The sequence below is a fragment of the Oryctolagus cuniculus genome, chromosome 4, assembly GCF_051225735.1.
Source record: "Oryctolagus cuniculus isolate XC-2025 breed Fujian yellow rabbit chromosome 4, ASM5122573v1, whole genome shotgun sequence".
NCBI classification, from domain to species: domain Eukaryota; kingdom Metazoa; phylum Chordata; class Mammalia; order Lagomorpha; family Leporidae; genus Oryctolagus; species Oryctolagus cuniculus.
In genome coordinates, this window is record NC_142870.1 from 52,177,986 (window position 1) to 52,238,997 (window position 61,012).

The following is a 61,012-nucleotide window of genomic DNA, read 5'->3' on the forward strand; positions in this document are numbered from 1 at the left end:
CATAGCATGGCTGTGCTTCTTCCTATTACATAGTGAGGGAAATCTCAAAGAACATGCCATTTAAACTGATATCTGAAAAACATGAAAGCAGCAGCCATGAGAAATTCAGGGGAACAGCATTTCAGGCAGAGGGAACAGTTAGGGACTTGAAGTGTCTGAGAGTAGAAATAACAGTGTTTTCAGTGCACAATAGTGAGGCAAAAAGAACATGGAATGAAAGGACATGAATGAGACTACTAGATTGTGGATGGAGGATGAAGAGAGAAAAGCCAAAGATAAATTCTTTTGAGGGGCTAAACAATGGGTTCCATGATGTAGGTTTAGAGGGAAAAAATCAAGATTCTGGTTTTAGTGACAAAATGCTTGAGATGTCTCTTAGCTATTCACATAGGAATATCAACTAGAAAGTTGTATATGAGAGTCTCAAGGAACAGTCAGAAGTCACAATTTAGATTTGGAAATCATCAGTATATTCATGATATTTAAGCTTTTGAAATCACCTAGGAAAAAGCTGTAGATATGGATGTAGCCTTGGATTAAGCTCCAGGGCATTCCAATGTTTAAAAGTTGGGCAGAGAACTTAAAAGCCAACAGAGGAAACGGAAGATGTAGAGTAAGGCAGAGGGAAAAAGAAATGAGATTGGTCATCTGGATTAAATGTTTCTGAGATGTCAAGTTTACAAACAAAACAAAGGTCATTGGATTTGGCAACATGAAAGTTATTGAAGATTTTGACAAGGACAGTTTTTACACAACAGTGAAGTTGAAGCCTGACTAAAGTATTGTTGAAGAGATGTAAGGAAGTCAGACAGTGTCTATAAGCAATTCAAGCTTTTCTTTTAAATAATGAGATCAAGAGAAATAGAACAGTAGCTGCAGGAAGAAAGAGAATCAAGAGTTTTGTGTCTTGTTTATTGTGAAAAATACAAGCATGTATTTATACACTAATGAGAATGACTTGGCAGATGAGGGAATCTGATCATACAAGGGAGAGCATAATTCACCAAAGGTCTGAAGAGGTAGAAGGATAAGGATTCAGAGCACAGTAGCGAGGTTAGTTTGTGTAAGAAGCAGAGATAATAGAACCTCAATGACAGGGAAGGCACAATGTGTAATATGCAGACAGATTGGTAGATGTGTGGGTGAAAGATAAGGATATCAGTGTGTGAATGGTTTATTTTACCAAAAATAAGAGAAATGTCAAAATGAAGGTGGGAAAGTATTATCAATTACATGAGAGATAGACAAGTAGTTGAAGAGTAGGATAGTAAATACACACACACACACACATATGCATGCACACACATACATGAGGGGACTTCAAAATTTTATGGAAAATGGAATTAAAATATTGGTTTATTTTTGTGCAAATTATTTTTTAAGATTTATTTACTCATTTGTTTGAAAGGCAGTGTTACAGAGTAGAGGAGGGGAGAGAGAGAGAGAGAGAGAGAGAGATCTTCAATCTGATGGTTCACTCCCCAAATGGCTGGAATGGCTGGGGCCAGGTGAAAGCTGGGAGCAAGGAACTTCATCTGGGTCTCCAACATGTGTGGCAGGGGCCCAAACAGTTGGGCCATGTTCCACTGCTTTTGCAGGCCATTAGCAGGGAGGTGGTTTGGAAGTGGAACAGCCAGTGCGCTATCTGGCACCCAAATGGGATGCTGGCATCACAGGCAGTGGCTTAACCTGTCATGCCACAATGCTGGCCCTGCAAATTATTTTTGAAATTCATGTATCTAGGGGTCTTCAGGAATTTGTGGAAGTTTCTATTATGAAAAAACTATGCATGGATTTCAAAATTTTTGCACCAAAATAAACTTTTTTTTTTTAATTTTGGCTTATTCAATTTCACTTTATTTGAAAGGCTGACACACAGACACACACGGGGAGGGGGGTGAGTAGAGAAATACATCTGCCGGTTCACTACCCAAATAGACACAACATAGTTGGGACAGGCAGAAGCCAAGAGCCTGGAACTCAAATAGGGTCTTCCACTTGGATGGCAGGGACCCAAATAATTGACCCATCATCTGCTACCTCTCAGGCTGCACATTAGCAGGAAGCTGAAATGGGAAGCAGAGCCAGAACTGAAACCCAAGTACTACAATATGAGAAGCAGGCATTACAAATTGCATCTTAACTGCTATACCAAATACCCACCCCTAGACTTTTAAATCTATTTTTCTGCAAACATTTTGAAGTACCATCCTACTTACATATGAGTACTTATATATGAAACACCTTATTGGAAGAACTGAAACTTTGCTTCTAAGGACTCTGAGAAGAGTCCACTTTTCCATAACATAGAGCTTACGTAAAGATTTCTCAATAGTGCAGGTGTTTCTTGCATTTTATTTTTGTCTATTACAGAGTAAAATGTAGAAACATTTTGTAGCTATTGTACTATAATTCAAAGCCTATGAAAATTAAAATTACTTTAATTGTAAAAGATGTATACAGTATACTTATTCTGTTAGTTTTCTCAAGCAGTATTTTGGAGATTTTTGAGTTCCCATCTAAATTTAAGAAGACAAACAGGCACTAATCTTTTAGCAGAAATTTATTTTGTTTTGTTTTCAATTGAAAAATATCCTGTCATTTAAGAGAAACACATGGGAAATAACAGTGGTTTTGTATGTTGAGCCCCTCGCTATCCCAGAAGGAAGAATGTGATCTTCTAATTGTCCTTAGTGCTCTATTTCTGGATAGGCTGTATGTAACTCAATGTGTTTGAATTTAAAGATACATATTTTTTCTTTGAATTTTATATGAAATTGTGAATAATGTAATGAGATTGCTTTCCTTTTTTTTTACTGTTCTAGCATAGCCAAAAAAGTAGATTATATGTGTCTATAATACTCAATATTTGACTAAACACTTCAAATTTTACATGGCAAATGATGTCTACAGTTGCAGTACACTGAAAATAATAGTTTCAAAAATGTTTGTAGCACAAGTCATAAAGAATTTATTCATTTAAAACTAAATAGCACATTTATATAAAATCCCTAGGTGACATCTGTCTAGGTTGAGATATTTAATCCCCCATAGAGCCATATTTGACTAGTGAAAAACTGCAGCTGGAAATATTTTTCCTTTCTGCATTTGATTTTTTTAAAAAAGTATCTCTTTGTAACTTGTCACAAAGCCATTTATCATTAATTAGAGATTTAACACTATACCTATCTACCCTTACAAAATAGGGAAAGATCTGCTAATGAGAATAAGGAAGTGCAGCATTGCATTTTTTTTTTCCTGTTTGGCATTTTATCAGCACTTAGAGCTTCAGTATATGCTTTCCACTCAGGTTCCTTATACAGTCTCAGTTCTCTTTTCTGGGTTGTAATCACAATAGGGTAGAGAGAAAGACACAGTAAAAGGGTGTGATCCTACCTACTCTCTACTTTACTCCAGTGGTGAAGTAGTAGAGAATTATTTGAAAGTGGTATGGTTTTCATCTTATAAAATCTACTATAATATTACAATGTTCCATGTAAATTTTCATGTGCTGGCATGCTTACAAGTTAATAGTGTTATAGAATGCTCAGCTCTCAACATGAGGGATTGTTTGTGGTGAATTGCATTACATATGTCATCTATTTGCTGAAAGAATATGGTGTTTAGCAAAACTACCTGCTGAGCAACATAATAAGATTTTTGTACAAAGTACAAATGACTAATTATTGTATTTTATTTTTCTATGATTTCCTAAGAGGCATTATCAGGGTCTTACAGATGGAGTAAGCCTGTTTATTAAAATATCTATTAGCAAATAAAAGCTACAGTTCTGGTGGTTGCATTTGAGATCTTATTGCATTGCTGTATTGCTACATAGTTAACATACTTTTTAATCTATTAAATCTATAGATATTATAATCTATTAAATCTTTAGATATTGTACTAGTAGCTTTTTACTACTATAAGGAAATGTTTGAAGCAAACTAACTTTATAAAGAAAAGAGTTAATTTTGGCTCAAAGTTTTGGAGTTGCAAGATCCAGGGGCCTCATCTAGCCCTAGCCTTAGTGCTGACAGAGATCTGAGGCACTGCAGAGATTCACATGGGAAGAGACAGGGAGCCTGTGCAGCAGCCTACCATGTGTCATCCTTTGATCTCTCCTTATAAAGCAAGGAGGATCAGTCATGATGGCTGTACCCTAAAGACCTAATCCACTCTAATCTCTTTCCAAAGACACCACCTCTTTAGAGCCTGGTTAGGTTATTTCTGCCCTCCTAGTACCATCAACAGAAGACTGTGGGGACCAATATTCAAAACATACTGGATATTTTCCTAATTCTGGATGCAAAATTAAAGTTGTAATACTTCAAAATGTTTAACGTCATTAAGGTCTAGACAGAATTTCACACAAATCACCATAAATAACTGCTATCTATTTTTGTAGTGATTTTATGTTGATAAAATATTTATGAAATTCAAGTGAATTGTTCATTGCAGAAGCTATACTGTACACAAGTTGCAGATGACAAAAAGATGTGCATTCAATGGTTCAAACAAAGCTTTAGATCATCAGTGATCACCCCCAAACGTCCTATAAATCTGGGATTTTCTGTATTCTTTTAAAAGTTCCTAAAAGAAAATACATAGAAAATATCCTGGATTAATTAAAATAACCACTATTTTTATAATTTTCCTGCTGAGGTTCTGAAACCTAGTATGAAATTAAAACTGGTAAGAAAATATCTAAAATTTCTCTAATACAGTCTTGAGAAAATCATATACTATTTTTAATGCTTGTTATTCTTATAATAAAATAGAGTCAACTAAGTTCTTAAATCAAGTGGAACAATTTTATGCTGAGCTGGAGTGTGCACTAGAGAGCAGTTTCAGTTGGCAAAGCACCAAAACAGCAGATTGAACCATATGAAATATTTATGTTTTTTTAAGGTTGACATTTTCAAGACTGACATTTTCCAGATTATTGAGTACATTGTGGGTTTCATGACCAGATTTCATCTCTAGTAATAATAAGCCATAAAACCAACGACACTTCTTGAGATAATTATTTACCCAGCTCTCTTTTTTGTAAAATAATTCTCTGTTTGGGACAGGTGTTTGGCACAGCACTTAAGAAAACACTTGGGACACTTGCATACCATATCAGAGTGTCACTGGAGTCACAGCTCCCGCTTTCTGGTAATGTGAGCCATGAAGGTCATCAAGTGAGGCTCAAGAGGTTGTGTCCCTGCCACCATGTGGGAGGCCCAGATTGAGCTCCCCAGATCTTGTGGGCATTTGGGGAGTAAATTAGGGATGCAGATCTTTCTCCTCCACCCCCAATAAATGATCTTTTTATTTAAAATTTATTTATTTGAAAGGCAGAGTTAGAGAGAGAGAGAAAGAAAGATGTTCCATCCTGTGGTTGGTTCACTCCTCAGATTGCCACAACATTTGGAGCCAGGCCTATCTATAGCCAAGAACCAGGAACCTCCTCTAGGTCTCTCACATGGGTTCGGGGGCAAGCACTTGGGCAACCTATGCTGCCCTATCAGGTGCATTAGCAGAAAGCTAGCTCAGAAGTGGAGCAGCCAGGACTCAAACCTGCATCCATATGGGATGCCAGCATTGCACGTGGCGCCTCTACCTTCTATGCCACAGTGCTGGCCCCTAAATAATCTTTTAGAAAGAATTATCTGTCTGCCTGTGTATGCTAAAAAGTTGGATGCTCAATATACAATTTATATTTATAGTGTACAACTAATGTTTTTGTACTAAGTAAAATAGAGTAATTCAACATAGGAGCAGAAAAAACTGCAAACAAGAAAAGTTAAGTACATCCACGTTAAAAAATTATCTGGCTATAAGCAAATTAGCTCCCATCTCTTATCAATGTGTGTCACAATACTCAGACACACAAAAAAGTGATTAACACTTTCCTGTAAATGCATTTACCATCAGAAGTTAATGAGCAACCATATTTAAGAATTGAGTCTATCTTATTCAAACACTAAGAATTTCAAGAAGCAAAATTATTTATTGAAAACCTATGACATGCCAAACATTTATATTTGTTGTCTCTAATCCACAAATCCACTGGATAAACTAATATATCAGTATCTTTATGAAGGTTGGGAAGCTGAAACATAGAGACTGGTTAATTAGCCTAAGACCACACAGTAGATAAAGAATATGTCCCAACACTCCATTTTTACAAGTACATTTGTATGTCAATACTTTAGGTTATGCAGCTATAAGGATTAGCTTTTCCTTTAAAAATTTTATTTATTTGAAAGAGATATGGGGCAAGGAAAGGAAGAAGGGATAGAGAGAGAAAAATCTTCCATCCACTCACTGTTTCATTCCCCAAATGACTGCAACAGCCAGGGATGAACCAGGCTACAGCCAGGAGCCTGAACCCCAGCCTGTCTCTCCACTGTGTGGCAGGAGTCCAAATATTTGGGTCATCACTCTTGCTTCCCAGAAAGGACCTGGATCTGAAGCCAAGCATCCAGGATATGGGATGCAGCTGCCCCAAGTTGGGACTTAATCAACGGAGCCTCAGCAAACTTTTCCTTTTGTTTTGCCTTTCAATAGATTCAGAATTTCAGGCCACATTTATATTTCACTATAAAACTAATATAACAACATTTGGTATATGGAAAAATGGCAAATAAACAACTCATAATAGTGCGTGCACACCTCCAACACCATTACTTGGACATCATTTTTCCTAGTCTCTTTTTATTCCCTCCTAGTCCATTTAATATGCCAAACTAAATGACAAGCCAAAGCACAGATAGGATAGTAAACATAACACTGGTTAGTTGAAAAGGGATAATAAAACCCAAAGCCCGTGGATATCAAGGGAAATGAAGAAATTAAACCTCCTATTTGAGAAACGTTTTAAAGTCATAAAAGCATTTCACAGGGGTGGAGAGGAAGGCTGCCAGGGCTCCAAACTGAGAGGTTAACAAATTCCATAGATCTTTGAAATGATTTCATCTGTGGTCTGTGCAAGGTGTCTGGCATGTAACAAATCTTCCCAGACAGACAAATCAATTAATTCACAGGCTTTTATTGGGATTCCGCTCCAGGGTGAGGTTCCCCAGTCCCAAAAGAGCGGGGGCCGGGGAAGTCCTGCATCAGAGGCATGTATGGATGGAGAAGCATCTGGTTGACCGCCTGGTTGCTGAAGGCCTCGGTTCATTCCATTATCACCTGCTGTAAACACTTAGACACTGTAGTATACAAGTCAGGGTGAGAATAGCAACCAACGATCCTGTGGGGAGCAGCCCGGACTGGACTGAGTTACTGGAATTAAGACTTATTCTATGCATCTGCTCTCCCACAATATGGCGCTGGGAGAGAAGTAAACAGCTTCCGCACAGCTGCCTCCAGTTCAACCAATAAACTGTAGGACTTGCTCCTGATTGGAGAGCAGCGTACTCGGCGTGTGGGCAGCCGAGTTGGGATTGGCGGAGGAGGACTATAAAGGAGGAGAGAGACGGCATGCACCGGGAACACCTAAGGGGAACATCTAGCTGAAGGAACACCTGTGCAGCCCCCCGAGAAAGCCGGCCGGCGGTGTGCCGCTCCCGTGCGGAAGTGGGGAATGTGGCCAGGGGGAACTGCCCTTCCACGGAGGTGGAAGGGATAGTAGCCAACCCGGGAAGAACCAGCAGCAAACCCGGGGAGGGCCGAGCAGACGAAAGAACAGCGCACGGTCCTGTGTTGTTCCTCCACGAAGAGGGGGAGCGACAGATCCTAAGAGTGGCATTAGGAAATGGGGGGTGGGGTGGTCTCTGGACCCTTGTGGGGACAGTTTGATGGATGTGGCTTAAATCTGACCCCAGCCAAGACCGGGAGAAAGGCCACTCAACTTCTTCAGGTAGTGGGGTTTGTCTCTAGAGAAATTTTGAATAATCATACAACATTAAGTGGAGGAGAGGACCATCAATACGCACAGGTTGGGAGCAGACCCATTGATGTTAGAGCAGAGGCTATGATTACAAAGGAATGAGACCCAAGTGGGCTAGACAGGGTCCAGAACAAAGGACGGAGTCATTATTAGAGGACCCAAGAAAGGTGCTGTCTGAGCCACAACTAAGATTTCTGATTGAGAAGCAAATAGAACCTGACAGAAGGTGGGCTTTAGGCCTTGCCAGTTATGAAGCCCAGACCTACCTATCTCTTCATACGGGGTACATCCTAAGGGAGGTGTGAACCTCCTTGGGGAAGGCCCCCTGTTGACTTCCATTACCTAGCTGGCCTGGGAGAAGAGCTGGCCAGGTAAAGGCAGGTGGCATCTCTAACAGGAAATTTACAGTTCTGCCCGCAATGTTGCTGACCCTATTTGGCCGTCTCCTCTCATATGGCAGCTTTGGGATCCGCAAGGAGGGAAGGCATACACTTCAGGGAATGGAGAGTCCTTGTCAAGGTCCCCGCGGGTGCCTAAAGGTCAACCAATGAGGATCAGACCAGCCTCAACCTTTAACCCCCACACCCTGTATCTATAAAAGGAGCTCTCCCAACCCCTGACACGCGACTTCCCCAGCCCCTGCTCTGTTGGGACCGGGGAACCTCGCCCGGGAGCGGAACCCCAATAAAAGCCTGTGAACTAATTGATTCGTCTGCCTGGGAAGATTTGTTATGCGCTGGACACCTTGCAGTCTGTCTACTGGAAAACGTGGTAATAAAAATGTGGGACAAAGTGTATGTCTAAATATTTTCTATTTGAGGATCATCTGAGCCTGTGAAAGCCAAACACTTTTTAACAAGGCGGCTAACTTCCGATTTTGACTATTAATGTATCTTCCGACCACCAGCCGATTTGACCCGAGGGACTGTAAACTAATCACAGGATATTATGCCAGGTGGAAATACCTTCGGGAGATCAGGCAGCTAGGAAGCAGGTGTACATACTTCCTTCGTCGAATTACACCTGACTTTCGGCACCAGTGTCTTTCCTCTCCCGCCCAACTTTAAAAGCTTTCCTCAATCAGAACATGGAGGGGGCTCGGTGCCGTGGGTACAGGGCAACAACGGCGCACATCCTGTCCCAGTGGGTACCACCGTATCCAGCAGTCGCGGTCACCCCGCTGAGTCTGCGCCAGTCTACAACCCAGGGCCTCAGCCTTGGCGTCACACAGACGCCACGCCCTGGGCGAAGCAGCTGGGGGAATCCACGCCCATAGAAGCGCAGCGAATGCAGACACGCGCTTCCCGGCAGGCTGTGCGCGCGCCTACAACTCCCGTCATGCTCCACCGAAGACGGCAAGGTCCCTCGCAGGAAACCGGCCCCCAGCCCGGCGCCCCTAACCTTTGCTCACCTCCCACCCCTCGTTAATAGTTGCTCAGCGAGCCTCTGGCCTTTTTCCCAGGAGCTTTACCACCCCAGGTGCCAGAGCACTGCTAATACTCCCAAAGAGGCGTGGCTTCGGGACCGGAAGAAGCTTTTGTTGCCAGGGAAACGCGGCGCGCCAAGGCGGCAGACCAGGCGTGGATGTTCGGCCTGAGGTAGGGGATGTCATTTCTTCCAACTTGTAGAGACGGTTTTAGTCAGGAACGGCGATCTTTCATACCGAGGCAGAGCAGAGAAGGTTGAGGGAGCCCCCGTACCAGATTCCCTTCCCGGGGCCTGGTACGAGTGAGTGCGTCCCTTCTGTTCCTCACCAGCTCCTGGGGCAGCCAAGCTAACATCAAAACCCCGGGATTTTTACAGTCCCCAGCCACTCCCCCGCTCCCTCCGGTCAGCGTTAGAATTCCTCTTGGCTCTTCCTCAAGGTTTTGTTTTGATTTTCCTTCCACGCGAGGAGTTGTTTCTAACGTGAGAGGTGGAAAAGGAGTAGCAGGATCAGGCGGTCAGTGCTAGGGACTAGAAAATGCATTGAAGTGGTTTGGGCGAAATTTTATTTCATTGATGGTTTTAAGACTGCTCAACTTGGGCCTTTTTTTTTTTTTTTTTTTTTGGATGTGGAAACTCTAATGGAAATTTCATCATCAGAAAACTAAGAGCCAAATAGGAGCACTGATCTGGAGTAGTGTGTATAACAATTCATTTAACACACTTATTTAAAGTTTAGAAAATACAAGTCATTGTTTCCTTCTCTGCCCCACCAGGAGCTCTCCCTGTAGCTTATCTTCCAAGTCATTAATTTTAATAAACTAGTAAAGAGTTAAAAAAATTTTGAGTAACATCCTGATTCTTCTGGATTTTTCTGACAACATGAATCCTCGTTTCAGTATCACATGGAACATCCATGAACATTTAAATCGATGTACAAAGAGTGGAAACAGAAAGTGGAAAGATAGATTAGAACCAAATTGTGAACATTGTTAAAGGTATTCACTGAAGTTTGGACTTTATTCTGAAACCCAATGGTTCTCAGCAGTGACTACCTATCAGAAACACTGTGTAGTTTTTATTTTATTTGTTTATTTGAGAGACAGAGAGAGCTGCCATCTGCTGGTTCACTCCCCAAATGCCCAGAGTGGCTGAGTCTGGGCTAAGCAGAAGCCAGGAGCTGGGAACTCAATCTGGGTCTCCTTGGTGGCTTTGCAGGAAGCTGGAGTCAGGAGTCAGAGCTAGGAAATGAACTCAAGTAGTCCATTGTGGTAAGCCAGTGTTCTGTTAGGATAAACGCCAACTCCACTATGTAGCTTTTAAAAGTATAGTTGCCCAGTTTCCATCTTCAGAAATTCAGATTAAACAGTTGATTCCAGAGTGCAGCTAGGGTTGAGAATCCTGGCTACTGGAGTGGATACTCACAGAAAATTTCAATTGTGCCTCTTACTATGAATTTTGAACATGGTAAAGAAATGTTGACCAGCTTTCTTGTCTTTTATTGCCTTTATTTATGAATGCAGAAAATAAAATTACAGAGGAAAGCTATAATTACTAAAAAAAGAAGTGCACAAACAGCTTCAATAAAGGTGATTACATTTTTAGAAAAACTGACTTCTCTTATAAATTTTTTGCCCTAACATAATTCAGTAAATATTTGATAATACGTGAAAAACCAGTGAAAAGTTTCAACACCAGGTACTATGAAAGGTGAATGTATAAGCATCAGTCTTTTCACAGCCATTGTATTAGAGTAGAAGTTGTAAAGGAGGAAAATGTGAGAAGTGGTCATATTTTTAAAAATTTGTTCAAAATTGTATGGAAAATGGAAAAAACAAGCGTGTATATTTTATATGTTTAGTGTGATAAGTAAATAGTAAATTTGCTTTGAATTAAGATGATAAATTGTATGTAAATTGCTTCATAGCAGAAGATTAATTTAAAATAATCTACAAATGCCAATCAATCCTTAAGCTGAGAGTTAAAACAATGGATCTAGTCTGTCTTACAGTTTAAATTTTAGTGTCATATTAAATACAAAATTATTGCCCTTATATTGTTCCATATTTCCCAGAATGCTGCATCCTAATTGATACTTGCAGCCTGATACTTGATACTTTGAATTATCACAGTTGGTTGAGTTTGCATGTTATGGAGCCTGTGTTTTCCTCTTAAATATTATAAATGACAATGAGAAATGTTGTCATTTCAAGGTTGTTAATCTATGTTGCCAGGGGTTATAAGCTGCCACTCTGCGTTTCTGTTAAGTCTCCTTTGTGGTAATCAGCTTATCCTCTATTGACTAATTACAAAGCTACATTGACAAGGTTTTCACAGTATCATTATGTTTCCTTAAATTTTTAAGAATTATGTATTTTGCATGCTTCAGGTGTTTTTAGATATTAGAGCTTTTTTTTGTTACTTGCAGCTGATTTGTCATATTTGAGTCACATTATGGGATTGCTAGACAGACTCTCAGGCTTGCTTGGCCTGAAGAAGAAGGAGGTTCATGTTTTGTGCCTTGGTCTAGATAATAGTGGCAAAACAACAATCATCAACAAACTTAAACCTTCAAATGTAAGTATCATTGTTAGATGCTGTATGTATTCTCTGCTACTAGGGAAAGTTAATATGCAGAATTATTTGTATGATGTCATAACTTCGTATAATTATGCTGTGGAATCATTTTTAAACTTGGAATACCTTAAAGTAATATCTGTCAACTACAATTTGCAGTGAATTTCATGCAGAAAAAGGCAAATCTTGATGATTATACTGGAATGTTCTTTTCAGAATTTTTTTTCTCCAAAAGATTGTCATAAATTTGCTGAGTTTACTTTTAGATTGCACTGCTTTTTCAGTTCCTGTTTATAGGAGGAACAAAACAAGGGGAAAAATGAATCACCTCTACAGGTTCTGTGGATAAGCAGACAGTTTTTCACAGAAATGTGGTGTGTATATCAGTAGTAGTAAGCAAGATGCTTTTAAGCAATATAGGCATGAATCTATTACTTTAGTAATTGAAAGCTGTATAAAGCTACCTCATTCAACACCTGATCCAGAGTAGGTTCTGCTGCATGTAGAGAAAACCCCCATAAAAACAGTGCTTTTGTGCACCTGAAATCACTTCTTGAGTCTTAAAGCTAGAACAACTATCTTATCTCATCAGAAAAATTAACCTCTAGGTCCTGAGAAAGTGTAATTTGCTTTTACTTTTTTTTTTTCTTAACTTGGTAATAATAGTGAAGGGCTCACCTAAATTGGGGCCTCTGAAAGGCTCTAAAACTTCTGTCACTCAGGCACATTTAACATTTGCTTCCTTCCTACTTTGAACCCAAGAGCTTATATCCACTGTGAGAACATTATTTTTAATAAATTAAGTGAATTAATCATGGACGTCTAAATTGCTATGTTAGTAAATGCCTTCCAAAAGAATTGCACATCTTATAGTAAAGTTGTTTCATTTATTTCTGTGGGAAAAGTCAGCTTTTAGGTTTGGGCATTTGTTCTAGTAGTTATCATGCGAGTTGAGACACCTACGTCCCGTATCAGAGTACCTGGGTTCTATACCCAGCTCTGGCTCCTAACTCCAGCTTCTGTGGGTGCAGAGGCTGGAAAGCAGTGCTGATGGCTTAGATAATTGGGTTTCTGCCATCCAGATACTTTAGAAATCTGGAAAACCACCCAGCAGTTAGCAGTGTATGGAGAATAAACCAGTGAACGTTAGGTGTTAGCAGTCCTATCAGCCAGCCAGCAGTTAGGGGTATATGGAGAGTAAACTAGTGAATGGAAGCTGTCTCCTCTCTTTCTGTGTCCCTTTCTACCTCTCAATTTTCTAGGTATTAGTTTATAGATATTTTCAAATCCAAACAGTTTTTTTAAAGATTCATTTATTAATTTCACAGGCAAGTGACAGATAGAGTGGGAGCGACAGAGAACTATCTTCCATCTGCTGGTTCACCCCCAAATGGCCACAATGGTTGGGGCTGAGGCCAGAAGCCCAGAACTCCATTTATATCTCCCATGTGGATCTCAGGGGCTCAGGTACTTGGGCCATCATCTGCTGCCTTCCCCAGCACGTTAGCAGGGAGCTGGATCACAAGGGGAACAGCCATGACTCAAACCAGTGTTCTGATAAGGGATGCTAATGTCCCATGTTATGGCTTAACCTGACATGCCACAGTGCTGGCCACCCAAACTGATTTTTCATATTTATTTGTTGTTAATAAATAATGTTTATTAATGTTTATTTGTTGTTAATATTTATTTTATAATTATATTATATTTATTTATTATAATTTTATCATCTATTGTTAATATATTGAGATTGCTGGCATCTTCAAAGCTGATGAATAGGAAGAGAGAGAGGATACTTTAATGTGACCACTGTTGTGAAAAATATAGTCCAGGAGTCATTTTCTTAGAGACACAACCTGTATATTTTCTTTGAAGAGTCTTTCCCTTGCTTTCTGTTGTACATGATCTCATTCTATTACATCATGTAGTTTTATATTCTTAATCTTTAAAACAAACTGAAGTTATCTTACATTTTGAGTTCATAACTTGCTTATTAACTTTCTTTTTATAATAGAGTGTCAATCTTGTCTTGTTTAGCACTGAATACCAAATACAGAATAATGCTTGGCATTTAAATATATTTATTGGCTGATTAGATTGATGAATGATTTTTTTTTAATTTTATTAGCAGACTAAATAAACTAACCAAATAGGGTCTCTTAGAAATCTTGTTCTGTTTCTGTTGATGTTGGTCTATCCATGGAATGGACTGTCTCAGATGGCCCGTTCCGCTTAGCTAATAATTCCTAGTCTTTGTACGCTTTACACAATTCTCTGTCCACTTTAGAGAATGAAAAAAAAATGTTCAAGTGTACTTCAGAATGTTCATTATCAAATGAAATTAAAATATAAGTTTATTTTGGTGCAAAAAGGTTTTGGAATCCATGCATACATTTTTCATAATATGCATTCATTATGAGGTTTTTGTTTTTGTTTTTGACAGGCAGAGTGGACTGTGAGAGAGACAGAGAGAAAGGTCTTCCTTTTTCCGTTGGTTCACCCCCCAATGGCCGCTGTGGCTGCACACTGCAGCGGCACGCTGCGGCCCCTGCACCGTGCTGATCCGAAGCCAGGAGCCAGGTGCTTCTCTTGGTCTCCCATGCGGGTGCAGGGCCCAAGCACCTGGGCCATTCTCCACTGCCTTCCTGGGCCACAGCAGAGAGTTGGCCTGGAAGAGGAGCAACTGGGACAGAATCTGGCACCCCGACCGGGACTAGAACCCCGGGTGCCGGTGCCGCAGGCAGAGAATTATCCTGCTGAGCTGCAGCGCTGGCCTATTATGAGCTTTTTGAAATGCCTTCATGTTTGTTTTTGGATAAAGCATAGGGAAATCAATATTGGAAACTATCTTTTGGAATACTTTTGAGAAAATGAGTTTCAGTTGAATCCAGAAGCACTCACATATCTTATTCTATATCCTGATTAATTTGTGGAGTTTTGTTTTTCCTAATTGCTTTCCACTGGAACTTTAGTAGGGAGGGGTATCCTTATAAGTAAAATAAGTTAAATTAGAGATTTTGAAGAAGCTGAGTGATTGTGGAAAGGCACAAAATTACTCTAATTCCAGTTCAATGAAAATAGAATTACTATTTTGATATTTTCTGAGATTTCTTCAGACTTTTAACCTGCCTATTTTTTTGGCTGTTTGAAATTTTTTTCATAATAACAGTTGATGATTGTATCACATGATTGACATATTTGAATAAAAATTATGTAGTTTTTGGTGACAACAAAAATTAGGAAACTGTTTATTCCAAAACTTGTTGGTCAATGAAGGAACCACAAGGTATGAAGTAGGAATCTTTGTAGCAGAAAATAAATTTTATCTAACATAAACAAAAAGAAATTTTTGGGAAAAATATATCAGGATAGTTCATAGGATAGATGGAAGGAAAACTCGAATCAGCAAAACTTCAGAAAAAACAAAACTGGGGCAGCTCTGGGGGCCTTTTCACTAGCACATTACATTTTTTTTTGACCTACTTTATTACGTTTTTTTTCAACTTTTATTTAATAAATATAAATTTCCAAAGTACAACTTTTGTATTACAGTGGCTTTCCCCCCATAACCTTCCTCCCACCCGCAACCTTTTCATTTCCCACTCCTTCTTCCATCCCATTCTTCATCAAGATTCATTTTCAATTATATTTATATACAGAAGATCAACTTAGTATATACTAAGTAAAAATTTCAACAGACTGTACCCATGCAGACACACAAAGTATAGAGTTCTGTTTGAGTAGTAGTTTTACTGTTAATTCGCATAGTACAACACATTAAGAACAGAGGTCCTACATGGGGAGCAGGTGTACAGTGACTCCCCTTGTTGATTTAACAATTGACACTCTTATTTATGATGTCAGTAATCACCCGAGGCTCTTGTCATGAGCTGCCAAGGCTATGGAAGCCTCTTGAGTTCACCAACTATGAACTTATTTAGACAAGACCATATTCAAAGTAGAAGTTCTCTCCTCCCTTCAGAGAAAGGTACTTCCTTCTTTGATGACCCATTCTTTCCACTGGGATCTCACTCGCAGAGATCTTTCATTTAGGTTTTTTGTTTTTGTTTTTGCCACAGTGTCTTAGCTTTCCATGCCTGAGAAACTCTTATGGGTATTTTTAGCCAGATCCGAATGCCTTAAGGGCTGATTCTGAGGCTAGAGTGCTGTTTAGGGCATTTGCCATTCTATGAGTCTGCTGTGTATCCTGCTTCCCATGAAGGATCATTCTCTCCTTTTTAATTCTAGCAATTATTATTTGCAGGCACTGGTCTTATTTATGTAATCCCTTTGACACTTAATTCTATCTTTTTGATCAATTATGAACTGAAACTGATCACTTTAACATTAAGATGGCATTGGTACATGCCACCTTGGTGGGATTGAATTAGAATCCCCTGGCATGTTTCTAGCTCTACCATTAGGGGTAAGTCTGAGTAGCACATTACATTTAAGGTAAACAAGCTCCAATGACTTTTCAGTTTCTTTCCCTTTGAATTTAAATTTCCCTAAAGGAGATAACCAGAGTGAAGATAATAATATGAAGCAAAAATCTCTCTTGTATGATTCTTGCTTTCACAGAAAAGCAAGAAGTCAGACTGAAGGGGATTTTTTTTTTTTTAGTTGTGACAGTGTAGAAAATAAAATGGGTGGGAATCAGAGTAAAATCAGGGAAGTATAATAATAGCAATTATTTATTGAATATTTACTAGGGATCCAACACTGTGTTGAATATTTTGTATTCATTAACTCATTTAATTCTCATAAGTTTATGAGTTAGTAATAATAATTTATTTTACTTTTGAGAAAACTAAGACTTATTGAAGTTATTTAAGTTCTTTAATACAGGATAGCCAATTAGGAGCAGTTAGGAGGCTAGTGTAGTAATTCAAAGTATGAAATTAACTAATAAGCTTAGAACAAATAAAGAGCCTGAACAAATAAAGCTTAGAGAATGATTATAATATGGAATATAAATGACAGGAGTCAAGAATAACTTTTAAACATATAGATCAGAAAGTAGGTGGATTTTTATTGAAACAGAGGATGGTTTTGATACTGTAAATTCTAGGTGGCATTTGAAGAGTTAGGTTATCCTTATAATGTATTGTAATTGCCCATGGGACTTGTCAACTTATCTCCTACTGCATACAGTATTCCCTGCTATGGCCTTCTGGGATCTACCTCACTTAACCTCAGCATACCACTCTTTACCTTATTCAGTGTTCTTAGACATTCAGACTTTCTACTTTTCCTGAGTGGCAAGTTCCTTCCTGCCTTAGATTCACTGTAGTATCTGATTTCTCTTAACTGGAAAGCTGTTTGCCAAGAATTTGTCATACCTTTTCCCCTTCCTATTATGCACTTATGGATCAAATGTCACCTCCTCAAAGATGCCTTCCTAAGCACTTTTCTTCCATACTATACCAACTTCTCCTGTCCTAATGCCTCTCATTCTCAATCACCTTTGCAGTTTTCACTCCTAAAAATTGTATTCCTTTGTTACTTAGTTATTTATTTCTGTTTGCCATCTCTAGATTATAAACTCCTTGAGAGCAGGGACCTTCTTGATGTAAGGACAGTTCAGAACATATATGAACTCAATAAGTATGTGTTGAAAGATAGAAAGTCCTACATGTGAACTCCAGGTAACTTATTAAACCATTTATAAAAACTTTTAAGTCCTTGGTAACTTCCAATAAGCTACAACATGTTAATTATGACATAGATGTGATGCAGATTTATAATCAGTAAGCCTTAAACTTCTATAAAGAATATATATAGTCATCGTATTAGAAAAATTTTAATTTTGCTTAATCTGATCCTCTCTTCAGTGGTAGGTTTGAGGAAAAACTCATTTTTGGTACTTGTAAATATCTAAACTCCTTCTTTTTCTTAAAGGCTCAATCTCAAGATATAGTTCCAACAATAGGATTCAACATAGAGAAATTCAAATCATCCAGGTAATCCACTTCATTCCTGTGAATAAAAAGTTGTGGGTGAAAAATAACAACATTAGATCTACCTGGTTATTCTTTCTACTCTTGCAAAAATAATGTTTTTTTTTCAAAAATTTTTAGATTATTTGTACCACTACCTCTGGTTTATTTTTCATAATTTAGAATTTACACACACTCTAGTAATCTGACTAGCAAAGAAAACATCTCTTTATAATGTTATATTTTTATATATATTATTATTATATATATAATATATATTATTATATATATTACAATGTTATAATGTTATATTTTTTCAATAGAAAAAAATCATATTTTTACTTTATGGAGCTTTTTCTTGAACACGGGCTCATACTGAATATTGTACATCAAAGATGATTTCTTTAATTGAAAATAATTTAAGTAAAAGTTATACTTTCAATTAGTAGCTTATAATCATACTTTGCTTTCTCTTTTTTTCTGTAGTTTATCTTTTACAGTGTTTGACATGTCAGGTCAAGGAAGATACAGAAATCTCTGGGAACACTATTATAAGTAAGTACTTTTGTGATTGTTGCTTAAATAGATGGTCATATTTTAATAACAAATAATGATTAGAAATCAAATGATTATATGACCTGGGTTGTAATTTTTGTTTTTCATATAATTTAAGCACATTTCCTAGTCAGAAAAATATATAACCATCCTTCACATTGAGCATACATTGCTTCAGGTCCTTCATGACCGTGGGCCTTTACATGTACTGTTTTGTCTTTAGTGCCCTATTCCATCTCACTGCTCTTTAACTTAAGGTTAATATATTGATACTTCAAGAACCAACTCAATGGAGGCTGGTGCTGTGGCATAGTGCGTAAAACTGTCACTGTGGTATAGTGAGTAAAGCCACTGCTTGCAGGGCTGGCATCCCACATGGGCGCTGGTTCGAGACCCAGCTCCACTTCTGATTCAGCTCTCTGCCATGGCTTGGGAAAGTGGTAGAAGATGGCCCAAGTCCTTGGGCCCCTGCACCCATGTGGGAGACCCAGAAGAAGCATCTGGCTCCTGGCTTCAGCCTGGCCCACCTGCAGCCATTATGGCCATTTGGGAAGTGAACCAGTGGATGGAAGAGCTCTATCTCTGTCCTTGCCTCTGCTTTTCTGTAACTCTGTCTTTCAAATACATAAATAAATCATTAAAAGAAAAAATAAAGAACCAACTCAAGTTACCTTCTCTGAAGTTTCACTGATTCACCCCATTATTCTGTTGCCAGTGTTCACATAGTATACATTCACATCTCTGTAATCATATTTATGTATTTTGCTGTATCCTACCGTAGCTGCCTCACTGGATTGTAAATTCCACTAGAGATGGTTTCTTCAAGACCTAGAATGATACTTAGCATATAGATCAGCAAATATTATTGACTTATTTTAGTTTAAATAATAGTATTGTCTAAAAGATGATCCATTTATTCTGTGAGCAGTCCTAAACACAAATTTACACATATTCAAATCCAGTGCTCACTAATTATTTCAGATTAACAACCATCAAGTTACTAGACTCCAAACGTGCTTTACCTCCTCAAGAGGTGGTATTAAATTCATTAACTTCTGATACTGATAAGACTCCTTCAACTAAGATCAATGTGACTTGCTAATGGAGTCTGAATCTTAAAAATAAAATTCCTTGACTAAATTCCCATTTCTCATTATGAACTTCTACCTTAAAATGGTATGTGATAACTACTACTACTAGATCATATTTAGATTTTTATTGATTACCTCTTTCCTACTAATATGAGAACAAACATAATTTTGGGATATGAACGAAAGATTTATTCCAGGTATTATTTTCAAGCATACTTTAACATATCAAGTACCTATTTAATACATATAGATCCAGAGACCTCAGAAGTAGAGAGAGAAGGGTGCTTCAAATTTAAGGGTCAGTTTGAAAAAGGAAAAGTGGGGGCTGGCACTGTGGCGCAGTGGGTTAATGCCCTGGCCTGAAGCGCCAGCATCCCTTATAGGCGCTGGTTCTAGTCCCAGCTGCTCCTCTTCCAATCCAGCTCTCTGCTATGGCCTGGGAAAGCAGTAAAAGATGGCCCATGCACCCACGTGGGAGACCCAGAGGAAGGTCCTGGCTCCTGGCTTCGGATAGGTACAGCTCTGGCCATTGCGGCCAATTGGGGCGTGAACCAGTAGATGGAAGACCCTCTCTCTCTCTCTGCCTCTCCTCTCTTTGTATAACTCTGACTTTCAAGTGAATAAATCTTTAAAAAAATAAATGAAAAAGGAAAAGTGATGTGGTTGGTAGGCTATGTTAAATTCCCTGGGGAAATAATGGGATTTTTATTTATTTTTTGGGGGGAACTTTAGTTTTCAGTACAAGAGAGGGGGTTTTTTTTGTTCCTCCTTCAATTAGTTGGTACATGGTACTTTTTCTATTGTGTTTAGCTTCTTTCAAAAAATATATTTATTTAGTTATAAAAAACAAAAAGATGATCTTGCTTCAGAAAAAAGGAAATTTTTTTCTGATTTTAACTCTGTTTTCTTCAAGATTTTTTAAATTTTTATTTATTTGAAAGGCAGAGAGAGAAAAAGATGAGCAGAGATCTTGCATATGCTGGTTCACTCCTCAAATGCCCACAATAGTCAGAGCTGACCAGGGCCAAAGCCTGAGCCCAGATCTCAATCCAGGTCTCCCATGTTGATGGCAGGGTTCCAAATAGTTGAACCCTCATAAGGGTATACATTAACGGAAAGCTGGCATTGGAAGCAGAGCTGGGATTTGAACCAAGGCACTTCGGTAAGGGAAGTGAGTGTTTCAGATAGCATCTTAACCACTACATCAGACGTTTACCTCCTTAAAAAATCTTATTGAGACAGTAAATGAATTTTCACTTCTTTTTTCATAACTAAACCAAAACATCTTTAGCTAAGAATATATTGATTAATATAATCATGGTATCTAAAAATAAAATTTTATACACAAATTTTCTAAAAATCAAATTCCTGGAAATAAACCATTTTCAAAAATTGTTTAGGGGCTGACACTCTGGCTCACTTGGTTAATCCTCTGCCTGCGGTGCCGGCATCCCATATGGGCACTGGGTTCTAGTCCTGGCTGCTCCTCTTCCAGTCCAGCTCTCTGCTGTGGCCCGGGAGGGCAGTGGAGGATGGCCCAAGTGCTTGGGCCCCTGCACCCACATGGGAGACCAGGAAGAAGCACCTGGCTCTTGGCTTCGGATTGGCACAGCACCGGCCGTAGCAGCCGTTTGGGGAGTGAATCAGTGGAAGGAAGACCTTTCTCTTGTCTCTCTCTCACTGTCTGTAACTCTACCTGTCAAATAAAAAAAAAAAAATTGTTTAAAATTAATTTACTAGGGAGCTGGTATTGTTGCATAATAGGTTAAGCTGCTATCTGGGCTTCTGTTTCCATTTTATCCCAGTAAATTTCCCAGATTTAGAAACATTGTTTCCATCTTTTCATTTGTCTAACTCTTTTTGATGCTCTTTTTTCTTTTTTTAAATTAACCTATAATAATTTTACATATTTATGGGGTATGGTGTGCTGTTTACCCACATGTGCACAGCATGCACTTTTTAATTTCATTTTTTATTTTAACATTAATTAATTTTTTAAAAGATTTATTTAATTATTTGAGAGGCAAAGTTAGAGAGAGAGAGACAAAGAGAGAACTCTTCCATCCACAGGTTCACTGCCTAAATGACTGCAATGGCCGAAGCTGTGCTGATCTGAAGCCAGGAGCCAGGAACTTTTTCTGGGTCTCCCACATAGATACAAAGACCCAAGCACTTGAGCCATCTTTACCATTTTCCCAAGCCATAATCAAAGAGCAGGATTGTAAGAAAAGCAGCAGGCACCCATATGGGATGCCAGTGCGCAGGTGGAGGCTTAGCTTACTATGCCACAGCACTGACCCCTTAATTTTAATTAATTTTTAACAGGTTCAATATAATTTATACATACAAGTCTAAGAACATAATGATATTTCCCTTTATGCAGATTGCAATGAAAATAATTATACATTACAATTTTTTTGCACTCTTAGTTACCACGGATCAAGGAAAACATATGGTATTTGTAATTTTGGGATTAGTTTATTTCACTAAGTGTAATGGTTTCCAGTTGCATCCATTTTGTAGCAAAACACAGGGTTTCATTCTTTTTCAAAATTGAGTAATAATCCATAGTGTATATATACTACATTTTCTTTAATCGTCAGTTGATGGACAACTGGGTTGATTCCATATCTTAGTTATTGTGAATTCAGCTGCACTTAGCAGAGGGGTACAGATAACTCATATGCTGATTTCATTTCTCTTCAGTAAATTCCCAGGAGTAGGATTCCTGGACCATATGGTATATCTATTTTCAGCTTTCTGAGATATCTCCATACTGTCTTCCACAATGGCTGTACTAGTTTACATTCCCACCAACAGTGGATTAGGGTACCTTTTTCCCCACACATGCTTGCCATCATTTGTTTTTTGATTTCTGTGTGAGAGCCATTCTAACTGGGGTGAGGTAAAGTTTCATTGTGGTTTTGATTTGCATTTCCCTAGTGGCTAGTGATCCTGAGCATTTTTCATGTGTCTGTTGGCCATTTGAATTTCATCTTTTGAAAAATGCCTGTTCAAGTCCTTTGCCCATTTCTTAACCAGATTGTTTACTTTGTTGTTACTGAGTTTCTTGAGCTCTATAGATTCTGGATAGCAATTGTTTATCAGTTTTATATTTTGCAAATATTTTCTCTCATTCTGTTGGTTGCCTCTTCACTTTGTTGAATTTTTCCTTTGCAGAGTAGAACTTTCTTAGCTTGATATAATCCCATTTGTCTAATTTGGCTTTGACTGCCTATTTCTGGAGTCTTTTCCAAGAAGTCTTTGTCTATGCCAATATCTTGTAGACTTTTTCCAGTGTTCTCTTCTAGTAATTTGATGGTATCAGATCATATATTTAGGTACTTTTTCATTTTGAGTTGATTTTTGTGTAACGTATATGGTAGGGGTCTTGTTTCATACTTCTGCATACAAAGATCAGATTTTCCCAGCACCATTTGTTGAAGAGACTGTCCTTTCTCCAGGGATTGATTATAGCTCCCTTGTCAAAAATTAGTTGTAGATGTGTGGATTGATTTTCTGGAGTTTCAGTTCTGTTCCATTGGCTTACGTATCTATTTTTCCGACAGTACCAGGTTAGTTTGATTACAACTGCCCTGTAGTATGTCTTGAAATCTGGTTTTGTGATGCCTCCAACTTTGTTTTTGTTGTATAAGATTGATTTAGCTATTCAGGGACTCTTGTGTTTCCATATATATTTTAGCATCATTTTTTCTAGATCTGAGAAGAATGTCTTTGATATTTTGATTGGGCTCACACTGAATCTGTAAATTGCTTTTAGCAGTCTGGACATTTTGGTGATATTAATTCTTCCAATCTACAAACATGGAAGATTCTTCCATTTTTTTTAAATCTTCTACTATTTCTTCAATTTAAAAAAAAAAAAAGATGTTATTGATTTATTTGAGAGGTAAGGTTACAGAGAGAGAGAGGGATAGACAGAATGATCTTCCATCTACTAGTTCACTCCCCAGGTGGCCACAATGGCCAGAGCTGGGTTGATCTGAAGCCAGCAGCCAGGAGTTTCTTCTGGGTCTCCCATGTAGGTGCAGGGGCCTGAGTACTTGGGCCATCTTCTGCTGTTTTCCCAGACCATAGCAGAAAGCTGGATCAGAAAAGGGGCAGCCAGGACATGAACCAGTGCCCATATATGATGCCAACGTCACAAGAAAAGGCCCAGCCTACTACACCACAGTGCTGGCCTTTTCATTAATGTTTTGTATTTTCATTGTAGAGATCTTTCACCTTCTTGGTTATTCCATGGTATTTGAACTTTTTTGTAGCTATTGAGAATGGAACTGATCTTACAAGTTCTTTCTCAGTCATGGCATCATCTGTGTATACAAAAGCTGTTGATTTTTGTGTGTTTTAATTTTATAATATGCAACTTTACCAAACTGTCTTATGAGTTCCAATAGTTTCTCAGTGGGGTCTTTTGGTTCCTCTATGTATAGAATCATATCATCTGCAAACAGGGATAATTTGACTTCCTCCTTTCCAATTTATATCCCTTTGATTTCTATTTCTTGCCTAACGGCTCTGGATAAAACTTCCATGACCAAATTGAATACCAATCGTGAACGTGGGCATCCTTGTCAGGTTCCAAATTTTATTGGAAATGCTTCCAACTTTTCCTCAATCAATATGATGCTAGCTGTAGATTTGTCGTATATTGCCTTTATTCTGTTGAAGAATGTTCCTTCTATACACAGTTTGCTTAAGGTTTTTATTGTGAAGAGATGTATTTTATCAAATGCTTTCTCTGCATCTATTGAGATAATCATATGGTTTTTAATTCTTCAGTTTATTAATGTGATGTATCACATTTATTGATTTGCAAATGCTGGACCTTCCCTGCATACCAAGGATAAATGCCACTTGGTCCAGTGAATGATCTTTCTGATGTGTTGTTGGATTCAGTTAGCTAATATTTTATTAAGGATTTTTGCATTTATGTTCATCAGTGATACTGGTTTCTAGTTCTCTTTCTTTTTCTGGTTGTATCTTTTTCTGGTTTTGTAATTAAGGTGATGCTAGCCTCATAGAAGGCGTTTTGGAGGATTCCTTCCCTTTGAATTGTTTTGAATAGCTTGAGAAGAATTGGAATTAGTTCTTTAGGTCTTTTCTGTATTGAGAAGGTTTTTATTACTGATTGAATCTCCATAGTGGTTATTCCTCAGTACTTTTTCTAGGAGATTTTCTGCCTTCATATTTCTTCATAATGACTATAATCCTTTGTTTCTGTGTGGCACATCCTAAGAATCATTTGTAAGGATGGACAAATGATGACAAATTCTTTTCAATTTGTTTGTTTTGGAAGGTCTTTATTTCACCTTCATTTATAAATGAGAGCTTTGCTGGATATAGTATTCTGGGTTGACAGTCTTTCTCTTTTAAGACTTGGATTCTGTCCATTCTCTCCTAGCCTTTAACATTTTTGATGTGAAATCAGATGTCAGTTTCATTGGAGATAATCTGAATGTAATCTGGCATTTGTCTTGTGCACATTTTAGAATCCTCTTTATATTTTACTGTTGAAAGTTTGACTATAATGTGTTGTAGTGGAGATGTTTTCTGGTCATGTATAGGACATATATATGCTTCTTTTACTTGGATGTCCCTTTCTTTCTCCAAATTAGGAAAATTTTCTGTCATTATTTCACTGAATAGGCCTTCTAATCCATTCTTTCTTTCCACACCTTCAGGAACTCCAAGACCCATATGTTGAGTCATTTGAAAGTATCCCATAAATCTTGAACATTGATTTTAGTTTTTCTAATTTCTTCTTTTTTTTTTTTCTTTTTTGTTTTGCCTGAGATATTTCCAGATATTTGTCTTCTGGCTTAGCTGTTCTTTCTTCTGCCTCACCAAGTCTATTGTTAAGGCTTTCCACTGTATTTTTTATTTGATGTATTGAATTCTTCATTTCTAATATTTCAGTTTGATTTCTCTTTAAAAAAATAATGTCTCATGGGAAACTTTTTCTTCTATGTCTTGAATGGACTCCTTTAACTCATGAATTTGTTTTTCATTGCTTCTGAGTAATCCTTGGATCATTCTGTTGAATTCCTTTGCAGGCATTTCATTAGTCTCTTCGTCTTCACATTCTAGTATTCAAGTGTTATGTTCCTTTGGGGGAGTCCTACTGTCTTCCTTGACCTTGTTTCTTGTATTCCTGCATTTATTTTTGGGTATTTGTGGAAACACTTGTTAGTTTTCTCCACTGATGGGTTTTATTTTTGAACTAAGCCTCTCTGGCCTAGTGGCATGTCTGCTCCTTCAGTGAATACACAGTGTGTTAGGTGGGGCAAGGAGCTCCGGTCAGTGCTCAAGGGTGGGGCGAGAATACTGAGTGACACCCAAGTTGAACATTGTAGATATCCTCTATTTTCAGCAGCAGGGGAGGGTTTGATCATGCCCATTGGCATAATCACAACCTCACCTCCTCCCTTCCTAGGTAATCAATGCCTGAGGTTAGCTCACAGTGGTTACTGTCCTTACACGTGCTGGTGCATAAGCCACACAAAGGATCTTTGCAGTCCTCAGTGAAAGCACAGGACCCTCTGTAATGACTCACCCCAAGCAGTCAGGGAGCTCTGAGCCTCTGGCACCAGACCCGTGACTTTCCAGAGGCAACTACACCCTGCGTCCTATCATGCAGTCAAGTGTTCCCACAGTCACAGCACACAGGGTTCCCACATCGTGGGATGCAGAGGATTCCTTCTCTGACCCACAAGCCTATCCCATCCAGGAAGACAGCAATGTCTTTTCCAGAGCCAGCTGCCCTGGCGGTTTGAGCCCTGGAGCCTGTTATAGGTTGAGAGGGTGGGGGCCCCTTACAATCCTAAGTGGGTGCCCAGTCCCCTGTCAGCCCTCCCAGCTAGACTCAAAGGCAGTGGGAAACACAGATTTTTCCCTCTGGTAAAATCCCCTGGTTGGGTGCATAAGAGCTGCTGCAGCCTCTACTGGTGTCAAGATGGCACCTTCTCTCTACCAGTTGCCAGGCTCTCTTGTGAGGTGATGGAGAGAAAGAAACATGCTTTTCCTTCTCTATATTAGGTGGGTACCCTGCTGCCTGCTAATCTCAATGCTCGGCTTAAAGTCATTGTGGTACACGGGTTCTTCCTCATGCAATATTACCAGTGGCACAGCTGCTCCAGTTTGCACTCACCTTGCTCTCAGAACCTGGCATGTCCTCCAGCCCCTCTGCTGCAGGATTCATGTGTAGTGTTACAGCTCACTGCTGTGCGCCTACACTTTCCACACTGCTCCACAATGTTCCTCTTTCTGTAGAATTTTCACTGCAAACTGCTCTCCAACTCTCCCCTAGAATACACTTCCTCTGCTTTTCTTTTCTCCTGCTCAGAATCAGCACATCTTTTTCCCTATTCAACCATCTTGGAATCCCATAGCATGTGCTATGGGAACACAAAACAAGTTAAGGATCATTTGAATATCTTAATAATGTCTTTATGCTTTCTGCTCATTCACTCCCTAAATGGTTGCCAGAAACTTCAAACGGTTCTCCTACATGGGTACAGAGATCCAAGCAGTTGGGCTGTCTTCATCTGCTTTCCTAGGTGGATTAGCATGGAGCTGGGTCAGAAGTGGAGCAGCTGGGACTCAAACCAGCACTCATATGAGTTGCCAGCATCACAAGCAGCCATTTAACCCACTGCACCACAACTCCCACACCCTATTTTTACTCTTTTGTGGACCCTCCATACTTTTCTCTGCATGGCTACCTATTTATATTCCTACTAGCAGTGTATAACAGTTCTGTTTCCTCCACATCTTTGATAGTATTTGTTATTTTAGTCTTTTTTATTTGCATTTCCCTGATTGCCAAGAATATAGAACATATTTCATATTTTTATTTTTGTTTGTATTTCTTGTTTTGAGAAATGTCTATCTTTTTTAAAGTTTTTTTTTTTTTTCTTAATTTGAAAGGCAGACAGACAGAGATCTCCCACGCACTTGTTCACTCCCCAAATGCTCTGCAAAAGCCAGGACTTGGCCAGGCCAAAGTCAGGAGTCCCAAATGCAATCTTCCAGGATTGGAAGCAGCATAGCTGTTACTTGAACCAGGCTCTCCCATATGGCATGGAGGGGTCCCAAGCAGCAACTTAACAAGCTGTGCCATAATGCTAACCCCCTATTTATATCCTCTGCCCATTTCTTATTTTATTTTATTTTTTATTTGACAGGTAGAGTTATAGACAGTGAGACAGAGAGACAGAGAGACAGAGAGAAAGGTCTTCCTTCCGTTGGTTCACTCCCCAAGTGGCCGCTATGGCCGGCGCTGCACCGTTCCGAAGCCAGGAGCCAGGTGCTTCTTCCTGGTCTCCCATGCAGGAGCAGGGACCCAAGCACGTGGGCCATCCTCCACTGCCCTCCTGGGCCACAGCAGAGAGCTGGACTGGAAGAGGAGCAGCCAGGACTAGAACCCGGCACCCATACGGGATGCCGGCCCCACAGGCAGAGGATTAACCAAGTGAGCCATGGCGTCAGCCCCTGCCCATTTCGTAACTGGACTGTTTTGTTGTTTTTCATTTTTTTTTTTTACTCTCATATATTCTGGATAGTAACCCTTTGTTAAGTGAATAGTTGGAAAAAATCTTTCCCATTATATAGGTTATCTTTTACTATGATTGTTTCCTTTGCTGTGTAGACGCTTCTTAGTTTGATACAACACCATTTGTCCATTTTTGCTGTTGTTGCCTATGCTTTTGGAGTCTTCTCCAAAAAATATTGCTTATACAAAATTCCTTAAAGTATTTACCTTATGTTTTCTTCTAGTGTTTTTATAGCTTCAGGTCTTACATTTAGATCTTTTATCCTTTTTGAGTTGATTTTATAGAGGAGAGCAGTTGGGAGGGAGGGGGTGTTTTCTGCTTGTGGATATCTAGTTTTCAAGCACCGTTTATTGAAGAGACCGTCTTTTCTCCAGTGTATGTTTTTGGTGCCTTTATTGATAATCAATTGGTTATAGGTGTGTGGTTTTATTTGGGGGATCTCTGTTCAGTTCTCTTCGTGTACGTGTTTGCTTTTATGCTAGTACCATGCTTTTTTAGTAACTTTAACTCTGTAGTATGTCCTCAAATAAGGTATTAGGATACTTCCAACTTTATTTATTTTATTTAAGATTGTTCTTACTATTTGGGGCCTTTTTGCTTTCATTTGAACTATAGGATTCTTTCCTAGCATGGTGAAGAATGTTATTAGTATTTTTATAGGGATTGACAGAATCTGTAAATTGCTTTGGGAAATATGGATATTTTAACAATAAAATTCCTCAAATCTGTGAATGAGAAGTCTTTCCTTTTTTTTCCATTTTCTTTGATTCATTTAATCAGTGTTTTATAATTTTTGTTATAGAAGTGTTTCACTTCCTTAGTAAAATTTTAAGTATATTTCTAGTTTTTTTTCTTACTTTTTTATAGCCACTTAGGTTGGGATTACTTTAATTATTTCTTTCTGAGTAAGTGCATTATTGGTGTACTATGATTTGAATACAGTTTGTTTGCTAAATTCAGGTTGGAGTTATTCCCCAGTGTCATATGTTAATGGTATTTAAGAGGAAGGAAACTTAATTTGACTGTATTTAGAGTTGAAGCCACTGGAAAGTGACTAGATTGTAGTAGGTTATTAGAATGGAGCTCTCATGATTGAATCTTGGTGATTTTATTAGAGGAGGGGCAGTGAAGGCAGGCCCTTGCAGGAGCTTGCACTAGACTATTTGGACCTTACACCTCCATAATCATGAGCTAAGAACTTCTCTTTTCTTTTTGAAGTAGCTTGCCTCAGGTATCGAATATTATAGCAAAAAGTTGTCTAATATGTGTTGTATAAAAATGCTACTGATTTCTGCATGTTGATTTTATCACCTATATCTTACTGAAGTTATTAAGTCTGATAGTCTTTTAGTGTAGTCTTTAGGCTTTTCCATATATAGAATAATATCATTTGCTAAAAGGAGTAGTTTGACATGTTCCTCTCCTCTTTGTTTGCCTTTCATTTGTTTCTCTTTGTGTGCTTCTTCTTTATTTAATGCTCTGGGTCAGACTTCCGGTACTATATTGAATATAAGCAGTGGTAGTCAACATCCTTGTATAGATTTAGATATAAAGGGAAAAGCTAGAAACTTGTATGATGTGAGCTGTTGTTATTCATGACCTCCATTATGTTCCTTCTATAGTTGTTAAGAGTTTTTATCATGGAGGAGTCTGAATTATATCAAATCCTTTTGTGGCATCTGTTTAGATGATCATAAGGTTTTTGTCTTTCATTCTGTTGATGCTGTGTATTACGTTTGTTGATTTGCATATGTCAACCCATTCTTTCATCCCTGGAATAAATCCCACTTGATCATGGTGAGTGATCTTTTTGATATACTGCTGGATATGATTTGCTAGTATTTTGTTGAGAATTTTTACATCTATGCTCACCAAGGAGATTATAGGTCTATACTTCTTCTATTTTGTTGTTGTTGTGCCCTTCTCAGTTTTGGATATCAGGGTAATGCTGACTTTGTGGAATGAGCTTAGAAGAGTTCCCTCTCTCTCACATTTTTGGAATAGTTTGAGGAGAATTGGTGTTTGTTCTTTCTTGAAAGTTTGGTAGAATTCAGTGATGAAACCGTTGGTCCTGGGCTTTTATTTGTTGGGAGCTTTTTACCTAATTCAATCTCATTAATTGTCATTGGTCTGGTTTTCTCTTTGTGGTCCAATTTGGTAGGTTATGTGTGTCCAGAAATTCATCCATTTTCCAATTTCTTGGCAGAGAGTTGTTCATAATACCCATTAATAATCCTTTTTATTTCTGTGGCAACAGTAATATCTCCTTTTCCATCAGTTATTTTATTTATTTGGGTCTTCTCTTTTTTTCTTGGTTAGCCTAAAGGTTTATCAATTTTGTCTTTTACAAAAAATCAGTTTTCTTTCATTGATCTTTTGAATTATGTTAGTCTCTATCTTATTTGCTTCTGCTCTGATCTTTTTTCTTTCTTTTCCTTTGGTAATTTCGAATTTGATTTGTTCCTGCTTTTCCAGGTCTTTGCAATATAATATTAGTTTGCTTATTTTAAGTTTTTTTTTCTTATGTAAGTGCTTTTTTTATGTAAGTTGCTGTAAACTTGCATCTTAGTATTGCTTTCGCTGTAAAGGTTTGGTATGTTGTTTCATTTGTTTCAAGAAATTTTCTAATTTCCCTTTTGATTTTTGCAGTGAATCAGTTTGCTAAATAGTGTGTTAGTCTCCATTTATGTGTATAATTTCTAAAGTTTCTTTTATTGATTTATAGTCTAGTTCTGTTGTAATGAGAAAAGATATAAAATATGATTTTTTATTTTTTTAATTTGTTGACTTGTTTTGTGGCCTAATATACTATATGTTCTAGACAATGTTTCATATGCTGATGAAAAAGAATGTGCTTCTGCAGCTATTGGATGAAATATTCTATAGATGTCTGTAAGGTTCATTTGGTCTATATTCAGTATAGTTTAATCTGATGTGTCTTTGTTCATTTTTTGTATGGATGATTTGTCCCTTGATGAAATGCAATGGTGAAGTTCCCTACCGTTATTGTATTAACGCCTATCTCTCCTTTTAGATCTAAAAGTGTTTGTTTCATAAAAATTTGTTGTGCTGACATTAGGTAATTCTGTATTTATAGTTCTTGTATTTTCTGTTTGAATTGATTCCTTGATCGTTATATAATGACCTCCTTTGTTTCTCTTTACAGTTTTTCTCATGAAGTCTGTTTTGTCTAATATAAGCATAGCTACTCCTGCTCACTTTTGGTTTCTGTTTGCATGTATATCTTTTTCTTTTTGAATTGTTGACTTTTAATCTGTGCATATTTATATATCTTAGTCAATGAAAATTTTGATCTTGTTTTTTAGCAATTTGGCTTGTGTGTATGTTAGGAATTTTATCTATTTACATTTAAGGTTGTTATTGATAAATAAAGATTGCTATCATTTTGTTAATTTTCTTCTGTTTGTATTTGTGGTTTTGTTGTTTACTGTATTGATAAGGTTGGATTTCTTTAATGGATATGCTCTTGTGGATTTCATACTTCATGTGTTTTCATGGTGGAAGTTATCTTCCTTTTGCTTCCAGGTATAGGACTCCTTAAAGCATGGTTATCAAAGTTGTTTTGATGGTGATGTATTCCTTTGGTTTTTGTTTATCTTGCAAAATTTGTTTCTCCTTCATTTCTGAAGGATAACTTTTCTGAGTGTAGTATTATTGGTTGGAAAGTTTTTTTTTTTTTTTTTGATTATTTATTTAAAAGACAGAGAGAGAGAAGAGACTGAGAGAAACAAAGATCTTCCCATCAGCCAGTTTACTCCCTAGATGGCTGCAATAGCCAGGTTTAGGCCATCTGAACCAGGAGCCAGGAATTCCATGTTGGCCTCCCCACATGAGTGGCAGGGGCCCAAGTAGTTGGGCCATCTTCCTCTGCCTTCCCCAACACATTAGCGGGAAGCTGATTTGGAAGCAGATCAGCCAGGACTCAAACTAGTACTCCCATGTGGTATAGTTCATGCTTTCTTAGAAAGAATTGAGAAATAAAATCACTGGTTCAAAATGATTGAACATTTTTAAACCTCTAATAGTTACATATTTCCAGTTATCCTGTTTTCTATACCTGCTAGTAATGTATGATTTTGCCAATATGCATAATTGTGGTTTTTTTTTTTAATTTATTTATTTGAGAGGTAGAGTTACAGACAGTGGGAGGGAAAGACAGAGAGAAAGGTCTTCCTTCTGTTGGTTCACTCCCCAAATGGCTGCAACGGTCAGAGCTGTGCCGATCCGAAGCCAAGAGCCAGGTGCTTCTTCCTGGTCTCCCATGTGGGTGCAGGGCCCCAAAAACTTGGGCCATCTTCCACTGCTTTCCCACGCCATAACAGAGAGCTGGATCAGAAGAGGAGCACCTACCGGTGCCCATATGGGATGCCAGTGCCACAGGCAGAGGATTAACTTACTGCGCCACAGCGCCGGCCCCCATAATTGTGTTTTAATAGGAGAAAATGGTATTTGCAAAGTTATTTTATTTTTATCTTCTTGTGACTATCAGTGATATTCTGCATGAAAATCTTAATTTATGACTATAATATGTAAATGACAAAAAAATAAGGTACCAAATAAAGATATGAAGAGGTATTGAAACTTATCAGCAAATTAATAATATAAAAGAAAAATAATAATGGTATTAGAATGACTCTGATTGAAAAGGACTGACAAAGTGGAAAAAATATGGATAGCCCTATAAATTTGTGTAGTTTGGTAGAGATTGTCTAAAACTTTAAGTTGTGTATGTATTCCTAAATATTTTACTCAGAATAACAAATCTTGAAGCATCAAATTTTCATTGTGTAGATAGGATATTTATTGCAAGGTTTGTCATAGTAATGAAAATTGGAAATAACCCAGAAGTCCAAAAATAAGTCCCATCCACTCAGTGGAATTCTATGTAATCATTAAAGACACAGAGAAATCAGTGATGTATTAAGTACTGCACTGAAATTTCAGTGACTGTTTATCAGCTTTAAAAGAAAAAAAAACAGGATAAAATAAAACCTATTTTGAAGTATTGTTTCAAGAAAATGTTATTAAAATATGTAAAATCTGGATACTTTATCAACTACAATCCAGTGTAGAATGTATTTCTCATTGTAGCTTAAGGTAAAAAAAAAATCTGGGAAACACTGTTGGGTAGCTTTAGTGTATCACATAAAAGTGCTTCAAACTATCATGCCAGAAAATAAAGGAAATGTTTATATGTATGTCAATGGAAAGATCCAAAACACTTGAATTTCATTTTAAATACAGGTGTGCATATTCATATGAAAACATATATAAAGTATCAATTGTTTTTTCCCAAAATACACATTATTTTCTGTATAATTATGGTCTTTTCCTAATTTTATATTCTAATTTTTTAAACAAAAAGCTAATTATTCATTTTTTAAGTTATAAAATGGCAAGTCATTAAGTTTATCATCTTACCATCCAAATGATGAGATTTTTTTAACTTGAAATATGACGAATAGTTAAATAATGACCAATCATATAAAGTGATAAGAGATAAAATAAAAACTTCTAATGATGGATATAGTTATAAAGAGATAATATGTTAGAAAGTGCAGATGGATAATAAACATGGAAAATTTTCCCAGTGTAGCTTTAATTCTTCTCTTTATGTTATTTAGAGAAGGACAAGCCATTATTTTTGTCATTGATAGTAGTGATAAACTAAGAATGGTTGTGGCCAAAGAAGAACTTGATACTCTTCTGAATCATCCAGGTATGTGTGTGTCTTTAGTCTGTAATATATGTGCTTTGGGGTCCATTTATGTGTGATGTTTGTTCATTGGTAGCAGCAAAAAGTATTGCTTATATTATGAAGTTACATTTTATCTAAACATTTTGAATTTTAAAACATTATGCAGAATTTATAATATCATTACCAAATGACCAGCTTTTTAAAATTTCAAGACTTTCTGCAGTTTTTCTTTAATCTCTAATATTTATTTCCTAAAACTAAAAATTCCTTTTTTCAGATTATGTAAGTAGATGTGTGCCACTAGCAAAATAATTTGGGGGTGGGTATGTGGCCTTTTAAGATGTCAATTAAGATGCCCAAGTCCCACATCAAAGTGCCTTGGTTTGATTCACAGCTCTTAACTCCCTACTCCAGTTTCCTGCCAATGCAGACCATGGGAGGTGGCAGCAATGGATTAAGTAATTGAGGTTCTGTCACCCATGGGAGAGACCTTGATTGAGTTCCTGTCTCTGGCCTCTGCCCAGCCCCAGCCTTTTAGAGAGTGAACCAGCAGATGAGACCTCTCTGTTTTTCTCTGTGCCTCTGAAATAAAAAATAAATGGTAGAAGAAGAGTAAAAATAGTTCAGGCAGAAACAGTAATGAAGGAAGTAAAACTCAGTGTATTATAACATCTACTAAAATTATTATGGTTAACATCTTTTTTTTTGCATTGCTCTATTACTGAGTTGTGTGTATTTGTGTTTTATCAAAACACTTCTTAAATATATATTGTAGGAATTCTCTCAAGACAGGTATTTATATACAAAGAATAAATATATGAAGCATGTATATAAATATAAGCATAAACACATCAAAGACATCTATAGGGTTGAGGACTAGGCTATTGAGACTGTCATCATTTACTAAAATGGTATTATATTCTTTACATCTTCTGTATTTTCTGATTCTCAATTAATACTGCACAATGGCAATCCTTTCCAGTCAAACTGAATGTAGTTATATAATTACTGCTTTTCATGGGGCCCAATATGCTGTTCTGAGGGTATACTATATTCATTCAATCAGTCATCTATTGGTGGATATTATTCTTCCTCCCTTCTCTGACTGCAAAGAATTCTGAAGTAAGTACTGTGTAATGGAGTTTCTAGCCTTACTCATTTCAAAAAAGATTTTGAAGTAGACTTTGTGCTAGGGCTTTTTGTACAGTATGATGGCTTAAAAAAACGATTTGTTAAAAATTAAATGAAAACAGCATAGGTCCTTTAAACAGTTCTTATTGCACATTCATAGTGTCTTTTGTGTTTTTATCTGACAACTACAAACTTATTCAATTTTTTTGAAATTAAAAAAAAGTTTATACCTTTAATATCACTTTTTCACTTTAAAAACTTAACAGTCTTGTATCTGGGTTAAGAATGATTTTTTTATTATTATTATTGTTTTTTTGACACGCAGAGTTAGAGAGAGAGACAGAGAGAAAGGTCTTCCTTCCGTTGGTTTACCCCCCAAATGGCTGCTATGGCCGGCGCACTGCGCCAATCCAATCCGAAGCCAGGAGCCAACTGCTTCCTCCTGGTCTCCCATGTGGGTGCAGGGCCCAAGCACTTGGGCCATCCTCCACTACCTTCCTGGGCCACAGCAGAGAGCTGGACTGGAAGAGGAGCAACCAGGACAGAATCCGATACCCCGACTGGGACTAGAACCTGGGGTGCTGGCGCCACAGGCGGAGGATTAGCCTAGTGAGCCGCGGCGCCGGCCTAAAATGCATTTTTGGTTGTGTATCTTCTTTGGTTTATCTTTATACTTTCTGTTCAAAAAATGTGATACCATTGCCTAATAAGATGAAATAGTTCCTATAAAATCTGCTTCAAATTTAATAGAAACCTTGATTTCTCGACTGTAGCCTTGTTCATGTATCTTTAGGTACTGATACTTTTATTTTATGAAATAAATTTTCAAGGGAGTGATACACCACTGAAGTGTATAAAGAATTTTTTTTTCTGAAAAGTGAAGGCCATAAAAATATCTTTGAATAGAAAAATAGCCCCTGAACAGTCAAATGACAGGCAAGGGAAAATATTTGCAACTTATATCATAGTTATAGGGCCTATTTCTGTACTAGTTGTGTTTCTATAAATCAATAAAGAAATAAAAGCTTAAATGAAAATGGGAAAGGATATGACAAGACAGTTCAACAAAAGAAAGTAAATGTAAGGATCTTTTGAATGTATGGAAAGATTCTTGGCCTTTCTAAAGAGACATGCAAGTAAAGACATGAACACATTGTGTTCATGCTTTTTTGCCTATCATATGGAAAAGATCCATGGGCCAGCACTGTGACATAGTAGGTTAAGCCTCTGCCTGTGGTGCCCACATCCCATATGGGTGCCAGTTTGAGTCTCTTGGCTATTCCACTTCTGACCCAGCTCCTACTAATGGCCTAGGAAAGCAGTGGAAGCCTACACAAGTGATTGGGCCCCTGTGCCCATGTAGGAGACCTGCAGGAAGCTCCAGGCTCCTGGCTTCAGATCAGCCCAGCTTTGGCTGTTATAGCCATTTTGGGAGTGAACCATTTGGGATGGAAGACCTCTCTCTCTCTGTGACTCTGCCTCTCAAATAAATGAATCTTTAAAAAAAAATCCAAAAGATTAATAACATTATTTTGGCTAGAGGAATGAGAAGAGTGAAAACACTCATACATTTTTTTGAAGTATAAGTTGATACAAATTTTAATGAAAATTTGGAAAACAATGTCTATCAAAATAGCTATTTACATGTCCTTTGACCCAGCAGTTCCACTTCTTTAATTTATCCCACAGACATACTGAGCCTTATACAAAATGACCTAAATACAAGTTTATTCATTATAGCATCATTTGTAGTTGTAAAGACTGGTGACAAATATGAGTAAATCTCCATTGGGTACTGGCTAAATCATGATACATAGTACTAAAAGAAGTATATTCTACAATGGTTAAAATAATGAAGAAATAACTCTCCATGTGTTGCCATGGAGCTTAAAACATGTAATTAAGAAAAATTATAAAATAATGATATTGGAACCATAAAATAAAAAAATAAAGATTTAGAATACTACTATTTGCATGAAGAATAACTTAATAATTACACTTGGAAATACATAAAATATTCCCACAAAGATGCCAGCTTATTGATGCTGTCGGTGATTAAATGACCCCAGACAAAGGTAGGAGGAGGGAGATTGTTTTACTATGTATCATTTTGTGTCTTCCAGATTCTGAACTGTATAAAATGGGTTCTGTATTCAAAACAATGAAAAATGTTTCCAAAATTATAATGATGTAAAAATGTCTTATGAAAATATCTAGACTTGCTACTGTGAAAACCACAATTAGGATACAGTTTTTCCTCCTTCTACTTGAAGTTTCCCCTCTTTTTGTTTAACATTAAAAATGACACAAACAAAATATTTTACCCTTTTGTGTACAAGCTTCTCTGTAATTTCTTGTTGAGCTTACCACTTATACCCCATCTTTGGTTTAAAGCTCCTGGCTAGAGGATAAGTGGTCTATAGGAAATACTTTTTTTCTATTGCTCAGTTACAAGCCCAACAGTGTATATATTATATGCTTATGTTTGTGCAGTGTAGAAAAAAGTGATTAGAAAACACTTTGGTCGATTTCAACCTTAAAGATTTAAGGCAAAGTGACCCAAAAAACTGGAAGTGTGGTAATAGTCTTATTTTCTCTTTTAGATATTAAACATCGTCGAATTCCAATCTTATTCTTTGCAAACAAAATGGATCTTAGAGATGCAGTGACATCTGTAAAAGTGTCTCAGTTGCTGTGTTTAGAGAACATAAAAGATAAACCATGGCATATTTGGTAAAGTTTTATATTTACTTTTCATTTTATCTTCTTGAAAAATCTCTAAGCTTAGAGGTTTTGTTGTTTGTTTCTAACCTCATTTTCTAGGTAACTAAACATAGGAAGAAATAAACTAAGTAATTTTGTGACGTTGTAGATTTTCATGAATGTCTTACTTTAAAATCTTTCATATTGTTTGGGAGATAGAAAAATGTAAGTAACCATTATAGAATAACTTAAATAGCCTATGTATTCTTCCTGATTTCCTTCCACACATGGAATCGGCTCAGCACCATCTGTACTTTTGTCCTCCCTGTCTGAACCACTCACCAAAATAATTTTCCTGTCTTGCTGTTGTACTTCTTTCAGGAGACTGACTACCATATGATGTAGATGCAAGATATGTACAAAATATGTGTGTGTGTGTGTGTGTGTGTGTAGTCTATTTTTCTACACTAATACATTAGCTTGTTAGGAACTGGAATTTTTTCAGTGGTGTTCACTTCTGTAAATAGTGGTAACATAATAACTGGTACATAATAGATACACAATAAATATTTGTTAAAATGATTAAATAGAAATGGAAATATTTATTTTGTTTGGACAACTTATTCATTTTTTCACTAGGAAAAATAGTTTCTTACTAATGTTTTTAACTCCACTGTGCCTTTCTACTAAAATATTTCAACAAGGATAACCAGAGATCATATATGGAATATTATTCCCTACCACTACCTTATTGAGCTCCATTTTACCTACCTACCTCTCCCAGCCATAATATATCCCTCTTTTTTCAGAATTTTCCCCCTTTTTTAAAGAAGGCAAGTGTGGGGAAAGATTGGAAATCTGCTGTCTCTAGAAGGGCAACCAGAAGTGAAGCAAGGAAGTAGTAGAGCTCAGAGAATAATTTTCAGAGCTAAACTTGGCTGCTGAAAGCGTAATGGCATGGAGTAGAGCTCGAGAAAGCCCTGTATCTTCCCAGTACTCAAGGCTTCAAGCCAGGAGTGAAACAGTGCTTGTCTCCAATAGAGTATTTCTTACTTTGCAGTCAGAGGAAACCTCAGTATTCAAGGCTTCAAGCCTGGAGTGAAACAGTGCTTGTCTCCAATAGAGTATTTCTTACTTTGCAGTCAACAGAAACCTCAGGGTTTTATGTAATGGTTTTTGAGTTAGATTCTGAGGTGCTGTGATACTTTATTGGTAAGGAAACATATGATAAACATTTTGAGATAGAACTTTAATATTTTGCTAAAATATACCTAAATTTATTGCCTTTCTACTTTAGTCTATTTAAAAAAATATTTATTTGAAAGGCAGAATTGCGAAGAGGGTGAGAGACAGAAAAAGAGATCTTCGTCCACTAGTTCACTCCCCAATGGCCACAATGGCCAGGGCTGGGCCACGCCGAAGGCCAGAGCCTGGAACTCCTTCCAAGTCTCCAACATGTGTGCTTTGGACCTTCTTCCGATGCTTTCCCAGGCTCATTAGCAGGGAGCAGAATCAGAAATGGAACAGCTGGAACCTGAACCTGTACTCACATGAATGAGATGCAGGTGTCACACGAGGCAGTTTAACCTGCTGTGTCACAATACTGGCCCCTGTAGACTAAGTTTTCATATTTTTGTTGTTGAAGTATTGTAACCACTTTGATAGAAAATATGACATTCAAAAACATGGATCTAAGTAGTAAAACATCCTCTTTCTACTTAAAATAATTAGCATTTTTAACAGATCTATTTATTCAAATGTGCCATCTCAGCATTTATCTATGAGAGAAAAATTAATATCCTGATGCTATAAGGATGTGTGAAATATATTTCAATATTTTCTGTAAGAACTATAAGATTGCCAAATATTTTTAAGAATCTGTAATTTTGACTACTTTTGATTCAATCCAGATATCTCTTCACTAATTCAAATTAGTATTATTTCATTTATTATATTTTTTCTTTTTGCAGTATTAAAAAACCTATAAAATTGAAATATGTCCTTTTCCCATTATAGAAATGAAAGTAAAGTTTAGTGATACAGAGATAAAATAGCCCCTGTCACATGCCTTAGTTACAGATAAACTTACCATGCAAAAAAAAAAAATCATGGAGAAATATAGACAGGAAAATTAAAGGAAAGTTTTTCTGGTTTATTTTTTACCATATCCTATACATATAGTCAACTCTGGTTTTAAGATTGTGTTACTGTTCTTGTGTATTCTTTGACTCAGTCCCTAACATGATATATACATATTTACTTATTTACTATTTTGTGGGAGAGACAGATAATAAGTAAATAAATGTACTTATGTAATAAGTCAGTGGTCAGAATGACAAAAAATAAATAAGACAATAATAAAAACAGTAATAAGAGGTGTGCCCTCTGAGACCTAATTGAATCCAGGGAACATTAATGCAAAGGTTTGTGGGAATGGCAGTCCAGATAGAGAGGTCAGTGAGGAAAAAGCTCTTCTGAGATGAGCCTTGCTTGCTGTGCTCCAAGAACAGCAGAAGGTCCAGGCTGACTGGAACAGAGTGATCCAGGGGGAAATTATAGGCGATGAGGCAAATAGGTCTAACACACGGGGCATTGGAAGAGATGATGAAGACTGCATTTATTCTAGTAAAGGTCATATGGTTTATATGAAAAGTACAAGTCAGACATTTGGGACTTGTTAGGAACAGATGCAGGAATTTTGGTATAGTAGACATCTCTACTAGAGGAGAAGGATTTCTTCATTGAGTTACTTGTTTGAACTTTAGGTATATAAGAAAATCAATACCTTGATCTTTACTTAAGTATTTCAGTCGTGATGTTTTGCTATTGCTATAAAAATGAGTAATTTGCTTTGAATAATTGTTTTATCTCACACTTTTTTTCTGTCTTCATATCTTAAAATAATATAAGCCATATTCTTAGTCTAATAAGTAATTGCATGGAAGTAATTTTTCTTTAGATTAGAATCAGATTAATTTTTTAGGTATTTCACTGAATTTTAAAGTCATGCTTCAGCACAATAATGGAAACCTTAGTCAGAAAATCTACTTTCATATGTATAAATATGTATAAATATAAATTGCTATATAGTCATTGTATTTTGACACAGAATTAGTAGACCAATAATAGTATGTTAAGAGAAACTGTCAGTCTGTATCCCTTAAAACGATTATTTGATAATTTAAAAGTCTTGTATATTTTATTATTTTGGCTTACATAACTAAGTTATGAATATATAGAAATGTCATAAGAATATAAGTTTATTTTCTTAAGACTGAAAGGCCATGGAAGGGCCCTCTTCTTTTGTTTTATACATACTCAAATACACACCCCTCAAATTTATAGTTCTCACGATAATCATACTATTAGTCAATACTAATATTCCCCCATTTTACAGATGCCAAAACTAAAGACAAAAGAATTAAGTAACTCATCACATCTTGGCCTTTTGGCTAAGATCAAATGTAGTAACTCAGCCAGGTTCCTACAGCTAATAAATTTAAAGCTATAATTGAAATAGACTGAGTATTTTTTACATTCTACTATCTTACCAAAGCTATTATTAAGTGGTTTGTACCTTATAAATACCAAATTCCACTTAAAATAAAAAACTGCATCCCATAAATCTTTTACAACCTAAATCCAACATTTTTAATAAATAAATGCTGTTGAACTATTGGATCTGAACAAAACGTAACAATGGACTCTACAAAATTTTTCTCCACTGGGAAAATGAATCAAAGCGTATTTGTTATTAATGTCAATCTACGTGCAATTTTTCAAAAATTAGTAACCCTTAATGATACACTTTTGAAGATGTCTAAATAAACTGTGAATAATTCTCTCATGTCTTGCTCCTGAGCACTCACATTTTTATTTCCTATTTGTATTCAGTTTTGGTGCTTAATCAGTCTTGCCTTAGGTATGTATTCCTAGGATATAGTAATTTGCCACATGGCAAAACTTAGGTCTCTATTCCTGTGATTGAACGATATAATGAAATGGATACGTTTCTTGTGGATTTTATTACAGTGCTAGTGATGCCATAAAAGGAGAAGGATTGCAAGAAGGTGTAGACTGGCTTCAAGGTACATCACAAAGCACTGTGTATTCTCAGCCTTTGTTTCCTTTCCAGTCATATGACTTCCTTTTTCACATTTTATTTTTATTATATCATTGCCTCTTTTCCTCTTGTTTCCATTTATTTCTGCTATCAGAAAAAAGGGTACAGTAAGTATCCAAACTTTGCTGCATTTACTGCTAATATATTCCTCCAAAAACTTGTTTAAATAAGATGTCTGCATCTTTGCAATCAACATGTATGAAAAATCTGGAAAATAGTTTCAATTTATGGCAACAGATTTCTGTCAGACTTAGTACCAAAGCACATTTGAAGTTTGGGACAAGGATTAGACTGTAGTATCCATGACTAAAAATAAGTCTGAAAGGCATGTATCTTTTAAGAATCACATTATACTTCATATAAAGCTCCATGGCATGCTTATACAACCTTTACCGTATTTAGTGTTGTAAATACTGGTAATCTGTTGATATTTTATGTATAATATTTACAGTTCTGTTTGTTATTTATCAAAATACTTATCCTAGGTTGATACAAGCTTACTATAAAAGGGAGTAAAATCAAGATAAATCATTTTTCTTAAGGTTACCTTATTTAATAGCCACCAGAATGACTTGAAACACACAAAGCAATAGATAGAAGTGAATGAACCCAAGTTCTATATAGGTCCTTATTGCAGAGTCTGGATGGCCAGATCAAAAATTTTCAATTGTGAGAACAACTGAAGACTGTTCTTATTTAGAATCTTCCTACCCTAACTTCTTTTTAAACTTTCTAATGCCTGATATGTGTATTTTTTTTTCCTTCTGCATGCTAGAAACAATAGGAGGGATATATCACAAATCCTGGTAGATCTAAGAGTAGCCCATACTTCAGAAGACATAGTATTTCTTTGGTTCAAAGTACTAAATATGTATTTCATAAATATTCGTTTTGTTTTTAGTAAAGTATGGTGTTTTTAGTTAACTGCACAGGCTATTATATTTTGATCTCTTTTATATATCGATACAGTCATATGACACTGCTAAACTGCATTCTAGACATATTTTACAATTAAGTGAAAATTGAAAATGTGTAGTGCATCTCAGCAGAAATGGTGGGATTTTTCTGTAAACTTGCCTACTTCTGTTCTTAGACTATGATAAAGAAATGGTCAGTTTTATAGGTTGGATTCCCACCAGAAGCAGATTGCAGGGTAACATTCCTGAGAAGATACCAGAAGCATAATTTCAGCCCTGATTTATTTTACAAGTGATTGCCATTGCTCACAATAAAGATAATAGCATAGATGGAAACCCTATTATCCACTCATCATAATAAACTAATTCAGACCACAGAACTTACTGAAAGCAGATTGATAGTCATCTGGATTTTAAATTGTAACTCTCCTTTTTTCCCCCCTCTTTGATTTTGTCTTTAGCAATTGGGCCACTAGGTGTCAGTAACAATCCAATATCAGAGTACACATAGCCAATTGTAGTCTTGCTACCTTTGTTTCTTTGACTTTTTGGATCCATTATTTATCTCTCAAATCTTTGTAAGGAGGACACATTATTAGAAATACTTTGTGTCCTTTTGTTGCCATGTCACTTTATGTACCCTTTACAACAGTCCTCTGCAAGGTAAGTGGTGGTATCCCTATGTTGTTATATAAGCTGCATGGAATAGCAGTAAAAAGAGCCTAAGCTTTTGAGTAAAGCATTTTTTCCCACTACTTGTTATTTAACCCCTTCACATGTTAGGAGACATACCTTACTGTTGTGTGAAGAGAATTTTTTTCTTCTGAAAAGTTTTTTAAATATCATAAATTATGTTGGATTAAGTTAGATAATACAGATTTTCAGTACTTTGCATAAAAAAGACTTAATACATTGTTACATTTACACTCTTACCTAACCACACTATTTAATAGAGCAGGAAACTAAGTACATAAATAATAAGTGTACCAGTTTGGTTTTATATAGGAGGTCCTTTGTTCAGATTTCCTGTATAGTAGTAAATAGTTTATAGTTTAATGTTCGCAACTGTTTCTAGATTTGAAAAGAGATAAGAACCTATTTTTCAAAATAAATAGCAGTAAATACAGGCAAGTAGTCTGTACCTAGAACTCTTTTTTTTTTAATTTTTTAATTTTTTAATTTTTTTGACAGGCAGAATGGACAGTGAGAGAGAGAGACAGAGAGAAGGGTCTTCCTTTTGCCATTGGTTCACCCTCCAATGGCTGCCGCGGCCAGCGCGTTGCGGCCAGCACATTGCACTGATCCGAAGCCAGGAGCCAGGTGCTTCTCCTGGTCTCCCATGTGGGTGCAGGGCCCAAGGACCTGGGCCATCCTCCACTGCACTCCCTGGCCATAGCAGAGAGCTGGTCTGGAAGAGGGGCAACCGGGACAGAATCCAGCGCCCGACCAGGATTAGAACCCGGTGTGCCGGCGCACTGTGGGCGGAGGATTAGCCTATAGAGCCACGGTGCCGGCTCCTAGAACTCTTGTTAGCCAAAGGCATTTATGTACATCTAACTATAAAAGATGTTCTGAATTTATATCTATTCATTTTGCTTCTAGAATTCGGAAACTTCCTAGCATACTTTAAAAAAAAGAAAAGAAAGCTTGTGGTTCTAATTGGACCAATTTAATCTATGTTAAGCTTAAGTTGGGAAGCTTTCTGGTGAAATATTAAATTACTTTTTTTAAAAAATTTACTTATTGATTTGAAAGATTTACAGAGAGAGACAGACAGACAGACAGAGTGGTCTTCCATCCACTGGTTTACTCAAGTGCACACAAAGGCCAGGGCTGAGCCAGCCAGAAGCCAGAAGCCAGGAGGTTCATCTGAATACCCCATATCATGGGCCCAGGCATGTTAGCCATCCTCTGCTGCCTTTCCCAGGCCATTGGGAGGAAGCTGGATTGGAAATGAAGCAGCCAAGGCATGAACTGGCGCCCATATGGGATGCCAGTGTTTCAGGCAGCAGCATTACCCACTATGCCATTACACCAGCCCCATTAAATGACATTTTTAATGGCATGATTCTGATATCTTTTGGAAAGATTCTCAATAATTGTGCATGTATAATGATCCAAAAAAAGAGCACCTGAATAAACTATGAAGCATTTTTTAAACCACTATAGAATTAGTTGAACCTATTGGACAACTGTCAGTTTTCTAGCTCTAAAGTTTCAAATAAGATTATTTTTCAAAAGAAATCTTCCCACAAACTAATGAAACATTCATTTTATCACTTTATCTGTATGGAAAAAGTTAATAATGCTCCAAGTTTTGTTAGTCAACTTTTATAAACTATACATATGGGTATTCCATTGAAAAATAGAAGATGGAACACACATACTTAGTTTTGTTAGTCAATTTTTATAAACTATACATATGGGTATTCCATTGAAAAAATATAACATTGAACATACATACTCAGTTGTAGTTCCTCCCCAGATCTCACTAACAATAAAGGAACTTTCTAAAAAGACATCCATTTACCTGGACAAAAAGCAGGGAATTAGTGCAAATGGCAAACAGATTTTGGAAGCTAGATATTTGATGGGTGCTAAATGACTTAACCTTGGAAAACTAAATTCTCTGCTGGCACTGGGAAAAGTTGGAATGTAGCCTAATTTACATTACAGATCCCCTCCAACTTTCAGAAATTAGTAGAAATTGAAAATAATAATGAAGATGGGGCTGAAAAAAGACATAGTTATACATCTTCCCTCACAAAAGAAGTTTGAAGATTTATTTTCTGAAGTCAAACAATGCATCGCTGAACTGGAACACACCAGACACAACTGTGTATTGTGGTACTGAAATGAGAGTGAGGAGTAATTGAAAGCTTTCATACTGAATATTGCAATCCTCCTCTACCTTCTACCTCTCCCAAAAAAACACTGACAGTAGGCAAGAGATAGCAAGAGTCACCTTTGTGAAATCACACCAGCCTGAGAGAAAAGAACTAAAGGTACTAATATTGGAATGGCTTAACCAGGCACAGTAGAATAAAGACCATATAGTTGACAAGCTTTCCACACAACCCCAAATTCCAATAAACTTTTTAGTGTGCATTTATACCTCTGACCTGGCGGCAAAGGATCACCAAGCATTTCAGAGTGAAAACATGAAAGATGGGGAATATAACAAATACATGTTATAGGAAGTAGAATTTATGTAGTGAGAACATTTTTAAAAACTTAGTTTTTTGGAAAACATTTCTTCAAAGAAATAAAATAAGGTGTTTCTTTTTTTAAAGATTCATTTATTTGAAAGAGTTACAGAGAGAAATAGAGACTGTGGTTCACTCCCCAGTAGGCCACAAAGCCAGAGCTGAGCCAATCAGGAGCCAGGACCTTCTTCTAGGTCTCCCACATGGGTGCTGGGGCCCAAGGATTTGAGCCATCATTCACTGCTTTTCCAGGCACATTAGCAGGGAGCTAGATCAGAAATGGAGCATCCAGGACTCAAACTGTGACCATATGGAATGACAACACTACACGCTGGGGCTTTAACCCACTGCGCTTCAGCGCCGGCCCCAAAAGTGTCACTTTCATGAATTAGACTAAGATACTACTTGAGGAGGAACAAAGAACAAAAATATGAGATATTGGAAAATAAGAATAAAAAATGTTATTGGAAAATAAGAGTCGACATGGAAAACTCAATAAAAAAGAAGTAAAAAAGAGGCAGTCTTCCAAAAAGTACAGCAAAAATGCAAAAAGTAAAAAATTGTAAACAAAGACAATAAAGATTCATGTTCAGGAGACCCTAGCTCTAACTAATAGAATTTTCAGAAAGAACACAAACAGAGGACAGCAAATTATCAAACAATATTTTTCAGAAATGAATGATGAATTTTCAGTAGAAAAGCTTCTGGAGATAGCAAAGCAATGGGTAAAAATATTCCCACTCCAGTGCCAAAAATGATGGAAGATTCTACAGCCACCCTGAGAAAGTAAGCGGTTTCATATAAAACATAAGGAAACTTAAAAACATCAGCTTAATCAAAATAACAATGTATATGCCTTGGGATAAATGAGAAATGCGTGGAAACAACCAAGGAGAAAACAATGGAATTATACTACCAGGTAGCATCAATGTATTATATGAGTAGAATAGACATCTTTAGCTATATAAAGTCTCTCAAGAATTTGCTTTTTATGCCTTTTACTGTACTGGAAACTGAGAAGACTACTCCTGAAAAACAAGTGAATAGACCAGAAAGAAAATAAGATCTCATAAAATAGGAAAACCAGCACAAGAGAGTGGGGAAAGGAATCCTATGGATGTTAATGGAAATCTTAGAATGATAGTGAAAGGAGGGGCTGACTTTGTGCAGAGTTAAGGGTCTGCCTGGGATGCTAGCATTCCATATGAGCCCCAGTCTGACTCTTGGGTAGCTCCACTTCTAACCCAACTGCCTGCTAATGTGCCTGGGAAAACAGCAGAAGATGGTCCAGGTATTTTGGCCCTTACACCCACCTGGGAGATCCTAATGGATTTCCAGGCTCCTGACTTCAGCCTGTCTAAACTCTGGTCATTGTGGCCCCTTGGGGTGTGAACCAGCAGATGAAAGATTTCTCTCCCTCTTTCTGGTTCTCTGTTTCTTTCTCTCTACCTGTTGCTCTGTAACTCTGCCTTTCAAATAAAATAAATAAACCTTTTTAAAAAAAAAAAATGATAGTTGAAGGAGATTTGTTCAAAGAACAGTTGGCAGGCATGGGAAACAATGAATTGGTCTAGATTGTTGAGTTTAATAATACTGTAAGGGACAGTTCAAGAAGATGAAATTGATGCATTGTTGATGTGCTTTGTAAGCATAAAAGTTTAAACTGTGGGAGTAGGGGATTCAATTAGTGTTAAGCATATAAACTGAACAGATGGGTTGCATTGGGGCAGGAAGACAATTATTAACTCCAGGGAAAACAAAAATGTAGCAGATAGTAAACCACCTGTATCATCACATGGTCATATTGATAATGACTACATAAGTTACTAAAGAGAATTGAGAGTATTACAACTATTTATGAGGGTTGCCCAAGAGCAGCGTGGATATGTGAGAGAGGTGATACCTCATGGTACATTGAAGGAACTGACATTTCAAGAAATAATAATAAAAACATATTTAGAGATACACAAATAATCACCTAGAGGGGAGTTGGAGGTTGTTGTCTTTGAAAATAGGGAAGGGAGATGAAGCAAGGGACTGCTGTTTCTCATACAGTCTTGTAGAACTGACTTTTTATATGCATGTGCAACTTCAGTAAAAAATAAAAACTATATTATGAATTGTTCTTTAAAAAACATCATTTTAAAAATAGGTATGTAGATACAATTCCACCATGTTACATAGATGTCTCTTTGATTACTTTAAAAAGTAATTTCTGCCATGTAGAGACATATTTTTTGTTTGTTTTTTGTTACCAGATCAGATCCAGGCTGTGAAGACGTGAAATAGTAGTATTTGGAAACCTCAGAAATTCTGACTTCAAGGAATATTATAAGGCTAACTGAATACCTTAATTTTTTTTAAATGTGTGTGCATCCAAGAATGTTTTGTAATGTTCTGCTTGCATTTATGGACTCTGAATGAGCTTTGTAAGAACATAAAACTTCAGGTATGCTAATGTGACCATTAATTATATGGAAACTAAATCTTCTCTCAAAAGGACTATAGAATTACCAACTTCTTGTTAAAGATGTATATTGTATTATAATTAGGATGTTTAAGAGTCAGAGTTATAAGCCATCTCAATATTTCATCATGATTTATGATATCTTATAGTACATTTTATCTTTGAATTTTCTTCAGAAATTTAGTTTGTGGCATAACTTTGCAATATGAATTGTACATACGAAAAAGATTTTAAATATTTATAAGGGACTTGGTAATTAATATATATTAAATTTTTACTGTATATCATCATCAATAAAACATAAAAATGAAGTATACCAACTAGTGTGCTTTGTTTATGCTGAAAAGAATAATATTTTGTTAAAATGGCATTTGGTGGTTTACTGTCAAGCACATATAAATGTTCTGAGACCAGATGAAGCTGAACTTGTTTTTTCAATGTATATTGAATATCTCTATATCTAGCAGACTTATCTTAGGCAATGATGATACAAAGTAGTTAAGACACTCCTTGTCTTCAGAGAACTTAAAATTTAATGAGGGATATTTGAGAACGTTTTCATATATAGTATCAAATTTTATTTCATTGGCTGAGTGAAAATGCTGCATTTTAAGATTAAGAAGTATAAAAATGAATTAATATTTTACTTCAGTAATTATTATTACTGACTTTTTTTTTTTTTTGGACAGGCAGAGTGGAGAGTGAGAGAGAGAGACAGAAAGACTTTTTTTTTCTAAAATGCCTTCAATTCACTACTTTGTTAACATGAATTGTGACTCAACACATTGCATTTTTCCTGAGCATAAATTGCTACATAAATGTTCTTTAGAAGTTTAGACATAGACCCATAAATTGTGTTACTTCTCACAACTTTAAGACCATTTTAATTGCAAATTCTAAATAGAAGCTTTCACTTTAATCACTGAGAAGCAATTTTTAGAGCAGTGATGTCAATACTGGAAAACATTTCATATTAAAAAAAACTATAATTTACAATGTTACATTTTAAATATCCTTAGCTATGATAATGATAACAAAAGGCAAAAAATGTGAATAATAAAGATACATTATATATGGTAACTACACTGGTAGTGTATGCTTTATACAGATGTTGATAAAATAATTTTAAAACTACAGCTGAAGTTCTCTAATCCAGTTTCCCTAAGTCCAGAAGTATCAATAATTTGGCATTTGGCAAATTGAAAACTATCCATAACGTTCCAGTGATCTACCACCTTAGCTAGCTTGCCAGCCTCTCTTAAATTGTTTTGATGAGGTTGCAAACTGAGAATCTCATTAAGCTAAAATTGCCTCAGATATAGAAAGGACATGATGATGAAAACACTGAATGTGGTTTTTTACAGAGTTGATATGCTGTAACTATTTTAGGAGGATGGAGAAAGGGTTGATTGAGATTTCAAATCTTCATCTACTATAAGGTAATAATAGCAGGTATCACCATATAATCACAATATTGTGAACTAGGTATTACCACACATACAGAATTGTATATAATATAACCCTCACAATAACCTTATGGTTGGGTTCAGTTATTTCTGTTTTATGCATTAGAAACTGAGGCCTTACAAGGAGGTTATGTAATTTTCCTAAGGTCACAGAACTAGTAAGCAGTGGTTCTGGCATTCAGAACCAAGCTATTTTCTTTAAAGTGGATGATTGAAGGGATGGAAGCATTACAGATATTATAAATATAGATGGATCTGCCTGAATAATAACTAAAATAATTGAAAAAAGTCTCTCACTGGGGAGGGAGATCAGATGCCAATGATAGGGGGTAAGTCAGAGACCAAGGACTTTTTGTTTTATGGTGATTAATACTATTTAAATTTTGAACTTTGTGTAAATAACTGAAAAATCATTGCTAAAAGTTGAATATCACAAGCTACAGTAATTCATTCGTAAGCAGATATTTAGAAGTACTAACTTTTCCATTTGTTTACATGATATTTAAGATCTAATTTATAATCACTATCAGCCATTTCTACTCTATATTTTCATGTAAAGATGATATAGAGGCAAGTTTGGCAACAGTGCATTCACATTATGCCATATAAGTATGTATACATTGAGATTATTGCATTTGTATTTAACATATAATTAAAGTATATCATTAAAGCTTAAGCAAGTTTTTTTTTAATGTTTAGAAATCACTGGGTTATGAAGTTCATTCACTAAACTCTGTATTTAAATATAACACCTTGTAAAACATTGAAAACTTAACCTGTTACATTTTCTATTTAAATATTTGTATGTGGCCGTATCCAGCTTGTGCTGAATAAGGCACAAGAGCTAAGCTTTTTATAATGTTTGTTTATTTATCTTCATCAATTGGTGGAGAGAGAAAGATCTTCTATCCACAGATTCATTCCCCAGATGCCTGCAAGAGCCAACATCTAGGAACTCCATTCTCGTCTCCCAGGTATATGGCAGAGGTCCAAGCACTTGAGCCATCATCTGCTGTCTCCCAGAATTCATTAACTGGAAGCTGGATGGGAAGCAGAGCAGCCAGGATTCAAACCGACCCTCCTATATAGAATGCAGGGGTCCTAAGCAGTAGCTTAACCCACTACACCATCACAACACTTGCCCCATGAAAGTTGAGTTTTATGTATTTGTTTTTCACTCATAGATTGTCTATTAAGTATTATAAAACTGTCTTCTGATTGAGATATTTCTTTCTCTGAAACTTTTGACATATTATTAATTCCGTAAATACAAGATTACTTCAGACAGTTCATGGAGAAATGGAATTAAAACATAAGTTTTATTTTGTTTCAGGAAATTTTGAAATCCACGCATACTTTTTTCATCATATGAATTTTCCAAGAGTAATTTTCTTAATTTGTGTTTTTTAATTTCAGTGACAGAGAGAAACAGAACTCTCATCTGTTGGTTCACTCCCAGATGCCCATACTGGCCAGGGCTGGGTCAGGCTGAAGCCACAAGCCAGGGTCGCAGTCCAGGTCTCCTGTGTGGGCGGTAGCCATTCAACCACTGGAGCCATTACCTGCTGCCTCCCAGGGAGTGCCCTAGAAGGAAGGTGGAATTGGGAGTGGAGGATGCATTTGAAGCCAGTCACTCTGACATGGGGCACAGGCATCCCAACCAGTGTCCTAAGTGCTAAGCCTGATGCCCACCCCTATGTGAACTTTTTGAAGACATTTCAAATGCATGGATTTCAAACTTTTTAATACCAAAATTATATTTTAATTCCATTTTTGATGATTTTTTTAAAGTAATCTTATATATTCAGTTACTCTAAAGACCAGTTTAGTTTTCTTAGACGGTTAAGGCTGCTATTTATTAGGTAGCTTACAACCAAAATGGCACCAGCACTGTGGTGTAGTAGGTTAGGCCTCTGCCTCTGGTGCCAGCATCTCATATAGGTACAGGTTTGTGTCCCAGCTGCTCCTCTTCTGATCCAGCTCCCTGCTAACGTGCCTAGAAAGCAGTGGAAGATGGTCCAGGTGCTCAGGCCCCTGCTGCACCCACATGAGAGACCAGGAGAAGGCTCCTGGCTTCTGTCTTCAGATTGGCCCAGCTGCAGCCATTGTGGCATCTGGGGAGTAAACCAGCCAATGGAAGACCTCTCTCTCTGTCTCTGCCTCTCAAGTAAATAGGTAAATATTTTTTTAAAAAAATGTATTTCTCACAGTTCTGGTATCTAGAAGCCTGAGATCAGGGTGCCAACATAGTAGGGTTGTGATGAGAGCCAACTTTCAAGTGGCAGACTGCCTTCTGGAATCTCACATGGCAGAAAGCAGGTGCAAGAAGAACTCTTGGGAGTCCCTTTTATAAAGGCATTGATCCTGTTATATCCTCACAGGGCTCCAACTTTATGACTTTATTACCTCCAAAAGACCTCACCTTCTAATATCATTACACTAGCAGTTAGGATTTCAATATGTGAATTTTGAGAGAACATAAATGGTCAGTACATTGCAATACTTAAGGCAAATTTGTCTTGTAGCTGGTACAGTTAGAAACCATCACATGTTAGCTATGTAATTGTTTTCTGCTAATTATTCCCTTTATTAGTTTAAACAATAAATATTAGAAGCTTATCTAAATGAATAGAAGTGTGTACTTATGTGACTGGAGAGAAATACTGTATCATTGAGAAATGGTTATTGCGTTCAGTTGAATGTTTCAGGTACGTTGGTTCTTTTTTTTTCTTACACTGGAGTGAATCTTTCTCAGTACGGTTGCCTCTGTTCAGATTTGTAAGGGACTACTTCAGAACCATTACTGAATGTTCCTCTGTGCACTCAATTTCAATGCTACGGTGTTAAATGTGTCTTCTGGCAATTTAGAATAAATCAGGAAAGATACATCTTTCTTCAAATTTCAAGTCGTAGAATAATACTAGAAGTCATCCAGTAATAATTGGTGTTTTGTAAATAAAATTTGGCTAGTAGTGACAATAATAAACACTTTTATAATTTTTACTGTGTGCCCATACTTTGAAAGCACTCTACATGCATTCAATAATTTAATCATCATAACCCTAGGAAGTAAATGCTTTTATTGTCTGTTATGAATGAAGGGTCAGAAACTACTAAAAAACTTTTTGTACAACCCTTGAGCTAATAGTGATTTTGCATTTTCAAATGGTTGTTAGAAAAAAAAAAAAAAAAAAAAGCAACAGAAAAACCATATGTGGCCCATAAAGCATAAAATATTTACTTTCAGGGCCTTTTACGTAAAATGTTTGTCAGCGCCTGTTATAGATGATGTAAGTGAGGCAAAAGAGGTTAAGTAACTTGCCTAAGGTTATAATGCAAATAAATGGAATAACTCAGATTTTGAGTCTAGAAGATCTGGGTCCAGACAATATTCTTAACCTCTACATAACTTTTCAATAAAACTGAAGATTTTTATAAATTGAAATAGGACAATTTGAAAGTACTTATTTCTTAAATAATTATATTAAATATGAAAATAGAGGCAAATGGCTGAAAATTAATGCTCTTTGAATTCTTTTAATTTTTTTCCAAGACAGATTGTTAAGTATAAATTTTCTGAAGTCTTTTTCCTTCCTCTTCTTCATACATGTGGCAAGAGAAGGGGGAGATTCTGAAGCATCAGACATGTTAAGTTTTTAAAATATAACCAAACATCCAGATTGTGTCCAAGGATCTGGTGTGGACTTCCTGATTTTCCCATGGGTTTTTACCAATATTTTGAGAAAATGATTGATTAGTATTGATAGTCTTGAAATGCATAATACAATATAGAAATATAAGTCTATTTAATTTGTGGATTTTTAAGGTCTGTGACTACAAGTAACAACTATAGCTAAGAATGTTTTCTTTTTTTTTATTTGACAGGTAGAGTTATAGACAGTGAGAGAGAGAGAGACAGAAAGGTCTTCCTTCCGTTGGTTCACTCCCCAAATGGCCGCTATGGCCGGTGCTGTGCCGATCTGAAGCCAGGAGCCAGGTGCTTCTTCCTAGTCTCCCTTTCGTATGCAGGGGCCCAAGCAAGTGGAGGGGCCAACCTCTACTACCTTCCCCGGCCACAGCAGAGAGCTGGACTGGAAGAGGAGCAGCTGGGACTAGAACCAGCACCCATATGGGATGCCGGCGCCGCAGGCGGAGGATTTGCCAAGTGAACCACAGCACCGGCTCCAGAATGTTTTCTTAATTACAGACATGGTTGTGTCTTTTGGTTATGCTTTTGTTTTGTCGGCCCACTGCTTGGCCCCAGACAGGAGTGCATTCACAGGAAGTATGTAGCAAAGGGGAGGAGGTTCATAAATCCCCATTTTCTTGCTGGAAGATCAAAAAGGGTAGCCTCCGAACTAAGAAGTACTGGTGAGATTGGGAGGAGGAGATTGGGAAATCAACCCCATAAAGTTGTTTTATGAACTCCTAAGCTTACCCTTCAACAAGAGTCTCAAACTGACTGAAAACTGAACTACAGGATAGATTATGACTCAAGTCCAAAGATTGGCTACTGGGTGGTACAAATGTGGGATAGATCTAAGTAAAAATGCAAAGTTTTGAAAACAACTTGCCATTGGAACTACAACCTCCGTAAGACCAGATAGAAGCTTTAGCCTGGATCCAAACAGGTTGATTTCTCACTAAAATCCTCTCTTTACAATTAAAACAGGACTCAACTTTCATTATATTCCAAATATGCGAGATACAAACCCAAAATTAATAAATACACAGAAACCAGAAAGGAAAAGGAAGGAAGACTTACTAATGGAAAGAGAAAAGGCAACCATGCCAATGCTGAGGTAACACAGATCTTGGAGTTACTGGACAAAGACTTAAAAACTGCTATTACAAAAATACTCTAAGAGTAAACACTGAAGGACAGGCATTGTGGTCTAGTAGGTTACAATGCTGCTTGAGATGTCTGTATCCCTTATCAAAGTGCCAGTTGAGTCCTGGCTACTACTGCTTCAGATCCCGCTCCCTGCTAATGTGCCTGGGAAATGGTAGATGATGGCTCAAGTATTTGATGGAATTCCTAGCTCCTGTCTTTCGTCTGGCCCAGCCCTAGCTGTTGTTGCCCTTTGGGGAGTGAACCAGCAGATGGAAGATATTTCTCTTTCTCTATTCTTGCTCTCCCTCACTCTCTCACTCTCACTCTTACTCTTTCTCTCTCATACACACACACGTCTCTCTCTCTCTCTCTCTTTTCCCTTCTTCCCCCACCTTCACCACTTTACCTTTCAAAAATTTTTTTTAATGAACACTCAATCTCAGCATAGAATTAGAAGATACAACAAAGAAGTGAATGAAAAATTTAGAACTGAAAAAAAAAAGCTGGAGTAAAGTTTCACTGAATGGATTCAATAGAAACACAGAAATAGCAGATGAAAGACTCCAGGAAATTTGAGAACAGATTCATGGAAATCATTAATCTGAATAACGGGACAACAAGATAGAATAACATAATGAACCATGAGACATTAAAAACTTGATGTAATCAGAGAGCCAGAAGACAGCAGAAAAAGTACAATTTTTAAAAAGTATTTGAGGGGCCTGTGCTGTGCTGCAGAGGTAAAGTTACCACCTGCGGAGCCGGCATCCCATATGGGCACTGGGTCAAGTCCCAGTTGCTCCACTTCCAATCCAGCTTCCTGCTAACACAACTGGGAAAGCAGCGGAAGATGACCCAAGTACTTGGGCCTCTGTACCCGCATGGGAGACCTGGAAGAAGCATCTGGATGCTAGTTTCAGATCAACCCAGCTCCTGCTGTTGTAGCCCTTTAGGAAGTACACTAGCAGATGGAAGATCTCTCTGTCTCTATAACTCTGCCTTTCAAAAAAAAAAAAAAGTAAAAAAGTATTTGAAGTAATAATGGCTAAAAGGTTTCAAATTTGGTGAAGGGCATAGCTTACAGCTTTCAGAAGGTAGAAGCAGCCAGAGAAAATGACACATTACTTATACAAAAACAATGGGATGGACATTTGACACAGTGATAAAGAAGCTGCTTGTGACGCCCGTACTCTATCAGAGTGCCTGGCTCACGTACCTGCTCCACTTCCGATCCAGCTTCCTGCTAATGCACTCCCTGGGAAGCAAGAGATTAAGTAACTTGCAGTTGATGGCTCAAGTAATTGAATCCCTGCCACCCACATGAGAGAAGCAGATTGAGTTCCTAGCTCCTGGCTTCAGTTTTGACTACCTCCAGCTTTTGCAAGCATTTGAGGAGCAAATGGAAGATATCTCTGCCTTTCAAAAATGAAAGCAAGTAAAAGTTTAATTAAAAAAACAATTCAAGTAACTTGATTTATCATCAGAAATCCTTGAGATCAGGAGGAAATGGTATACCATTTTTAAGGTGCTTAAAAAAGTTCAGAATTCAATAGCCAGAAAAAATATCCTTCAGGATAATTGTGAAATGACACCCTCAGAACAAGAAAATCAAGACTATTTATTGGCACCAAGCCTGTTCCAAAACAGTTTCTAAAGGAAGTTCTTCAAACAGAAGGGAAATGATTCCAGAAGGAAACTTAAAGAACATCGTATTCTGAAAAAATGTTTCACAGTTAAAAACATTATGATAGGGTTTCAGTGTATGTAAACATAACATATACAACAACCACAAAATAAAGGGAGAGAATACAGGGTCACATATGGTGCTTTCTGTACTTCAAAATACATTTTTTGTAAGTAGACTGAAATATATGTTTACTGTAATATCTAAAGCCACTAAACATTACAAAGAGGGGCAGGCATTGGGAAACAGTGTATTAAGCCATCACCTGAGATGCCTGCATCCCAAATCAGAGTACAGTGGTTTGAGTGTTGGATACTCCACTTCCAGTCCAGCTTCCTGCTAATGTGCTTGCAAGGCAGCAGAAATTGGCCCAAGTGCTTGGGTTCCTGCCATTCACACAGAAGACCCTAATGGAGTTCCTGGCCCAGTTGTGGCACAGCCCTGGCTGTTGGCAGCATTTAAGGAGTAAACCATGGATTGAAAATCTCTCTCTCTCTCTCTCTCTCTCTCTCTCTCTCTCTCTCCCCCCACCTCATCTGTGTCTGTGTCAGTCTGCCTTTCAAATAAATAAACTTTTTTAATTACATAAAAAACCAAAATGGAACAATAAAATATGTTCAAATGGTTCAATGAAGGCAGAAAAAGAGAAGCATAGTAATGAAAAATGGAGGGAACAAACAGAAAACATACAAATAAATGATAGACCTCATTCCAAACATGTAAAGAATAATATGGATATAAAAAAAAAGGCATACAACACCTTGAAGGGGATTTAACTGGCTAACCTGGCATAGTTTGAACATTAAGTAAATGAGGATAGTAATGGCTAATCATTGAATTAAATAAATATTTTGTGCATACAAATATATGCAGAAATGAGGAGATAACATCTATATATATGGAAATAGAATACCTATAAATAATTGTAGAAAAAGTGATAGGCCAGCGCTGAGGCTCACTAGGCTAATCCTCTGCCTGCAGCGCCGGCACACCGGGTTCTAGTCCCGGTCGGGGCGCCGGATTCTGTCCCAGTTGCCCCTCTTCCAGGCCAGCTCTCTGCTGTGGCCTGGGAGTGCAGTGGAGGATAGCCCAGGTTCTTGGGCCTGCACCTGCATGGGAGATCAGGAGAAGTACCTGGCTCCTGGCTTTGGATCAGCGTGGTGCACCGGCCGCAGCGGCCACTGGGGAAAAGGAAGAAAAAAAAAAAAACAACGGAAAAGGAAGACCTTTCTCTCTGTTTCTCTTTATCACTGTCCACTCTGCCTGAAAAAAAAAGAAAAGAAAAAGTGATAGAATAAAAAAAAAACACCATTTCATAACCATTATATTAAATTCTGTCTAAACAATCAGTGATTGCTAAAAATAATGATAGAATGTTGTCAAGAAATGGGATGTTTACATAACTTCAAAATACTTTTCCACAAAATATTTATTAACAAAAAGGAATAAAAGGAACTTTACACTGTAGAAAACTTCCAGATGCTGGTTCAATTAATCAAGTGTTCCAAATTAACGCTATGAGACAAGTCAGAATCATGTGCTGACACATTGTGAAGAACATACGGCATTACTTTTGTGACTTTTTGCCAAAAATGCATAGCATGAAGCTAGCCATAGGAAATAATTCAGACAATTTTCAAAACTTGAATGGAGTCTAAGGATAAGAAGGTAGGATATCCCTATATTAATTTCTTGATTTTGAGAGTTGTGTTGCTTATTTAGGATTTTAGGAGAATGCTCTTTTCCAGAGTTATCTATCAGGCTGATGCTGTGGCAGTAGGTTAAGCCTCTGCCTGTAGTGCTGGCATCCCATATGGGTGCCAGTTCCATGACCCAGCTGCTCCTTTTCTGATCAAGCTCTGCTTATGGCCTGGGAAGGCAGTGAAAGATGGTCCAAATGCTTGGCTCCCTGCACCCACATAGGAGACCAGGAAGAAGCTCCTGGCTTCAGATCTGCCCAACTCCAGCCATTGTGGCCATTTGGGGAGTGAACCAGCAGATAGAAGACCCCTCTCTCTCTCTCTCTCTCTCTCTCTCTCTCTCTCTGTGTGTGTGTGTGTGTCTGTAACTCTGCCTCTCAAATAAATAAATAAAAAGTTACTCATCAAAGTATTAATGTATGATGGGACATCATTTTGTGCTTTCAAGTGATTCAGGGAATAAAAGAGACCATTTATTCTATTGTGATTTTCAATTCATTTGAAATTATTTCAAAATAAAAATTCTTAGAAAAATAATTTTATGTGAAACTAATAAAAAGTAAATAGCATTTTACATATTGCAGAACTAGAATATAATACAGTAATTTATTTGCAAAACTCTGAAATAGTATCACTCATAAAAATCAACTGCCTGAACATGTTGATAATTACACTCAATGTGGAAAATGTTAATGAATTTTATTATATGAAATACACAATTTTTGAAATTAATAGATATGAACAAATACAGTGTTGCTGCCAAATTTTAGGAAAAAGTGCTGTAACCACTAATCATAAAGATGGACCAGGTGCCTTTCTGGGTTTCACAATAGTAGTAGTATCAACCTGACAACTTTGAGGTTGAATTCCAGGAATTAACTGGGAGAAAGGCATGCCAAACAGCTGTCAAAAATGTTTAATTCTTGTATGTACTTGATTTTAGTCCTAAATTAGACATTTGGTCAGTAGTAAGACTTCTCTAGCCTGATTTACAGGACTAACCTGTCAAAGGTGATAATTGGCTACCGTAAACTTGAATTATGTAGGTCACGTTGGGATCAGTGCAGTTTTCCCACCTGCATATTTCTCATACCTTATCATTGTCATTTACTTTTTAATTATGCAATTATTTTTAAGAAGGTCAAGAGATTGTAGCAGAGTTCAGTTAAAGGTAGTTTCATGCTAACATACCAAAGCCCTTGTGTGTCTTTATGTTACATATAGTATTCAATGATTCACAGTGTAGTAGCACTCATTTATTGCCGTATTTCCTTACTGCATCAGACAGTAAGCAAATACTAGTCACGTTTCTATTGTTGGCCTAGTATTGTATACACTACTAATTAGTCCTCTGTGTGTGTGTGTGTGTGTGTGTCTGTGTTTCTGTAGTCCTTATTTTATTTAATAATGATTCCAAAGCACAAGAGTAGTGATTCAAAGAAGGTACCGGGGCATAAAACATGGAAGAACAAATTATATCCAGCATTATGTAGCAATCCTGCAGTGTATATAGTACAAAAACAGTACACATAGTATTCTTTTTTTTAAAGTTCTTTTTTTTCTTTTTCCTTTTTTTGTTTGTTATATAGTTTTTTTTTATTTAATAAATGTGAATTTACAAAGTGCAACTTTTGTATTGTTGTGGCTTCCCCCCCCCCCAGACTCCCTCCCTCCCGTGGCCCTCCCCTCTCCCACTCCCTCTCCCATCCCACCCTTCATCGAGTTTCATTTTCAATTACCTTCATATACTGAAGATCAACTTAGTATATACTAAGCAAGGATTTCAACAGACTGCACTCACACAACCGCACAAGGTATAGGGTATTGTTTGACTAGTAGTGTTGTTTTTAAGTTTCATAGTAGAACACGTTAAGGACAGAGATCCTACATGGGGAGCATGTACCCAGTGACTCCCGTTGTTGATTTAACAATTGGCACTCTTATTTATGACGTCAGCAATCACCCGAGACTTGCTATGAGCTGTCTAGGCTATGGAAGCCTCTTGAGTTCACCGACTCTGAACTTGTTTAGTCAAGGCCGTATCACAGTGGAGGTTCCTTCCTCCCTTCAGAGAAAGGCGCTTCTCTCCTTGATGGCCTATTCCTTCTGCTGGGGTCTTGTTCACCAGGATCTTTCATTTAGATTGTTTTTTTGCCACCGTGTCATGGCTTTCCATGCCTGTGAGACTCCCATGGACCTTTTAGCCAGATCCGAATGTCCCAAGGGTTGATTCTGAGGCAGGAGTGCTGCTGTTCTATGAGTCTGCTGTGTGTCCTGTTTCCCCCGCAGGATCATTCTCTCCCTTTTACTAATTGGTCCTTGATACTGCTTTTTGACTGATGTGATATGCCCGATATAAATCTGTTTCAATTGGTGTTTTAACTGGGTTCTTCTTGCAGGACTTTCTAAGCTTCTAATTCATGCTTCTAATTCATCTCATACAGTTAGACACTCTCTCCTCCGCTACCCCATGTGCTGGAGCTTATTTCCCACTCTGCATATTTCTCAACACTGGCTTGTATCTTTCTAACTGTTGCTGAGTTGCATATTTCATTCTCTGAGATTTAAGCTTCTTGAGGGTAAATAACAGTGCTTATTCCAATCAGGAAACACAAGGCCTGGAAGTATTGAATACCTGAAAGGGTAGATGGCTATAAAATAACCTTATAAGGCATGATGTTGGTTTTGTTGTCATTGTTTTGTTTTTAATATATACCCCTCCCATGAACTTTCCTAATCAAGTTTTACATGGCTGATACTAGAGAAATGAATACTAGATCCATGATCTTTAGATTCTAAATAGATTTTTATTTCATAAGCTTTGTTTTATTTTTCAGAAACATGGAATGAATGATTGGTCGGTGAGTATGCAGTTTTTAAAAATTTATATTTTAGTTCTCTATGCTCCTGAACTAAGGAACAGTTGTGTCAGTAGCTGTATGTTAAATTTTCTTTAAAGCTGCATACATTGTGTTCTAAAATTGATTGTATTTTGCTTAAAATATGGAGACCAAAGGTAC

The 61,012-nt window shown here is 37.1% G+C and overlaps 1 protein-coding gene across 2 annotated transcripts; it reads left to right on the forward strand.

Moving 5' to 3' along the window:
* Positions 1 to 9,159: 9,159 nt before the first annotated feature.
* ARL6 (ARF like GTPase 6) lies at positions 9,160 to 48,624 on the forward strand. Of its 2 annotated transcripts, XM_002716750.6 has the most exons (8): positions 9,160 to 9,477; positions 11,733 to 11,881; positions 17,783 to 17,844; positions 18,307 to 18,375; positions 33,688 to 33,782; positions 37,496 to 37,625; positions 41,628 to 41,683; positions 48,100 to 48,624. In XM_002716750.6, the coding sequence occupies exons 2-8, from the start codon at positions 11,759 to 11,761 to the stop codon at positions 48,123 to 48,125; spliced, it is 561 nt and encodes a 186-aa protein (XP_002716796.1). In that variant the 5' UTR covers positions 9,160 to 9,477; positions 11,733 to 11,758; the 3' UTR covers positions 48,126 to 48,624. The 2 variants fall into 2 exon arrangements, with proteins under 2 accessions (XP_002716796.1, XP_089186812.1); XM_089330686.1 differs by lacking the exons at positions 33,688 to 33,782; positions 37,496 to 37,625; positions 41,628 to 41,683; positions 48,100 to 48,624 and adding an exon at positions 31,209 to 31,460 and having other exon boundaries at positions 9,186 to 9,477.
* The last annotated feature ends 12,388 nt before the right edge of the window (positions 48,625 to 61,012 follow it).

Coding starts and splice junctions, on each gene's coding strand:
- ARL6 (XM_002716750.6), top strand. CDS start 11,759: ATGGGATTGCTAGACAGACTCTCAGGCTTGCTTGGCCTGAAGAAGAAG. Junction 17,845..18,306: donor GAGAAATTCAAATCATCCAG/GTAATCCACTTC, acceptor TTTTTTCTGTAG/TTTATCTTTTACAGTGTTTG. Junction 18,376..33,687: donor CTCTGGGAACACTATTATAA/GTAAGTACTTTT, acceptor TATGTTATTTAG/AGAAGGACAAGCCATTATTT.